Source organism: Larus michahellis, chromosome 1 (genome assembly GCF_964199755.1).
Source record: "Larus michahellis chromosome 1, bLarMic1.1, whole genome shotgun sequence".
In the NCBI taxonomy this organism is placed as follows: domain Eukaryota; kingdom Metazoa; phylum Chordata; class Aves; order Charadriiformes; family Laridae; genus Larus; species Larus michahellis.
In genome coordinates, this window is record NC_133896.1 from 130,372,858 (window position 1) to 130,444,946 (window position 72,089).

Genomic DNA, 72,089 nt, shown 5'->3' on the forward strand with positions numbered 1-72,089 from the left:
CCCTTGTGTTATAGATGTTCCACCTTATGTGTAACTAATTGCAGTTCATTGAATAAGAAAAAGGAAGCAAATGAATGTGACCCTAGTGATTAGGTCATATTTAAAAAGTCAAAAGATAAAAAATGCATCCTTTTCTAATACGCCATAGTATAGTGTAAAACTATCTGAGACATGCTTACAGATGGTAGTGACAGTACCAGAAACAATTTATCTGCATCAGTAGAAAGTTCCATGTGCATAAATGTACGTTTTTGTAAATTTTCAATGAAGTATTAAAATATGATCATGAAATCAAAGATTATATCATAGTAGAGATACTAGAACTGAAATTACACCAGGAAACTTACAAACAATTCATGTGATCGAAGACATAGATTCTTTCTGTCTCATTTGTAAGAACACTTATATGAACAGGTGAGGAATACTTCCTTGGAAATTTTTCCATATCCCCTTACAAGTTAGAAAGAAATATAGAGAATCGCTCCATCTGAGATTGCAAGCTTATATTACACCTTTTTCTGTGTTTATGTTTGTCTTGTAGCATGCTTTAATTTGCAGAGCTACTGAGTGGGAGCTTTGAGTACGTGGGGCAATGTTTTCTAAACACGAAAATCTGGGTTTGTATGGGAAGATCTTCAGGATGAAGTTCTTTAGTTTATAGTCACACGTGCTTATTTGCCTAGTGATTTAGATTAAGATACTGGGAAACAGCATAACCTAGGTTGACATCTTTCTCATCCAAACTTCTAACAAATGCAGCGATTAAAAAAAAAAACAGAGCAGAAACAATTGCTGGTCCCTAGGTTCCTGTTCCATATGATGACTATGAATCAACGAATGTATTGCAAATTAGAACAGCTAGCATATGTCCTTCTCACATGTCCCCAAAAAACAACACCCAAAACCTTGCAATACACATGTTCCCATGCTACATCGCTCTTACTGATGTCCCACACAAAAAAGCCAGAGTTTTCATTGTGTTCAACAGGCAACCAGATTCTGATCAGTCTGGACTGTTTATGTTAAGAGAAGATATTCCATTGCTATTAAGTAAAGTAATGTGTCTGTCTGAAATACCCACTAATTAAGTTAAAACTTTTAAAAACACGCTATTATTAATCTTCTAAAACAAACTTGCATTGTAATTGCAAGCAAGGAGTAGCACAACAGATCAGATTGTAAATCTTTTCAGCTTCTGCAAGTACAGAATTCTGTAGCAGGCAGACTCAAGAGATGTTAAAGTGCCTTTAAAATCAACAAGGAGCTCTTTACTTACATATGTGCCATGTTATTTCAAGCATTGTGAGTTTCAGAGTTTTTGGATTAAGAGGTTTTGGATTGGTTTGTGTCAGCTCTACAGAATGTCAAAGGGCAAATAAATGGTGCTGGATACAGGAATATTTTCAAAAGCAGTGTTTTATGATGCATTGAAAAACTGAAACTGGCCTGGCTGAGTAAGAACTGCATGTCAGGGCAGCCTAATGCATTCGTATTCTTAGCAGCAATCAGCCACAGTGCTCCTTCTCACTCAAAATTGTTTCACACTGATCAAGGCTGATCAGAAAAATCTATTCTTATAAAAGCAAAATGGTTCTAATTTTACACCTAAGTTACAAGACAGAAGTTAAAAGTATTCAGAAAACACTTATTTTCTCTTGGAACAGGTATTTTAAACTTATTTATTGTATCGCGGCTAGTTCAGGAAAACCACTATACACCGTACAGCTGATTAACAAAGTGATGCTTAGACCCACAATATTTTAGGATTGTATTCCTGAACATGAGTAATTTTATAAGTAACTATTAAGGATCTTGAATTTTTAAATACATAATTACTCTTATTCAGTAGGACATGTATTTTACATGTAACCCTAATAAGAAACTGCAAAGGAACTGCAATAGCTAGTGGTAGCTAAATCTAATTGTTATTCGCGTTCGGAAAGTCACATTCAAACCGCAGCGAAATGATGTTTTAACTGGCAAGTGATAAAGTTCCATGAATGGAAATGTTATGTTCCAAAATATGGAAAAGGGCGTTTTCTCTCTCAGAGAAGTATACTTGACGCAGTACATGTTGACTGTGTTGGAAGACAAGGAGTAACACAGCTTTCTAAAGCAAGCGGTTTAAATGAATTTTGAAAAGAGAGAAAAAGTGAGTAAGTGTATACAACGTAATACAAAAAGCTAGAAAATTCTTTGAACATAAGAGTGTGATAAAGGAATTAGGGCAAAATCACTGGTATGATCTTAACCACCTGTAGGAAATTGGTAATTACAGTCATTGATGTATAAGCAAAAAAAAACCCAAAACCAAAACCCGTGCTCTATGAGTTATGTATTTCCTGTAAACAATCAAACAATAAAAAAGAAAGCTAAAAGCTAGGATATTTCTGAAGGTGAGAGGGCAGCTGGGAGGGAGGAAAGAGTAGCCGTAATGACGACATATAAAGAGCCTGGAAACAACCTTGCTATTGCTTCATGATCTGCAGGTTCTCTGGTGGCCTGTTTATGAACACACTACCCCTCCAAAGGAATCTGAAGAAATTTGCTTGCGTTGGAAGTTGGTCTTCCAAATGGCAAGCATAATTTCTTTTAGTCAGTGATGTAACTACTTAAGCATTGGAAGTGCATAGGCATCGTCATGGTGATTGCAGTGGTAAAACCTGTGAAATGATAAATAACATTGTTTTCAATTTAACATTTGTGTGGGACAATACAAATGGAATGGTTAGGTTAAAAGACAACTCGAGTTGTTACTGATTTCAGGGAGCGACACTCAAAGTGAGGCACATGTGTCAGGATACCACGGGAAAAATAATGTCTGTGTGAATTAAGACTACATCACAACATGTAGTCATGAAGAAGCTGTTTTGACGTTGCCTGTGACCGGGTACAGATGTGATCTTTAGTTGCTGGAATTGCTGGCTAAATGAAGACAATGCCTAATAAAAAAGGAGAATGTTGAAAAAGGAATACATTTTAATCAGTTCCTTTAAAACATTCGTTTATAGATCAGTGTACAAATCTAAGTAGAATGCCAGATCAAAGCAGGATAATGTGAGAGATCCTTTGGGCTGATGAGAATCCTTTTGCTTTTCCTGAGGTTTTTGTTTCAATTTACTACGCCAAGTAATATCAAAATAAAGAAAGAATGTTAAGAGGGGAGTATGAACAGACATAATAAAAAGGGAATTAGTCCAAAAAGGATTCAGAGAGAGAGAGAGAGAACGTATGGAAACTAGCTGCAAGGAAGAATGCAGAAATGTATATGGAACAGCAGGTGCTAAATGCCCACCATGAATACATGGATTCAAAACCTTCCATTTTATTAGCTAAATGATGCAGTATTTTGAAGAAATACACTCTGCCAAAAAAAGGAGGGGGGGGGTAGAGTGCTTTCTAAGGCTTTCTTTACAGTAGAAATCTGCTTTAGCAGTAGAAATCTGGTGTAAAGAAGTGTTTTGAAAGAGAAAAAATTAGCAAACAGAAAAATCAAAGGTAAGAGAAAATTTAGAAAAGAATGTTGAAGTTGGTTGCTAGGGCAATAGGCAGTGGGATGCAGGGTAAAAAAAGATGAGGCTAACAGTAGAATTTTGCAGAGCCTTGAAGATATGGATGAAAAGCTTTAATTGGTTATGGAAAAAGAAATAAATTTGCAGGGAAGAGATATAAAGATGTATACACAGAACTATGCTGAGGATTTCCTTGAATTGCACTGAGGATCAATGAGTATATTATCAACAAAAGGAGACCACTTTGTTGTCCGTTTATTTCTTTGTATTTAAGGTAATTTGTTGTCTGGCATTTAAAGGCATATATGATGGTATCTTTGCTGATATATGTAATGCTCTACATACAGCACTTCTGTACCTCTGTGAAGAAATTCACTGAAAGGCATATTCAACTACAACCAGGTCTTTCCAGGTTCTTGTGCAAAGTCTTTATTCTGCTGCTATTATTGACATATTATGACATTTTACAGTGAGAAATAGATATTTACTTCTCAGATGAGATTAATTTCTTACTGCCCAGATGATACTGTCTACTTAAATGTTAGGATGTTTGTGACCACCAGGCTTCCTTTTTCCTTTATTACTCTTATAATTCACTTTTGCTATTCACTTGAATATTTACTTGAAAACCGTATTAAAATTATTTAATCTACTGTACAGTAATGTATTCTGTCTGCTGCTGCTTTTGCTTGTAAGGCATAACTGCATACTTAATGTTCATTCCCCACTGCCTGCTGAGTTCCAGTAGCGTGTGTGAAGACTCCTGGAAGATAGCGGAAAAGCAGGAAAAGGACAAGAGTCAAATGAGAGCTGAATGGTGTTATAAAGAAAGATATTTCACAAGGTCTGGAAGGTCAGCATTAGATGCCAGCTGTCTGGTAGAAGTGATGACTTAAGGTCTGGTCCAGTAGTTTCTGAGACTGAGACCACTTTGGAGACTATTAGATCAAGAGGAGAAGAAATCTTTGTTAGGTATCAGGGCCACAACGGATGCTTAGCCTTGAAGAATTAGCAGAACCAGTGGAAAAAAATTGGTGAGAGCGTACAATATGTTTACATTCAGCACCAAATAAAATAATTTGTCTAGCTTTTGAAAAATACGAAACTGCAAGTTTATGAATGGGTGGGCATCCCATTCTGCGTTTGTATTCTGTGATTGTGCTGACCTTCTTTATTAAATAACTGGAAGTAAGACTGCAGCCTGCTGAATGGAAGGTGAGGAAGGCCAGTTAAGTGAATTCACTTGCATCTCTGTTTTACTGCATCTATCCAAGGAAAGGCCTCTGTAATAGAGGACAAGCATTTTTGCAGTCCGAACATCTTTCTATCACAGCTTTCATTTCCACCTGTTTCACTGGAAAAGGGAGACAGTGTGAAAGTAAGGAAGGTCTTTTAGAAAGTTCCTCCCCCTCCCTATTTTTATGTCACCAGGTCTACTGCAGGTTAAGCACTGTTTGCAGAGAGCTCAGGTAGTTAAACGTCCTTTAGGCATCCACAAGAGATTGCAGCTTCACAGGCCAGTGTCCATCAGATTTTTATCATCAGAAAACACATCGTTTAATGAGCTGGTCTTCAGTGAAGTCAAACGCTCATTCACTTTTCAAATAGGAGGGAGGTACAAAGGCTTCTCTAATGACGGTTTGAAACTCTATTCCAGGTCAGATACATCCAGTGGGCCTTTCACGGTACCTTCTATAGACAGTAGGCCCTTCAAGGTCTTTGTAATTAACTCCCTTGAAGCTCAAATACAGGTTCTTTTCCACTAAAAAGTCATTTAAATTCCTGAGGTTCTTATTTTGTGAACCTGTTAGACTCATCTTTTAATTTTTAGATGTATGACATCTGTTAATTCGTTTTACAGTAAATCCTAACAGTTACAAAAACTCACATTTGCCTAATTTACATGCTCAGAGTGTAAAATCCTTGGAGTTTGCACATTATCATTCTTATGAGTCATAAAAAGAAAAAAAAGTGGTCTATTTCCTGTCATCTTCTTAGAGGCTATTTAAAAAAAAAAAAACACTAAACAAATCCTCAATACTTAAATTCTAGTGTTTTTTAAGAAGTATCGTTCCAAGCACTTGAAAATAAATGACAGCCAAGCTGTAGAGCTATATAGCTCAAAAACCTTATTGGTTTTTAAACATAGCTGCTTCAGTAATTCTGCGTACACAAATGTTTCCTAAATGAGTACTACCTTTTGGAAGTCTTTGTTTACACAAAGGAAAACACTTACAGACAGAGACTAATTGCCTTTCAAAACAAGAAATGTTTAATGATTTAAAAAAAAAATCTTGGAATAATTACCTCAAAACCATGTTCTTACTCCTTTTCTTACTTAAATAACGCATAATATTCTTCAGGAAATATGAGGAAGTAATATTTTTTATAACTGGAATCTCTATTCCCTAGATGTGACAAGCTGTATATGAATAGCATGCTGATATCTTGCCAGTGTTTAGATTGATAAATATCTCCATTTTGAGTCAGATGTGGTTAAAACTCTCCCTGCTGCTCTCTGTTTAAAGATCAAAGGTGGATTAATTAGGGTATACTTTGTATCTGTGTATTTTACAATTTGCATTAGATAAAATAAGAATTTTTAAAATTATTAAAATGTTGATTTTTAAAAAGAAAACTAGTGAATGAAAATGTACAAAGTACTGTGCTCAAGGGTCAAGGCATATTTGAATTGTTTGCTATATTGTATTTGGCATTAAAGAAAATCTTAATTCTTTCTCCAATGTTTTATTTATTTCACCATTTTAATTGAAACTGGAAATTCATTCTAAGAGACAAGAGAACTCTGAACATTTGACAATTTGGAAAAATTACTAGTAATGATTCACAAGGGGTTTTTTTGCTTCAAGCTTCTACCAGTTTGTTTAGGCAGCGTGTGTGTTATGGAATTGTCTAGAATCAAATATTAACATATTCACAGAGGCTTCCCGTAGTATGATAATATAGTAGTCTTCAGGGCAGCTGTGATGAAAATCTACTTACGTTTTCTTTTTTGAACCGTCCTAAACTAAATCGGCAGTGTAGATCGAAACCAGCTAAGGGACCAGCATAACGAAGCTTTCAAATATTGGCACTTATAAATGCATCATTTTTCCTTCAGTGTTGTAAATATTAAAATATTTTAACTAAAAACTTAATATGAGCATAGAGCAGGTTACAAGACAGCCTGGAGCAGAGAAAGTATAAATATTTAATTGCTTCTGACAAAAAAGTACTATATACATATGTCAAACCAACCCCAAATGTCTTTGGGTACTAAAAGCAGCGTGCAATTCACAACATTTTCTTCCCAGCATCTGAACTACAAAATAAGCTTTTCCTGAGTAGCATTGTGTCAGATAGATAACTGCTGAAAGAAACATCTGCTCAACAGTTGCAATTTTCTCACTGTGGAATGCTCCAAATGATGTCATTTTTTCTCTCCCGTAATAAGTTCATTTTTATGTCTGAATCTTCGTGTTTTGGCATTTGTCTGGGGTGACTGCAACAAGCCTTGGGCTGTGTTGGAAACTGAATGCGTGGCATAAACCTTGTATTTTTCAAACAGAGAAACAACAAAGCATGGAACAATGTAGGACGATCCCAGGAATTTTATAAACTGTAGGAATAATGTTCATGTTTAATTTCATTGTAACAAAGTACATTTATTGTAATAAAGTAAGTTTATAACAGAAGGATTAATGCCTGGAAATCCTGTATATTTGGTACTCTGTGTGTATCTAGTATGACTGATAATCCCATATATTGGTGCTAAAAATTTGCTCAGGTCTTTGTAGCTCTGATCTAGCACGAATTGTACAGACGTCTGTGTTCAAGATACACTTTAAAGAGTCAGAAATATTTCAATATAAGTGGCTACATTTCTTAGAGATAATCTGTGTGTTACAAATACATTGGCAACAAAAGTTGAATGAAGTACAAGGAAGGAATCTGTGCATTTCAGAGAAGGGGAAAGGACTACAAGCACAGGAAGGCATCTCCATACTCACTGGCACTGGGTAGCATTACAGATCGGCAAAAACTAAGTAAAGTTTTGTTCAGATATCTCACAGCGCACTGTTTCTTGGACTTTATATAAAAATAAATGTGTAATCTAAATTTTAGAATTCCAAATCAGGAGGCCTTGGAAATTAACTCTGCAGATCACTGGCACCCTGTAGCCTGCATATATAGGAACGCATGCATAGGAGTTCTGCACAACGCATTGTACTAAGCTGTGCAAATTCAAAATGTGCCCTGAGATATGTGCTCGTAGTAAAATGAAATCTGCGTGATTTAGTGGTTGTGTTAAAAGACCTGTCATCCATAAAACGTGTGAAAATTTTAAATAGATTAGCAGCTTGAGATTCTTTTCCTCATAGAAACGTTCCCTTCTGTGCACAAATTGCATACTGAATATCACAGTTTTCTGTATCACAGCTGGAGGAGACATTTGATTCAAGAAGCTCAGCTGTCTATTCTTATACCATTACTACTTGGCCTTTTCATAGCTGCTACGGGGAATAAGAGAAGAGGTTGCTAGTGATATCTTCACTATTTTTCTGTACACTGTTTCTCAGGCTTGCAGCCATCAATGGCACGGATGTCCTTAATGCCTTTTTTTTTTTTTGTGATGTTGTCCCAATGGCATTACTCAAAAATAGCATTACGTTCCTGGAATTTTCATTTGACTGGTGAACTAGAAATATCTCACCATAATGCAGAAGTGGTAGCCAGAACGATATTGCTATTACTGTTCACTTCTCCTAAGTACGTTCTCCAGCTTCCATTTTGTCAGAAACTATATAGCCTGTCATATGAAATTGGAAGATTTTGCTGTGCAGTCAGGAGCAAATCACTCAAGTTTTGGATAATTACTAGTTTTACCTACTTGTCATTTTTAGTAACAAATGGAAGAATTGTAACTACTGTCCAGCCAACTGTGTGTGGTTAGAGTGCGCACAGACTGATCATACTTTTGTATCTTTTAGGTTTCTCTACAACAGTGGAATTTCTGTATGAATTACAATATCAATCAAATGAAATTAAATCTCAGCTTGGAGCTTTGGTTGGTATGCATCTGATTCAAAGAGAGCGGGATACAGAATCTGGAATCATAACACTGATCTTTAATATAGTGTTTGCACCTAACAAACCAATGAGGTAAGCTCCTGTTCCTAATTTTCAACAGAACATGTAATAAAATCCTGCCTGGTCGCTCTTCTCTATGTAAGCACCTCCCTGCGTTGTTTTCCTCCTTTTGTTTTCACCTCTGAGATCTCTTATTTTAGATTTTCTCACTTGCCACTTCGCAGTATGCTATCTTTGGTATTAAAACCAAGAGTGTTTCTTTTTAATGCCTGCTAGGTGGTTCTGTTGAGTCACTGCCTTAGTCTGCGTGTGCATCAGTTTACTTCTAAACATTGGAGTATTGAAAGATTTTCAATGAAAATTAGTTTTTCTCAAAATTTGTGGAAAGCATGCCGATGAGATGGTTTGTTGGTCTTGAAAAACGTTTCCTAGACGAGCATGTGTGCATATTCTTTGGCTGGATGGGATGGTTGAATTTCAAATTAGTCTCTAATGCCCCAGTAAGAACAGTCCATGGGAAAACATTATCCTCTTTTATAGCTGTGATGTGAAAAATGACGGATTTGCTTTCATGATGTTAGTATATCCCACCTCTTTGAAAACAAACAGTGAAAGGGAGATCCTTTTGGAGAAAAAGAGTTGTGCCTTCCTTTTGAAGCAGTCAAATGTGTATGGGGAGGAAAGAAGCTTCAGTGAGCTGCAGGCACACGGTAAATTCAGATGCTCAACATTACCAGGAAGATTAGGGAGCAGTCACTGCCGAATATCATGGGTTGCATGCGAAGAGCATATTTTTAGGATGCAGGAGGGAACTGAAATAAACAAAGAGCCAACCTTTAGGAAAGACTATCCACCCACCCTATGCAGTGTCATTGCGTCAAAGGGGAGGTTAATTTAGAAACCCTTTTTATTTCTACTCAGTCCTTTTTCATTTTATTATTTTTTGTTTTGGTTTAGTTTTTTATCTCTGTGTACTTGAGACCTGTTAGGCTTCATGTAGAGGGCTCAAAGACTGCAATTAATTAGTTTCTGTATCTTCAGAATCTACAGCAGCAACTGTCTTAGACGGTCTGAAGACATCAGAGTCTGGAATTTTTCTAAAGTACACAGACCTTCGTCAGATCTATTGGATTCTGATATGAACTGCTAATGTGTTCTGGACCAAATTGTCCTCTAACACCACAGTAAACAAAGAGTAATGCGTAAAACAAATTTAACTCAACAGAGAGTAAGCAGAAGAAGAATCAAATCTCATGGCTGTGCCCATTATTTTGCCTCATATTATGTCCTTTCTTGTACTTTGCTGTAAATATCAAGAGCTATTTATTCTACATTCCAGTCTAAGTGCAACTGATATGTACTATGCCACATAAAATTAAGGATATATTCCAATTTAAAGCCATCTGTATTTTCATTTTACTGTAGTATAGTTCTATACACTCAAAGCTTATTTTGGTCATTAATTTACTCAATTTATGTTTTATAATGTTGCTCTATGTATTGAATGTTTTTATGTGAAATTTTAAGGAATGAAGCAGCTCTCGTAGTACAGTGCACTACAGGAGGTGTTTGGAAGTTTCCAATGCTGTTCATTGCTATGGAGCCAGAAGTGGATGATGTTATCAACATTGAAGCAGTTGGCCTGAATAAGGAATCTATAGTTAGTTTTAAGCTTACAAGCCAGACAAGGTAAAAATATTTATGATAAAGTATTTATGCAGTTTTCTGAGACTCAATATTAAAGCCTTACTATTTTTACTAATAGATTGTTTTTCAAAGTACTTTATTCTCACACCAAGTTAAAAACAATCCTTGCATTGTGCTTTAAAATGTGATATTTGTTTAAGTATTCTTGTTTTATTATATAAGCATATTATGAATTCATCTCTACTCTGCCCTTTCACAAGATAATTGTTTCATTTTCAGTGTTTTGTTACTCTCCTTTTTAAAAGTCCTACAGAAATCTCTGGTAATATATTTTTTACAGAGTTTTCATTATTTTCTCAGAGTTTCATAAAATTACAGCAAACCTGTCATTTGTCTACAGCAGAAAGTAAAACAATAGATTGTGTGGTACCGATAGACAGGTTTTAAAAGAGTAAGCAGTGAACCTGAAAGAATCATGATGCTTACAATCTAAGTAGCTTATGGAAGTTTTTAAATTTCCTTTTTTCTTTAAAATTGACCTTTTTTTCTTTTTTACTGCATGTCTAGAGAATGTGCCAGATAACGCTGATTGATTGTTAACTTTCATTGTAGAGACATGCTTTTGTAGCATCCCCAGCAGGAATTGTCCTTGGTTCCAACTGATTTTTTGAAGAACTTATATCCAAGAGCTGTGCATCCAAGATGGACAGTTGTTCCAGCTTTTAGATAGCTGTCAGTGATGATAATTACTGAGGACTCTGAAAAAGGTTCCTATCATAGTGTTCAAGTTAACAGCTTCAATAGAATGGGCCGTTTCAGGAACAAAAGTGAAGCAATTGCTCTGGCAATACTGTAATCTCCTGGTAGGTGTTTGATAGTAGCGAAGAGACCTAATGTTCTCCAGAAAGGTATTATAAAACATGAATCATTATAGTTATATAAAGAAGGAGCCATGATGGAAGACAGATTCCCTTTTTCCCTTAAACAAATTCCAACACTATTTTACATAACGAGTTCCTCCCGTAAATTTCAAATGCAAAATGTAATGCTTACATGTACTGAATACGCTCCATATTGTAAACAGTACCAGCAACTGCTCCGTCAGTTTTATATTGCTTTATCTTATCTTTGATTTGCTTAGGGGATTTCAATGGTGGAGGTTTTATTATAGAAATAGAACAGTCCGCCAATCAACATTTAGCATACAGGATGTGCAGTTTAAAAGCAATTACACAACCCCCCTGTATATTACAGATGTAATTTAATGCTTGAGTAACTCAAATGACTTAGATTAAAAATAAAACCATGAAATATTAAAATATGGATTAAAAGTTTCAGTTGGGATATGGAGTGTCATTCTATAGATCTTCCCTGAAAGAAAAGATCATCCCTTTGGAGTTTTTCTTAAGTAAACAGTTAGTCGCACAATCCCATAAAGAATCAGTTCTGGTACTTAAAGAGAGGTGGGTTTTTTTCACTCTGCATAGAGATACTTTCTGTTTTCCTTTCTTATGCTGGATAGTACCTCAGGGCACTGCTACTTTGAGAGTAACTGGGTGTCATGGTTTAACCCCAACCAGCAACTAGGACCAGACAGCCGTTCACTCACTCCCCACCCCACACCCCCAGTAGGACAGGGAGAAAAGAGAAAAAGGGAAGACAAAACAGACAACAAAACCTCATGTGTTAAGTTAAAGACAGTTTAATAGAACAGTAACAAAAGAGAAAATTAATAATAATAATAATAATAATGGTAAAAGAAGATACAAAATAAATGATGCAATACAATTGCTCACCAGCCGATGATCGATTGCCCTGCTCATTCCAAGCAGCAATTGTGGATTCCTGCCCCCCGGCCAACCCCCATTTCTATACTGAGCATGGTGTCTATGGTATGGAATATTCCTTTGGCCAGCTTGTCCTGCCTATGCTCCCTCTCAGCTTCTATGGGAAACTGAAAAAGTCCTTGACTTCATATAAGCGTTACTTAGCAATAACTAAAACAGTAGGAGTTACCTATCTAGTTATAGTTGTTATCAATGTTATTCTCATACTAAATCCAAAACAGAGCAGCTACCAGGAAGAAAAATAACTCTCTCCCAGCTGAAACCAGGACACTGGGGGAGAAACAGAGATGTATTTCAGAGTAACCTGCTAGAAACAGTCTCTGCAGCTGTGTCTGCTACTTGCAGGACAGAGTGGTTGCACAGCATCACTGAGAAGACCTGTACATCTTTTTGTGTTAGCAGGGTGCACAGCGATGCAACAACAAATGTTTGAGAACCACAGCACCCAAAAAGGCTCAGTATTAAGGCTCCTGTATTAAGGACAGATTAGGGTTCCCTTATAGATACCAAGTTGAATGAGGATCTTCAGTGATCCACAGAGCAGCTTTGGTGACCACTACAAAGCAATGAGGTCAATGGTTTTAGCTTTCTTTTTCTATACAACTACTGCAACTCAGATGTGGGCTTCTCCCTGTAATTCCACCCCCAAAATCCTCAATGTGCACAAAATATTTCAGACTGAATTAATGACTTCCCAATTTACCCATAACTACATTTGATGTGCTTGCTTCAGGAATGATGAACAAATGGGAGGTAGTTGCTACTCTGCTCACAATGATCTGCAATAATGCAAGCTCTGAGAGTCCATACAAATATGTAATACACTCTCTCTTTTTATGCGTTTAAAGCTGAAACACCTACATGCTGCAATGAGAAACAGCCTAATATCTGCTTCAGTAAATAATGAAAGACACTGAGAATGCAACCAAGCAGTTTTGTTGTATGAAGAAAACTCAATTCTATTTTTAAAAACTGTCTGCACTTAGGACAGTTGTGATATATGAGTAGTCAAATATTTTACTTTCAGCTTCACAAATTCAAAAGGGACATATTGTTGAATGGTTTCTTGTAACGGCATTAAGATTGGTTAGAGTCGAATGAGCATATTTCAGTTGTTAAATAAGAAAAGTTCGCCATTCATAGATAAACTTCTTCAGGTTTTGTCATAAATGTAGGTTTAATTCAACACCAGCTGATGTCATTGGCAACATTTCCACTGAGGCTTTGGTACAAGCCTCTAATGTTTGTGTTAGCATTAGAGTTTGTTTTAATACTGAATGGATTATTGAATGACAATGGTTTACAGAATGACAGCAGTATTAACTAAAAAGAATGGATAAAATCTTATCCCTGGGAATAAAAATTATAGAAACTTGTTTGATATCCAGCTCAAATCATTGGTCTATTATTTTATGCTGATATCTGTAATGGAAACAGACTAAAAATTCCAGAAGTGATGCTTTGCTTAAGAAAACTAGTCAATTCTATATTTTTTTTTAATGAAAGTAACTTCTTAATATATTTTTAATCAATTATGTTTTGGGATCAGAGCAATTGTATTAATACAGAACTGGTTTTTTGCAGAATATTTACTACTATATATTCCAGTACAGAGGTATTTTGATGTTTGGATTTATTTCTTCGCATTAAAATACTGATAGCTATTTGCAGCAGAATGTTACCTTATTTGTTTTCCAGTCCAAATACTTCAGCAACCAACATGAAACATGTGGATAGATACATACGAACACTATGATCAATTGAAATTTTTTTGTAAACTACATTACTGCATTAGTCAAGACGGTGGACAATTCTCCTCCTGTTCGTTATCCTACACAGAGCCACCTTTCACCAACATAATTTTAGCGTTCCATGTACCTGTTAGTGATTGTTTCAATCATGTGTTACTTCCCATATACAGCAAAATTTTATCCATCCTTCCATCCCAACCCCTCATTCCAATCGCTTATTTGTCACGAACAGAGTGTTTGTCACATTGAGGAAACTTCTCAGATGAACTCAGACTTTGCTTCAGAAATAAATAATTAGTCAGTGCCTGCTATCACAAAAGCAAACAGCGTGGTATCGGTATGGTCTCCAAGGAGTGGTATCTGCAAAATCCAAAGCTCCATCCGATTATGGAAACAGAGCTAGAATAAAGAGAGAACAAAAACAGGTGGACTGGGGAGAAGAAAGATTAAATTAGGCTTTAAAATGACTGCACGTGCAGGCTTAGCTATCTTAACCCACATTTCGTATTTTGAATACCACTGTGGGTATTTTCCTTATTTCTTCTATGCACATTTCCTAGTGCAGGGAATAAATGTTCGATTAAAAACATTCCTTGATCACACAGAATTAATTTTCATGCTATCTAAAGAATAGCGAGCAACCCGTTTTTTTTTTCTGTACCCTCCCTAATTGTGAAGGGAAAAACAAAAAGATGTTTACAGTTACAATTTTGAGAAATATTTCTATTTTACTTTAATTACTGCCGTATTTCATTAGAATTACCATGAGCCAGAATTATGTATGCTGCAAGAAAATGCATTCAATAAATTCTCAGCACTTGCACCCTCTCCTCCTCCTCTCTCTTATGTCGCTTTTAATGTCACAGGCCTGGATTCCTATGCCAATCACTTTGTTACCTGTTCTGCAAAATTCTACTGTTAATCTATAGATGTAATAAGAACTACTTTATCTTAGTATCTCCCACCTAGCAACAGCTGCAAAGAACAAATGTTGATTGAGCTCCATTTTTTGGAGTCTGAACGGAGACTAGTGGAAAATATCAATAATGGTAAACATGCAACAGAGCTCCCAAAGTCATGATCATCCTTCCTAATCATACAATACCTGACATGTCACACATTTAGCCAGGAGCTGTATCTAGCCATGTCATCTGGATGGCTTTTAGCAGCAAAAGCTAGTTTACCAATCTGCAAGTACAGTACCCCTGAGTAGACCAGGAATGAGACAGAAATCTTAACATTTTGTGAAGATAAAAACCCTAGCTCCTGCTTTGGTTTTACAACATGTACACAACAAGTGATGTTATATTTGGTAGAGCATTCCCTGACAGTCATTTGTCGTGCAGTGTTTTTTCATATTTTTAGAAAGTCCTTTAATTCTGAAGCGATCTTTCCAAAGGTATAGAGTGATAATTGGAGTTAAATTTTTTCTGATTTCCAGAGTTCAGGATTTAGAGTGGTCAATTAAACCAGAGTTGGTTTTGGTACCAAACATATACAATTTTGATAAATAATCAGGATTTCCTAATTTTTTTTCCATTTTCATTTTTTTGGTTGAAAAGAAATTATCTAAATCATACCAACTATCACCAATATTTTTACAGAGTTTGACAACTGCATACAGTTAATAAGTTTAAAGAACTTCACTACATAATATCTGAAATTTATTGTGTCATCCAACAGATGTTAACTACAAATTACAAGAAATTTAGTTATGATTAACTACTTTTGGAAGCACAATGCAACATTTTGAAACCGTATCCCTTGTTTGCTTAAGCAGTTATATAATTTACAGTTAAGACATTTTGTTATTCTTCTCTTTTTGAAAAGAGCACTATGTGTTGTTTTCTGTTTATGCTTTGCAAAATGCTGAGATTTGTAAAGGAATGAATTTATACAGGAAGAATTTACTGCTTCACTAGTTTGAGGAAGAGAGGAGTAAACATTAAAGCTATTTTGAGCCTTAACTTAATAAAGGCTTATATTTTCAGATTTGCTGGGTATTTTGTAAGTTTTGCAGTGAGATCTCTGTAGGAATATAAATTTGAACGTTTTCTTTAATAGAAAATATAAGGTGCTATTTTTTTTTAGTTTACTGATCTGAAAATTATCTAACATGAGAACACTCATGAGCATAGACTGTTATTTTAGAACAATGCTATTTGAGAACAAGATTAAAGTGCTAAATGTGTCTTTTAAATACTAGTTCAGTTTCCACTCTTCCTGGTTGCCATGATTTCATTGTCCAATTATTATTTAAATTCAATTTAATATTTACTCTTGTTCATTATTAGAGTAAGAACAGAGTTCATATTGTCTGACAGCAATATCAAACCATTATGACAGAACTTATGGAACACGCAGGTGGGAAGACACATTTGTTTTCTCTGGTTTATATGGCTCTGCCCTTATATCTACACATTCATTTGTGCTTGGTTCGTATGTGTTTTCAAAACTCTACATATCATCAAACATTATCGAGTATGTTAGTATCTGCCACCATTGAGTTAAACAAAAGCCTTCTTGAAGAAATATAGACTGCCTCATCACTGTCCTTCATAGCTGAGAAATGACAAGCAAACATTGACTCCAGAGTTGTTTTACCTGAAGCAGTAATCAAAAAGGCGAAATGAATTTTTAATCATTTCAAAACACATAATTATTAATTTTTAATTACATGATAAATATACAGAGACTGAAAACAATTATGCCAGAAGTTTGCCAGAATGTCTATTTTACTTATTTGGACATAGCTTCCACTTAGAGAAACACTTTGTGTCCAGTAGCTGACTTGACTCTTTTCTTTAAAAGTATCGGGGGGAGGGAAGGGAGGATTTTCTTTAAAGCTTTTTTATTAGTTTTTCTCAATTTTTCTTTATGAAAATTAAAATCTGTCAAGGTTGATGCAGTAAGTTTTTTCTCTGACTTGGCAAATATCTTGTGTGAACAGTTATAGATCAGTTTTGTGACAGTTTCATTTTAAACGGTTTGGTCCCCTTGTCAGGACTAAAACTATAGCTTTTTCTCCTGTTTGTTTTCTGACTGTTTTGAAGAATCACTTACGGTCTCTAAAAAAACCTATTGTTGCATCACACCCTGCTAAGATGCAATTTCTGCAGGAATAAAGTCCTTATTTTCTTGTGTCTTCTGTGCATGCAGCCTGTCCCATCTCCCTTAGCGTTTTGTCATTGCATCTGTAGTCTAAGTCACGCTCTTGTATGTCTTGTGAAGACAAAGTGCTTATTTGGAGTTGTCATCCCTAGCTACTTACCAGAAAACAGACTGGACACGGGAGATAAAGAAAGTGCTAATCTATAGAGCAATGACGTTGGAAGTGAAGGCCTGTGTTCAGGACTCTGTTTCCAGAACCAGGGTTTGTATATTCATCGCACACGTTTTTGATGAGTGCTCTGCTCTGCTACTCCGTCTAAGAGGCATCCATTCTTTTTCATCCTGTGCTTGCCCTTTGTGAGTGACAGGTACGCTCTAGGCATTCACAGCTGAGCAGTCCTTGCGGGAAATACAGATGTGAAAACTCAAGGCATAGATGGCACATAGACGGGAACTCAGGCTGCGGCAGGATTAGCGCTTATGGCCCAAGGGCGTACACTCAGCTGCACAACTTCAGGCACTGCGAAAAGAGATTGTCAGCATAAGGTTGATGTTACATGACTTGAGGTTTAGTTTCAGGCCTTCAATAGTTTTGCCCACCTTGCTGCCACCTAAAGGAACAGCTAGGCTAACTCTGCTAATGCACCCAAGTCTGATGGCACTAAACGTCAGTTAGTTCTTTAAGGAGGCACAGGGTTTTGGGTTTTATTTTCTGCATTTACCCTGTTTGTTTCTACAAACCCACAGTGTGACCTTTTTTTCGTGAGGGTGTTTTTGAGTTTAAGAAAGCCCTTTGTGAGAACATCTTCCAAAGGAGAGCTATTTTTAAACAAGATGACAGTGTACCACCCACTGAATAGCACTTGCCCAGAAAATGTGGGACATTTCCGTAGAGATATGAATTGTCATAAAATACTAAATTTCACTTCTTTGTGAGTATTTTCTTTGAAAAGTAGTGTTATTTCTGCTGTGACAATTCATGAATAAACAGATTTGAACAGCTTTTCTTTGAGATAGTGCTAGTTTTTCATTCTTCAAGTTTTATCAACTGAAAATGCCTTCCCTCTAAGCATTCATGATACCTGTCTTGCTGTACTGCGGCAGGGTGTTGTGGATTATTTTTTGACCATGCCATTGTATTTCTAGTTTCAATTTCTTTTGTTCTTTTTCTATCCAGATAGTGATAGAGTTGTCCTCAGTAACACGCATAGGGACTAAAAGGAGAATGCCTGACTGGAAAACACAAAAATGTATATTCTTTTCATGCTGAGAAAGTTTATGGCAAGGAGTCCCTGAGGACCTGACATCGGCAGGCTGCAGTTTGGGATTGACCTAAGGTTGTTTTGTAGTCCTCAGCCACTGTCTTTGCCAAGAATAAGACATTTTCTCTGGATGCAACAATACTTCAATGAAACTACCGATTAGACAAGATCTGCAGTACCTGTGACAGAAATTCCTTGAGATAGGAGATATACAATAATAGCGATAGAGGAACCTAATTATTATTATTATTATTGCAGTATCTTAAAGTGTTTAGTTTATGGGCTATGAAAAATGTGGGAAACAGTGATAGAAAACTATTATTTCCCATATGCTCATTTCAAGGCCTTAAGAGCTCCCACCTAATCTAGTAACACTCCACCAGATTGCAAATTCAGTTCTAGTCATAAAACTTAATAAAATGGGTGGCTTGTCAGTTTTATTTGATTAGAGATTGGAAAAGTGAGGGGCTTTTAATAGGAAAAGTGTACTTTCACTCTGGCATGGAATTTAGTTCTATCACTATTATTATATCTTCGCAGGTCAGATGATTCTTTTATTTCTAGTGGCAAATGCTATCAGTATTGTGTAGTTATTACAATATTTATAATAGTGTGTTAGTATGTTTGAAATGGAAGAAAGGTATGCAGGTCCCTGTGTATAAAGATTAAAAATATTTATAAATAAATGTAAATAATGCTCCAGAATATTTATTCTGTAAGAATGCTGTTAATTTTCTGTGTGCGTTTCATGGGCTGCCAAGTTTCCTGAGTCATGCCACATGGTGGCCTAAGTGCTAAATTGTATATAAATTGTATTAAGATACCATAAAATAGATAATAGCCTCCTGTGCTTTTCTGTAGGAACCCAGAGCCATTCACTGCGCACTTCCTGGCAGGCAGCGATCCTGAGTTCCTTGTTCTGCCACAAGCTGGAGAACTTCTTCCAGCAGGCACTGTGGGAACCCCTATAACGGTGGGGTTCAAGCCAAGGATGTATGGCAAGAAGCATACAGCAACACTTGTAATTGAGGTAAGCCTTCCTGAATGCAATACACAAATATACCTTCAGGAGTGGGAGGAAAAACAGAAATCTTATACAAAAAAGCGGCACTGAAACACACAAATGCATGCACTGTGACTATTTTACTGCTCTTCACTAGGGAGAAGAATAAAATGAAAATTTTAAAATTAACTCATGACAAGTTGGAAGAACATATTATATTTTAATTTCTATGTTATCCCTTTGCTTTCATCACCAGAGACAGATAGCATATCTTGATACGTTTGCCCCAACTCCATAGACAACATGACAGAGTGACTTTTCACAGAGAATCAAAATAATCATGTTAAGAACTTGTGCAGAATATAGGAGCAATTAAACATGTGAGACCTAGGTTATTGATTTTACTTGTATTATACCTTCTAGGATCAAAGGCACTAGAAACTAGATACTAAACAGCGGAAAGCAGAATTTCAGAACGTGAAGCCAGGAATAACTTTTTGAAAACAAGCTTCAAAATAAACAAAAATAATTTGTAGCCAAGTAGCTTCTGTAAGGTTGAAGGTCAGGAAACATTTGAAGACATTTATTCCTTCAGCCGTAAAAATGTTCCTATTACTGCAGGAATTAATTTTTAAGTCATTCTTTAAAAGGAAACTGTGGAAAACATACAGTATCAGCAAACACCCCAAACTCTCTACAAATCATGGTTCGCACTTTAAACCTATTCACTGTGTGCTGGCAATGTTTTCAGGCTACTATATTAGAAGTGAAACAGCAATATTGATTTCAAAAATGAGATGGTCAAAACAAAGTTGATAAAAAGATGCATAGCAAATAACTAACTGTAGTGTTTTATCTCTGTGAGTGACAACTTGTACAACAGTGAGTAAGAAATTCAAATCCTGGAAAAACAAGAAAGCCCTTTATTCCCTCCTACTTGTTCTCTTTTACTGTATAAGACATTTGATTAATTTAGTCTTTTCACATAAACAGCAGTGATGCTTATTGCTCTTCCATTTGAAGAAGAAAATAACTGACTGAATTTATTCTGTGTTTTTTTATATTTACATCATGCTATATGAGACACCTACAGAGCTCAGAAACTTCCAGTGTAGTTCTGGAACTGAACTCCTGGTTTTAGGCATGTCATGTGTAAATGTGCTAGCCATGTTTGTCTTTGGCTTAACTCCCATCACTAAGAAAGAGCTTTAACATAATGAGTTTTTCTGGAATGGGATAAAACAATGGTCAAAGATTATTATAAGCTTTCTAAGAATGCAGTAAGTAACCCAAAATCTCCTTTTAGGAATTTATCAGTACAGATGGGCTTTCAGTAATTGAATTTTTAACCTACATCTATTCACATCTCAGTCTCGGGTTGTGATCTAGGCACCTGGCCTACTTTACATCTCCACCTTTGGTATCGTGTGTGGGTGTAGGAAGTCACTCACACGTCTTACATTTACATATCAGATCACACCTTGTCCTAGCCATTCCTGTATGTTCAAAATTACATTGAGGACTCTAATGCTTGTAAGGCACGGTTTGGACCAATATTATACCATCACTGTATAGCAAAGATATTTCTAACGTTTTTACTCTAATTGAAGTATTAGAGTGTTTCAGTAATGTTTTGATGAGGCTCGTGTTCTCTTTGCTGTAATTGGTAGTCCTGTTGTGTGCCCTAGACTTCCCCCTTTCCCCTCCACACAAGCTTTCACTCCTGTAGTTGTCATGTAAGCCAGAGCATCTGCGACTGTGTGTAATTCTGCTGCTGTGCTCACAACACTGACCTGAAATAAGACTTGATGGCATGTTGAGAAAACCAGATACTCATTTCTACCTTTCCCGTTAGTTGAAATAATTTTCATTACTGAAATAAATTTTCATTATTTGGGGAATAATAATGGAGGTACTGAAATGCAATTAATGTTGGACCTAACACTGAAGAACGTCTCTTGCACGTATCCTTTTTGGCCAATATATTGGCTGAGGATTTGGGTTGTTTTTAGAAGCAGTGAGGAAGTTTCTTTAACAGTGTCGCCTCTCTTCTGATGCTGCTGTAGTAAAGAACTGCAGCACTCTTGCTGTAAAATTTCCTTTCTATTTCTGGGAGTAAAGTCATAGTCCTAACACTAATGTATTTTTATTATTAAATTCCATGAATAGTGAGTAGCAGAAGTGTCATCTGTGTGTGCTTCAATGAACACTGATAATTAGGCTGTAAAGTAACACAAAAGACAGTGTAAGTTCTTTGTTTTATGTTGGTCATTACAATTGTGTTGTAAAGTAAAATGGGAGGGTAGGATTATGGAGAAAGATCCTACAGTCATCTCTTTCTCATTTGTTGTAAACATTAAACCCAAATATTGTACATGCAAATTTTTTGGTTTAGTTGCCCTGCTGAGAACCCAATCCTGAGGAGGTAATTAGCATTAAAAGATTACAATTTGTCTTCCCCAGAATTTAGTGTGTACATTTTATTAACTGAATGTATTTATATAATTGAAAAAATGTAGCCTCATTTATATTTTATGCACACAAATCAGGTACTTTGTGGGATATTTAGTGGATTCGTTAAGACTTTAATATTCATAAATACTTAGAGTAGATTTTATTAATAGCAGAAAACCTTAATTACTTTGCTGAAGCAATAAAATGTTCTTTAACCATCATTAAAACTTCTGTTCTCAGTCAACTACGTATCAAAACAATTGAAGTTAGACATTTATTTGAATAGTTGTTAGGAATCTTAATTTTATAAAAGTGACATAGAAAATTACTTTGAAAAATTCTGTAGATCAAAGAATGAAATATAATAAAAAGCCAGTAAAGAAAATAATCGTGCTTGTTTCCATAGCCGTGAAAGAGAACATCATAATCTAGTCGAGCTACAAGTAAGAAGCAGTGACATAGTGCATGAAGAGCATTTTAAAATAGGTATTGTTCCGTAATCAAATCTCCACATTTATAATAGCTTTCATAAACAGCGCGGTTCTAACTGAATAAAGATGTATTGCCCCTAATGATAAATTAGAGAGCATGCTTCTTAGATAAGCTATAAAGTGCTGTGAGGACAAAAAAGGACTTCCTCAACCTCACTGACATCTCGGAGCTCGGCTGTGATGTGCGGGTAAAACTGCACAGAAAACCAACAGAGCTTAGGGACCGCAAGATGCAGCCAGGGCAGGGGGATGCTTGGCGGAGGCTTCCTGGGGCAGGAATCACTGCCAGGCACAAGGCGGAGCAGCCAGGAGGCCAGCGAATCCTCGGAAAAGGGCATATTCAAGTTGGCTTACAGTTAATTTGCTTGCACTGTGCTGAATGCAGCTAGAGACCTAGCAATTGCTTTGTAATTCATGGGCGAGACTTCAGAGGTATTCTAAAGCAGAAAGCACACAAAATAAGTCTTAAATGATAAAATAGATGTCAGAGTAAACCAGATTGCAGGTAACATTATCAAGCCCTCCAGAAGTCAGGCTTGTGCGCCTTTATTACTGAATAATCACTAACTTAGCCTATGGAAGATAGCATATCAAAACCATTTGTCATGCTGTTCTGGAAATAAATGATGCCGTGTGCAAGCCACAGTACCCGGGTGTGGCTTCCCTAAGCTTGTCTGTGCAAACTCGCATATCTTAACAGAAAATGGTGCTGTTACATATTCAGTAGCTCGGAGAACATACATGCCGCCTTGTTCCTGGTAGATTTGTTAATCACCATAGTTTAATGTTATTCTAAATTGTATCTCTCAAACAGAATGAGCAAGGAAAAAATGTAGGAAAGTTAATAGGATAATTGAAATAGTTTTGCATTAAATAAGACATCACCTATGTCCCTCGCCACTGGTTGTTGACCTGAATTTTATGATTAAAAGCAGAGATCCAGAAGGTTTATTATAGGCAGTGAAAGTAGCACATCCTATCATTAGCATCACTGGATTTTCAGTGCAGAATCAATCCTCAAACTATTTGATTCACAAGGTTACTTTGTTTATGGAGATTATAATTTTCATAATGCCAAAAGATGATAACAATATGGGAACCATTGCTGTATGCGGGTATTCAAATCATTGACGATCCTGAAGGAATGCTTGGTATTGATTCTATTACATCTAAGCAATGCTGTGAAACATCTAATATTTGAACTGCAGAAGTCAGTTAAGGTACCTTTAATTCTATCTGGAAATGTTCTTCATTGCTCAGAGCCTGGCTGGACATTGGTCTGCTTGTGGGAGGTGGTGAGTGACTGCTTTTATATCACTTGGGGGTTTTTTGTTGATTTTTTTTTTCTTTCGTTTGTTTTTCCTCTTATTAAACTGTATTTATCTTGATCCATGAGTTTTCTTGCTTTTGCTCTTCCCTCCCACAGTTCACATAAAAGCTTGGTTTAATTTTTATTCTGTATACACTGATCATAATATGTAATTTTTCCTAGTTTTAGCTTATTTGGACTTTCCTGAGTTAACACTGTTGGGAAGATAATTGGAATACCATTTACCTTAAAATTACTGATACTTGCTCCCAACATTTAGTGCCCTCCTAACATAGATTTATCTGGCAATTAATTAGCATGTAATTCAGTAGCACTGCCTACAGTGAATACACACGGTTGATCTGTGTTCTGCAGATTAATCCTATGAATCATGAGCCATCTGCAAAGATGGATTGAATACCAAAAAATATACTTTTATATAAATTATTTGGTTACTGTTACCAGTATTTGCTGAATAAATTACTTCATGAACATTACTCAGTCAGCCATCAAGATGGCTAAATAACTTACTTGAATAACTTATGATATTTAGTAAAAAGTGGCAGCGTGCATCTCATTTTTGAATTCTTCAAAATATTCTTCAGCAAGATTTAGCTCTGCAGATGCCCATTACTCCAACAAGATGAGGCAAATTATTACTCTCTTCACACTTAAATTAGGTTATAGTCATCGGGAATTTTGAGGTTTTGATAAGAGGAAGTCATTCATTTCAAGAAGAAGTCCTCCCTCAGGCTGTCAAGGACATTCAGACTGTGCTCTGGTGTTTCTGTGAAATTGGTCTAGAGGTGCATTGCAGGGAGCCTCAGATTCTTAAATACCTATATTTATATTAGATATATCTTCTTAATAGAGAATATCTTTTATATTTCTATTCCAGTAGATCATGTAGATTGTAGTAGATTCAATACCTTCATCTTTAGACTTTGTTACTACCAATGCTAGTATTAGAATTGTTCCAAATTTGATAGAATAAACTGCACTGCTTTGAGCATAAGAAGAGGAAGGGTTCCTCTGATCTGGGAAATTTTGACCCAGTTCTTAGGCAAGTAAATACAGCTTGTAAGTAAAATATTCTATCATAATTATATGGTCACATATAGATGACCTTTTGAAGTCTCTCTCCCCTCTCCACCACTCCAGAAAAGTTTGAAACTTGATCTGTCTTTTCCTTTGCTGAAACGTCTCTGACCTGGAAACCCAAAGCAACAGTTTTGAGGCACTTGCACAGACTCTGAACTTGGTAGACTTGCCTTGCTGCAGTTTTCATATTGGTTAGAACAGTTGTTGTAGTTAAGCTCTACAACCTTAGGGCTTCAGCAGCATCTGAAAACCTAATATTAATATTTTGCCCTTGGAAATTAAACATTCTAGTAAAATAGTCATTTGTGGGTGTCTAAAGTTTTCTGAAATTAATGAATTACAGACTGTCTTGAAAATTACTGAATTATAGGTGGTTCTAGTGCTGAACAAACACCAACCTAAATTATGTTGACAGTTACAGTAACTCTTTTCCATTTGTGCAACACTTGTTTGCCCTTTAGCAGAAAACGCTGAACTAAAACAAGAGCCTTTCAGTAATTCAGTACATAAATGCACAATTCTTTTTCAGAATCACCGCCTCCAACTGTCTTGGATGATAGCACATGATTTACAATAGATGGACTACCATAGTTCAAGATGATAAATTAGGGTGGGCTTTTTTGTTGTTACTGCTCTTTTTTTTTTTCTTTCTTCTAGCTTGATGGATTCTATCTAAAGGGTTCATGTCATGATGCCCACAACATTTTCCCCGTTGAACCCAATGAGTTTCAATCAGAGAAAGAGCAATATGTACTGCCACAGAACCGCACTCTGACGCAGGCTGCAGCAGCAACAGAATAGGCAGCTTTTTTCACCATGTCAAGCCACAAACATTTTTTTTTACAGGATGTACAATTTAAGATATTTGTATACCAAACAGGAAAATAACAAAAGTTTATTACTACCCAGAAGGCTATATGAATAATTTGATGCTGATCACAAATTAAGTTGAGAGGTGGCATAGCCCACCACTTTTGTTTGAATCCCACTTCAAACAATTACTAACACTATAGACAGTGAAGTTACAATATTTGTGGATTTCATGAACAGAAATTATTTTAAGCAACTTGATACTCAGTTTAAATTGTTGGCTGAAACGCCTATCAGATCTTTTCTCTGACCTTGAAGTGATCAATGAGACTTGCACACAGAGAATATAACCCTGAGGTTAAATTTTCTTTAAATCGCTCGTCTGGTGTACTCAAGAAAGATAAAGCATTTCATCTTGCACTAAAGTTAATAAAACAATTAGCTAACTTTGGAGAGCAATTTACTTTTCTGAAATGACAACTTCATCTTTGGCCATAAGATACTGATGTTGGTCCATGTCACACCTGCTTTTTCTGGATTTTATCTTTACAGGCAGTAGAGTTACTAGATCATTTCACGGTATTAAATAAGGTTGAGAATAAAGATGAGTTAATCTGCCTGTTTTACACAGGAATAATATTCAATTTAAATTAGATTTTGATTTTAGCGGAATAGTAATGGAAGTTTAAAAAATTATGCATGCATGGTGAAATATCTATTAAGATCTTATGCTTACTAATCTTATTTGAATAAGGCAATTCGCTCAGAAGACGCTATGTAAAATCAGTACTGCCAATTTTGAAGTAGAGGTTTTAAAAAACGTTTCTTTAAAGATACACAGCAAAAAAGTCACCTATTCTTTCAACATTGGCACAGAAAAGTATATATTCAATTACCAAAACACTGGTTAAAACCAGTTGTCTAACAGGAAGCACGATAATTAGAGATTCATATGGTGATGACATTTAAGAGCTGTAAGTGTATGCAGCCTATATGAGAAATAGTGTAAACGCTGTATAAGTTCATAGCAGAGAAGAAAGCCTGTGCCAAATGGTTTACAGTTTAATGGTCTGAAACTTCTGTTGAATAGCTGCAACATGAATGCAAAACTGCCTGCAATGGTATCGCTTAAATATACTCTAGCAATGACAGGGTAACAATTAGAACGATACGAAGGAGCATATGAAAGCTAACAGAGGCAAACATCAGCAACTCCAACTTTTTCAGTGGCAAATGTAAAACTGATATTTAACAGAACTTAATAAAGTCAGAGAGACACTTTAACACCCTTTTTATTCACTTCTTTATGTTATAATTATGGGACGACTATAGAGAAAGTTCAAGATGGAGAATTTTGACTGCTCTTCCCTATGACTTTTGTAGTGCTTTACCCGGACCACAATCAATTGACAGAATGCAATAAATAATTAGAAAAATATACACACTGTGCGTTGGAGATGATTGATAGCATTTACACTACGTGAAAATTTGTCACATTTTACATGGATATCGTTGTTCCTCTCCAAAGGCCAAGTCTGCTTGGTGTGCCGGCATGCCCAGCAGCAAAGCAAAGTAGAGCTCTCAAACTGGAATGTGCAATTGGACCCCAAAGCCAACCGTGTTGGAAGCTGAACTGTTAACTAAATGCTTGAGGGAAATACTCATGAGCTTTGAGGTTGGCTGTTGTGCTGATTTGAGAGTATACGCAGCCTTTCTGACCTTTTGTTTCCTTGGATGAAAAATGACACTGATGTTAGGTGTAATGGTTATATCTTCCCATGATTGTTCTAAGGATTAAGTTAGTTTTAAGTGGGAGATGAATTATATAAAACACGACTGTTGTTGTAATGATAAATCTTTATGACTTGAAGCCCGAGAGAAAGGTCATCCTACAAGCCATGTCTCTGTAGTTCAGTGCAGCACAACGCAGAAGCCCAGCACCAACAAACCTGCTCTGGAAGCACAGGCAGCATGGCTGCGTGATTGCGGTGCTGTGTCAAACGTGGAAAGGCAGATCTTGGGAATTTGGAAATATCACCTATTTAACATGACTCCAGTGCTTTGAGGCTGCAAAATCATAGAGTCCAGTGTGTTCTGTGTGCTGTGTACATATGTGCTATGTACACGCGCTATGTTCTATATAAAAAAAAATTCACTTGTATGAGTATATTTTAATAGACCTACATCTTGCCATATTTTTTACTCAGTGTTCCCTACAAGTTTTGCCTTGGAAGCATAAAAGCCCCAAACATAAAACCTGTGATTTCCAATTGCTGAGTGTGAGGGAATAGATGACAGTGCATGCCTCAAGTGGGCATGCAAAGCTTTGCCTTTCTTTTGCATGGGACAAAGCTACATATAATGACAAACCATTTGAAATCTTTGAGGTCTGTAATATGTGTGTTGTCTGTTTGTGGTTTCTTCTCTTTGGGGGTTTTTTGGTGTTTTGTTTTTTTAAAAAAAACAAAAACTGAAAGGAGAACAGAAAATTAAAAACCACGAATAGACCTTTTCCTACATGTAATGACAGGAAAATGCTAAAGACTTGGAATAAAGGCCGGCTTTCAAGAATTAAAGTGATACATTTTGAAAGAAAAATGACTGAAAGATCTGCAATATTTACACTTGGGGTTTTAGCATATAAAATTCAGCTTCAGGACACAAATGAAACACGGGAGAAAGACAGCAATATAGCCTTCATATGCCTGGAAATAATACTCCTTAAGTATGGATAGATGGGAAGTGTAGTAAGAATAAGAATCACGTACTCAGTAAGAATCAGGTACTCAAGCATTACAAGACATGACATAGAAACATATGCTCCGTTCCTAGACACCAGTTATAAACAGAAAGCAAATGAAGAGTGTCATTTTCAATTCACATAAATATTCTTCAAACTAGAGATTTCAACACAAAGCTGCAGTTCTCTTGTGCATACTCAGAGTCCATTTCTCTTAGTTTTGTTCATTACTTTAATGCAAAAATTCTACCATTTGATAATACCGTTATTACCAATACCAGAGCCGCAATTAAATCCTACAGTATAAACCCGAGGCATTTATATTGTACTATGGAATAATTACCTTTGAACAACATACAGAGAAAGCTATGGGGTTTACTAAATAAAAAAGGAATTTTACATCAGTCGGGAAGCTAAATTTCTTATCTTTGTTATACCTGATCCTGAATAAAGTTGAATGTGATTTCAGTTCTCTGTGTTCCAAGAATGGAATTCTCATTCTGTGTTATTCCAGTACCTTACATGGAAAAGGATAAATATCTTTTGAAATCAACGTAACATGGCAAATCACTGTCAAAAAGCTTCATGGTATTTGATCACTGATTTTTTTTTTTTTCGATGTCTCTATTCATCATTTTCAGACACAATCAATGCAGTGGATGTATGAAGTCAATGGACTGCCTCCACAGACCATACCACCTACAAGGCCAGCAAAAGTGATTTCTACCAGCAGTTACATGAGATCAGCCACAGTTCAGCAGCGCAATTTTTTACATGAAAATCTGAAACTTACAACCACCGGAGTATCCTCACCAATCAAGGGGGCACCTTTGGTCCTGAGGACAAAATCGAGAAAGTTATGATCAGTTATTTTTTTGGTGAGGGAGGACACTTTTGTCAAATAAATTCTACAGAAAAAAAAGAGTATATGGTTTTTCTTTGTTTGTTTTATTTTTAAAGCACGTATGATATGCATTGATTGTATGCTTTATATGAAAGACTCAGAGTGCCTGAGCTCTAGTAGTATTCTTATTTTCCTATGAGGGATTTTTGGATGCTTACCTAACAGTTTTTGTGTATCATACAGATGTCAGCAAGTTCTAATGAGAGCAAACTTTGAGTTGAAAAATATGCTTGAAAACTGGTGAATTCAAACTTACGCTTTGCTTTGTAAGGGATATTAGTTTAGTAAGACTTTAATATGAAGCTTCAATGAACGTTCTGTATGACGTTCAACATATTACACCCATGCAAAACAAGCAAGCAAACTGATCCCTGGTCTCTTTCACAATAAAATCCTTAGCCAAAGTTAGCAGTATTTTGCCAAAGTGAAACATGTTTACATGTCGTATGTCCAGAGCTTGAATGCCTTTCAGATTCTCTCGTTTTGGGAAATTTCATTAATTATGACATCTTTGCTTTGTCTAAAATAAGAATCTTGATTTATTCATCCCATAGCCCTCCAAAATCTTAGATAAATTTACCTTACATAGGATGAAAATAAAACGTCCTCACTCAGTATTTTTGTGTTGAGTAAATTTTAAAGACTGATTTAGAGTATTGAAATACAGAAGGCTATGAAAATTCATCGAGGAATGGAGCCAGATTTTACTTTTTTTTTTTTTTAAATGAACAAACCAGAGGTCCCATTCATCTTGTGCTTTCATTTCCATTCTTCCCATACACAGGTGACTTTAGATGATGTTATTCAGGCTTTCTTTGCTCTTCATGTAATGTGGATAATCAGATCTATGCAGACATGCTTCATAAGATCACTGGATGGGTAACTTCTGCCTTCTTTCCTCATTGAGATTGGTTTTCCTGATTTAACTAATAGAATGTAAATTGTATTTTTGCCTTTATTTGGATTGCGGAAGGTACCTTAACAAAAAAATGGGTTGGCACAGATTAAGTGCATTCTTGGCACAAATACAGAATGAGCACCATTGCTCAGAAATGGGGAGGCTGAGAACAACCTGTGTAGGTCAGCGTAAATGAGCACCAATAAAACCATTTTACCGCAATGTGCTTGAGGATTTTGTTTATGCCACACATTTTAGAGAAGCTATTACAGAAAATGCTGGGAACATATAAAACAGCAATGGCACTGTTTAATGTCTCCTTTTAAATGCAGCGTGCTCCATTTTGGTCAGAAACCAGGTAATCTAAAGCAAGAATAAAATCTGCCTTACGAATTTACTACACAAAACAGGAAATATATTGTCAATAGTGGTATCTAGTATATATCTAAAAGACATTATGAAGCTATTGCAATATTTATCTTCAGTGCTACTGGGACCACAAATACAGCTGCATATATAAATGAAACAAGTGTATCACTGACTGTAAGAAATCAGAGTTTATGGATCAGAAATATGCAATGATTTCACAAATGATTATTGACCTTGGTGTTCAGGAAATATTTCAGTGAAAACTTATTTTTGTAAAAACTTTGTTTTCCTTGTTTCACTTTTCTTAAGTTTTGCTTTCCTATTTAAAATGACACCTCTTTGCAAGATGCTCAAAACTTTGTAATTCTACCAGAGATGGATTAGAAGGTTGGAGGCTGAGAGAGTTGGGGTTGTTCAGCCTGCAGAAGAGAAGGCTCCGTGGAGACCTTATAGCAGCCTTCCAGTACCTGAAAGGGGCCTACAGGAGAGATGGGGAGGGACTCTTTATCAGGGAGTGTAATGATAGGACGAGGGGTAATGGTTTTAAACTGAAAGAGGGGAAATTTAGATTAGATATTAGGAAGAAATTCTTTACTGTGGGGGTGGTGAGGCAATGGAACAGGTTGCCCAGAGAAGCTGTGGATGTCCCGTCCCTGGAGGTGTTCAAGGCCAGGCTGGATGGGGCTTTGAGCAGCCTGGTCGAGTGGGAGGTGTTCCTGCCCAGGGCAGGGGGGTTGGAGCTAGATGATCTTTAAAGTCCCTTCCAACTCTGATCATTCTATGATTCTATACAGGTGAATCACTCAACAATTAAAGTGGTCCTTACTTTTATTTCACAATTTGCTTTCCTGCACTTGCTGTTACATGTAGCAGACTAAAATTCTGTCATATGTTCAAACATTTTAAAAATCCATAAGCAAATATTTTGCAATAAGATAATATCAGGGGGGTGTTTTCAAAGGTGCAGTTTAATTGTATTATCTGTCTTAAAAGGAAAGTATAATCTATGTGTTCTGGACCAGATTAGATTTTTTTCTATGTGTTCAAGCTCACTTGTGAGTTATGCAAGATGTGTCATCATCAGTTGAATTTTTACCTATTATTAAAAATTAATTGCATTTTCTTATTTCTTACAGAGTTTAAACAGAACTAAAAATATTTTTTTCTGATATTAAGAATGTACTTGTGAAGGTGATTTAAATAAAGTCTATTGTATCTGTGTGGTTGCAACATCCACAGTGTTTTACATATTATTCACATGCATTTATAAGTTATACTGACTATATACACTGTCTATTAAAAATAACTTCCTTTTTACTTCCTGGCTTGGTGCTTTGCACTTCTGTCGGTTATGTGACTGTATTCTTTATAATGCAAGGGCTAATTCTAAGTATACCTCTTAAAAAACAGTTTCTAAGCAGCAGCATTGGAAGATTTCCAGAATGATCAGTTTTATTCATTACTTACTCCCTCCTTTTTACTAGAATTACTGAGTCATATTGAAAATCTTGGAGTTTCAACTCAGGGAAGGAAAGAACTGGCATGAGAAAAGATTATAAAATGCAGCTTTTGTTGTTTAAACTTGGAGAATTCACTCTAAAGCTTTCGGACCCACCATGAAATCCAAGCTTCAGAACAGCAGGGCAAGCTGCTCGCCATCACCCCACACCTTACAAGCGTAATCTGCAAAGGAGTTTAACTGTTGGCGACAGGTCTAAACACAACTGTTGCAGTAAGGGCTCAGGACTGAAAAAAGTGATTCAGCTTAGAATTTATTCTAAATTTCTATTTATTATAATAATCTTCTTACAAGGAAATGGGAGAGAATGAACACGTTCTCAAGGTTATGGCTTTTGAAGAAACCCTTGCAATGTTTTCTATGCCCTCATGCCACACCAGACCAGCCACTAACAGACACTACAAGAGAAAAAATTAACTATGTTTCTCCACATCAGAGCACCCTTCAGGATGGGTTTCTTATGACAAGGATAAAAAAAAAAGGAGTATTTCCCTTCACAATTAATCTATTTGCAGGTACAGCAGGATCTCAGGGAAATGGGGGGATATGAGTTATTCCTGAAAGTAATAACTCTTCATTTCTAATCGCTAGTTTTGATTAGAGATCTAAAATTATACTAACCCGACTTATATATGTTGATATATATAAATAGAAAAATTACAAATCAAAAGTTTTTCAAAGTCAATATGTCGCTTAAGTGCAATGTTTTAAGCATAGTCTAACACGACATGCATGAGTCAGCTGTGCATCTGCTTGTCACTGTTTTACAAGAAATACTATTTGGCTAACCGGTGTAGTCACCACCAGTTTACTTATATTTCTTCCTCCCTTGCCTCTTTATGTCTCTCTATAATAATTCATCTCACAGAGTAATTTAAATAAGGATTAAAACCTTGTGAAGAAACATCATTGTGTAATGTAGAACTGGTTACTTTGGGAATGGTGTCTACATTTAAATTTATTACTAAAATACTGTGCAGCGTTTGCAACTATTGAGCTCCTGTTTTTATGTGACACCTCCAGTAGTGGGGACAGTCTGCCCTAGGGGCTGGCAGGACTGCAGAGTCAGAGCACTAGCTTCAAAACAATACAAAAGCACTCAAACTTCTAATTGTTGGATGTTTGGCTGAGCTTTATTTGGCTTAATATCACATAGGAGAATGACACAAGGATAACACTGAAATCGCTTTAGGATGCCTGCCATTAGCAGCTCAACTTGCAGTGGGTTTTGCTGTTTTGTAACTCCAAAGACTTCAAGATCGCTTGTTCTACTGATATCTGGCTAGCCATGGTATCAATGACACTCTTAAGACTATTTTATACTTGATCTCGCTAGTTATGAAAAGGTTTTAGAGTATCAAACTTGCTCTTCAAGAATAATAAGGGTCTACCATTAACTCCTTTGTCCAGTGCAGATTTTGTCTGAGTCAGGAGAATCGAGAGATAAAGACTGCTTTAAGCACAGAAAGTAATCATGACCAGGTAAAGAGCCCATTGGGGCATGGGGCAATATACATTTCTACTGCCAGCTGCAAGGAAAGGTATTATTTTAAGACAGCTCTTTGGGACCAAAGCCAGGTTAGCAGAGGACATAATGCTGAACCAACAATGTTCCTACTTGAATAAAATAACATGCCAGCAGCCAATTCTGAGCATGCACTTTTTTTCTCTGATCACAAACCCAAACCATCAGAAGAAATGGAAACTTCTGACTCATCCTGTTCATAGCAAACATCAGAAAAAAAAAAATTTTGCTCTATTTTAATAAGTATTCCTAGGAGGAAGGCTTAATATTTAGAATAAGAAAGAAAATCCCTGGCTTTGCCTTACTATTTATTTGCTTGTGAGATTTTTAATAATTTTATTTCTCCCTGCAGTGACTGCTCATTCTAAAATAAATGACTGAACAGTGCTTTACTGCTGACACAGATCACAGTTTGTTGCTAATGGAATGTTAACTGCTTTTTAAGTAACTCTGAATAAACCTGCTGATCCATAGAAGATTAATCTAAGAAGAAATCCAGTTCATCTATGAGCTTTTCTACTTCCACAGACATGAAACATATTCTTATGCAGTTTACGTTGCTGCAGTTGTAATACTGATAGTGTCAAATTTCCTATAGTAGGATATTTTACATTTTGAGACCATGGTGTGATGACATTGTGGTGGGGTCATGGCAGGACATGGCTGCCAAGGTCACCGCACAGAAGTCTGGCCAAAAAGTACTGCTTGGTGGATAGAGAAATAAAGGGAAAGACATGGGTCAAGGATAATCTTTGAGGGTTTTTTAATTTTTATTCCAGGGTTTACCTCTTTTCTGCAAGTATCCAGTTTCTTATGGTCAAAAAAAAAAATATAAAAAATAATCTGTCAGTAGAAGAACCTGAGAACTCACTGCTCATCCCACCATATGAGTACATAGCATATGCCACTAAATCAGTCTGGGACAAGTCTAAAAGTGACAAGAGAAAATCAGATGTATAGAAAAGGGTAAGGCAAAAAAATAAAACTGTTCACTTATTAAATGAATAGTGTTGGCGTTCATCACATGAGATCCAATTTACCAATCTGTACAAAAAACAAAGACTCAGTTTTTCCATTAATAATAACAGGTTGGCAGGGTGTCTTTGCTGTAGCCTACAGGACCAATATTGTGAATATAAGGTGTGAAGGTAGCTGTATCCTGACTCCACATTTCCTCAGTCCTGGTTACTTTATATAATACTGAAGTGCAAAATGTACATTGCAAATCAGTGAAAACCTGCGATTGTCATTCTCAAAAGAAGACATAAGAAACAACTTCCTCCACCCACAAGTTTCTCTAAGAACAGCGTCACAGAAGACGGGTTTTCATTTTGGAAAAAAAATAGTCTATGAAAAAAGATTGCTGATGACCTTTTAATAAACAGACTTCAGGTGAGGTGTGAAACTTCTGTATTCCTAGATTAGCATGGGGTGCATTTTTCTTCAACTGACTGCCATGACTTTTCAAATATTACGGGGAGTGGCTTGGCAACTACCTCAGCCAATTCACTCATAAGTATCACACCAGAGTCCTGAGGGAATTGGCTGATATAGTTGCCAAGCCACTCTCCATGATATTTGAAAAGTCATGGCAGTCAGGTGAAGTCCCTGGTGACTGGAAAAAGGGAAACATCACACCCATTTTTAAAAAGGGTAGAAAGGAAGACCCTAGGAACTACCGCCCTGTCAGCCTCACCTCTGTGCCTGGGAAGATCATGGAACAGATCTTCCTAGAAGCTATGCCAAGGCACATGGAAGACATGGAGGTGATTCAAGACAGCCAGCATGGCTTCACCAAGGGCAAGTCCTGCCTGACCAACCTCGTGGCTTTCTACAATGGAGTGACAGCATCAGTGGACAAGGGGAGAGCTACGGATATCATCTATCTGGACTTCTGCAAGGCCTTTGACATGGTCCCCCACAACATCCTTCTCTCTAAGTTGTAGAGATGCGGATTTGATGGATGGACTGTTTCGGTGGATAAAAAACTGGCTGGATGGTCACATCCAGACGGTAGTGGTCAATGGCTCGATGTCCAGATGGAGAGGGGTCACAAGTGGTGTCCCTCAGGGATCTGCACTGGGATCGGTGCTGTTCAACATCTTCATCAATGACATAGACAGTGGGATCAAGTGCACCCTCAGCAAGTTTGCCGACGACACTAAGCTGAGTGGTGTGGTCGATGTGCCAGAGGGATGGGATGTCATCCAGAGGAACATGGATGAGCTAGAGAGGTGGGCCCGAGCAAACCTTATGAAGTTCGACAAGGCCAAGTGCAAGGCCCTACACTTGGGCTGGGACAATCCTCGTTATCAGTACAGGCTGGGGGATGATATGATAGAGAACAGCCCTGCGGAAAAGGACTTGGGGGTATTTGTGGATGAAAAGCTGGACATGAGCCAACATTGTGCGCTTGCAGCCCAGAAGGCCCATCGCATCCTGGTCTGCATCAAAAGAACTGTGGCCAGCAGATCCAGAGAGGTCATTCTCCCCCTCTGCTCTTGTGAGATCCCACCTGGAGTACTGTGTCCAGCTCTGGAGCCCTCAGCACAAGAAGGACATGGACCTGTTGGAGCGGATCTAGCGGAGGACCACAAAGATAATCTGAGGGCTGGAGGACCTCTCCTATGAAGACAGGCTGAGACAGTTGGGGTTGTTCATCCTGGAGAAGAGAAGGCTCCAGGGAGACCTTATAGCAGCCTTCCAGTACCTGAAGGGGGCCTACAGGAAAGCTGGGGAGGGGCTGTTTGCAAGGGCATGTAGCAATAGGACGAGGGGCAATGGTTTTAAACTAGAGCAGGGTAGGTTTAGATTAGACATTAGGATGAAGTTTTTTCCTGTGAGGTTGGTGAGACAATGGCACAGGTTGCCCAGCGAGGTGGTGGAGGCCCCATCCCTGGAGACATTCAAGGCCAGGCTTGACGCGGCTCTGAGCAGAGCAACCCGATCTAGTTGAAGCTGTCCCTGCTTACTGCAAGGGGGTTGGACTAGACGACCTTTAGAGGTCCCTTCCAATTCAACACATTCTATGATTTTATACCTGAGATCCAGCATTTAGTATATGGGGCACCCTTGCCAAGAGTCTGAAACACTGGCTGCTTAATATCAATGGAGAAGACAAACCCAAATATACTAGGTCACGAACGCGTATCACCAGCATACAAAGTCCATTTACAAATAGTTCTCTCTAATGTGCAGTGTATTATGGAGTTAACATATATACATCTCATGTAAGAATAAAAACAGTGATTATTTTTGTTCCTTGAAATGTAAAATAAATGTATACTTGCAAAACTGTGCAATTGGAAATTCAAGCTGAATGTGCAGGCAGTCAGGTGTGTGCTTCAAAATTCAGAGCATACATGTGGGTGGCGGGTTGAATACATGGTAAATATGTGGACAGCACTGTTGTCCTGTTCAGCAGGCTTGAATTGCTCCTGGCATAAACTGTAGCAATCAAATGTAAACCCTTTGATTTTAAAATGTTTTTCTGAGACATGCAGCTACCTGGCTAGCATTAATTGGTACTTGCATTCCATTTATTATTGTCTTATTTCTGTCCTAATGTTTACTATCTTAAAAAACAAACAAAAACAAAAACCAAAACAAAACAAAACAAAAACAAAAACAAAAAAACAAAACCCAAACCAACCAAACAAAAAAACCCCAAACCCCAGATAAGGCTACCTTGCCCAGGTCTGAGTCTTACTGTGCTCAGCTACCAGTTATTCATCATTATGAAACAGTTCTTAGTGAATCTCAACCTAAATGACATAGAAGAGATATTGTGACAGGGAGACACAGACAAGCAAGTTCACAGCTACAAAATTAAATCTTTGTGGTAAAGAAATCATACTGTATAGAAATTATTCCTAAGGAAACCTCTTTTCCCTTAGAGAACAGTGTCTAAACACGGTGGCTATGATCATCGCCCTATCAGGGATTAATTGCTAGATGACACGGTGTTACTGTCCTAAGAGACAAATAGGCTGCAGAAACATTAGATTGGCTCATTAAAAATATTATTAGTTGGGAATGCAACATCTGTAAGAGCTGTTTGGTCATTTGCAGGTCACAGAAGTCAAACTCCTCGAGTTCAGTGGCAGGAGGTGTCTGGAATTACAATACCATCCGTTCTCCTACCTTGGACTGTAGAGGACAAAAGGCTGAAATGAAGCTGCCTGGAGTTTTCCCTCCCCCTCGCTCCCCCCTTGTGCTGTGGTGCTACAGCTGCCAAGATCAGTAACAGCATTTAAGCCAGAGCTGTGCTGCTGTAAATAAGAGGGAACAGCTGGGTGATATTGCCACTGGGGGTCCCATGGCTTTAAATACAATCAATCTGTGGTCCGATATAATCCTTATCTTAATGTTCGGAGCATGCTGCAAATTATGTCTGCACCCCTTCCCCAGGTTTGTATTAACAGGAATAAATTACAAAGAGGAAATCTGCATTTAGCTTGCTTAGCTTACCGATGACAGGTGATAGCGAATTGTGATGTTGCTCTTGGGAGGAGATTTTAGCTATCATCTAGTGCATCTAGAATGATGGTTGGCTGCAGTTCCTATCACTTCTCAAAATGTAAAAAAACCCCAAAACCTGATGATTACAGTGACGATTAATGACAGAATCAGCTAGGTAGATTATCAGTGTCTGAATTAATTAAAAGAGGGAAAATATGAATGTAGAGAGATCACCGGAATTATTTGGGAAGAGAAAGCTTGTAAGGGAGGAATAGCTCCACCTTAAAGAAAGTAGGACAAGACAGCTGGCATAGAAAACTGACAAGGTTATGGAGGATTATTTAAACTAGAAACAGGAGGAAAAAATCAGCAGGTGTTAAGGAGCACTTGGGCCAGTCACAGACATCTGCCAGGACTGTCAACACTATGACAGTATCTCTGTCACAATGTAAAAAGTAAGAAAAATTATGGTAAAACTGGGGGAGCTGGGGGAAAGGAACAGTGCAGATCCCAGCGGCACATCAAGGAAAATCAGCCAAAGATATTGTCCAACAATAAAAATAAATAAATGCCAAACATGGTTCAAATCTCTTATAGAAAGAAACAAAACAAAACCCATATTGCCAAGGAACACTACCTCGGGAGGAGGACTATTGTAATTCTGGCTGTAAGGTAGAAAAGACAGAATAGCCCTTAACTGCAGTGTAATACCGTGGCAGTGGTACAGTTCCATAAAAATAGATTGAGAGAGTGTTTGGAGGGGAGGAGGACAGTAAGGAGAGTCTGTAAGGATGCGGGTGCAAGAACCGATGGCTTCCAAGGACGAAAGCACATGAGCAGCGTAACACTACCTGCTACCGGCTCAAAAGAAACAATACTGCATTCACAATGTTGAAGAGGAGCAATTAAAAAAACCCAAATATCCTCCTCCCCCCCTTTAATCAAACAGGCCTATATCTGATAAGCTTAGAGTTAGTAATGTCATCTCATGGATAAAAAAACTCAGTTCCCCAACAAAAATTTCACTGCATTTGGTTTGTTTCCAGGAAGTATACGAGGTAATTAAAGCCCATATCAGGATAAATTTATCAAGGCCGTATCTTGACACACTATATAACTGTGTATAGGAAAAGTAGTTGAAAGCATTCAAGAGAGTACCATTTTTAACGTAGTGTGAAGGTAACATAAATAAATAACTGGTGTTGAACTTGTGAGCAGATAATGATCATCATTTAAATAAGTTAAAAATGAGAAATCTCCACTCTGCAATATTCAATAAAACCCAAAGAAGCAGCAGAGCTTTCTCCCCCGATGCCAGTCACAGTTAGTGACACAAATACCACCTTCCATTCCTCACTGTTCTCCTTCACATAAATATTACATGTATCTAAACATTAGCATGTAAACACACTAACTCTGACATATTGCTTTGCTTCTTCCCCCAGGCAAAAGCATCTCTTTGAGGAAGAAGAATGTGGGTGTACAGAAGGAAATAGAAATTCAACCAATAGTTTTCAATCTCTCCCAAAACTAATGCGTACTCAACCAGAAGCAATGGAGGGGGTGATGTGGTTGGGTCACAGAATCACAGAATGGTTCAGGCTAGAAGGGACCTTAAAGATCATCGAGTTCCAACCCCCCTGCCCTGGGCAGGGACACCTCCCACTAGACCAGGCTGCTCAAAGCCCCATCCAGCCTGGCCTTGAACACTTCCAGGGATGGGGCATCCACAGCTTCTCTGGGCAACCTGTTCCAGCCATGCAACCACAGCTTTGGGCTGGAAGAATACAAGCAAGTGCTGATGAACTGGAGACTGGAAGAAGAAGAGTTTAGTGTTGCTGGGGCAAAACAACCAGGGTTGTAAGTTTGGGAACCCAGCAGCAGTTGCAATCCAAAAAACAATCCCAAAATATCTGTCATAGATTGTGTGCTCTTCCAGTTAATTACTCTAGCAACTAATTAATGTGCCTGGTGGAGATGATCACCACTTGTGGGTGCCAGAGAGGTCAGGGTGCCTAGAGTCATCTTGTAGCACTTTCTGCTTGAGGGCGTGCGGATCACAGGTACTATTTCACATTAGAAAGAAAGAAAGAAATAAAGAAAGAAAGAAAGAAAGAAAGAAAGAAAGAAAGAAAGAAAGAAAGAAAGAAAGAAAGAAAGAAAGAAAGAGAAAGAGAGAGAGAAAGAGAGAAAGAGAGAAAGAAAGAAAGAGAGAAAGAGAGAAAGAGAGAAAGAGAGAAAGAAAAGAAAGAGAGAAAGAGAGAAAGAAAGAAAGAGAGAAAGAAAGAAAGAAAGAGAGAAAGAAAGAAAGAAAGAAAGAAAGAAAGAAAGAAAGAAAGAAAGAAAGAAAGAAAGAAAGAAAGAAAGAAAGAAAGAAAGAAAGAAAGAAAGAAAGAAAGAAAGAAAGAAAGAAAGAAAGAAAGAAAGAAAGAAAGAAAGAAAGAATACCCTGGACTTTGTCAGAGTTCAGCACCTCAGATTTCAGTAGGACTCGATGAGTGACTAATTTCTCAGTGTCACATAAGAATAAATACCACCATATCCTCATATAATTCAATTATAAATAAAATGTCCTGAATATCAGGTAGAAAACTATAGACAGTAAGACTACAGAGGCACCTTTTGTAACTTTGCCTTTATTTACTCTCATCTGCCAACAAATGCTTAATACTTTTGCTTGTTATCTTCAAAGTAATGGCCTAAAGCAACATTTACTAACATATCTATTCTCATTAGAAGATTGAACAAGATGCCAAAGAACTGCCTCAACTCACTGGAAAAGTGACAACTACATTTTATTTGTTGGCAAAACACCTTTGATGACAGCCTATTCTGTTTTAAGAATAGTCCCGAGCTACACCAGACTTCTCTTGCTGGGAACGGCACTGGGTTACACGTAGGGCCATGCTGTTCAACTCTGCTGGCAAACTTGATATGTTTTCAAGCATCTAAAATAAAATTGCTCAGCTAGAAAATAACCAGCAAGATGAAGCCAACAAAAAGAAATGAGGCCTGAGCAGGGAGACATAACAGGTCTCTGCCCGCTTTCCTCCTGGAGTCATGCTGTGGTGGCAGTCCCTGAACAGTTTCCGTTTTGAAAGGACTGTAATTTTAAATTAAGAAAAGAAAGCAAAACCTAAGTAGACTTCTAAAGATGCTGAGGAACAAGGTGTAAGAATGTTGAAATCAGGGAGGCAGAAGAGGGTTGTGAGTATGTGGTACCCACGTATAAAACCACAGTGAGGCAATATAGGCTGCTATCAAGGAACTTGCCATGCAGGCAAGCTGTGCTGCAGCTGCTGAGCTCAAATGACTGACCAGCACCTGACTGGAAGTGGGAAAATGGGTTCCTATGGGACCCGTTAAAACTGGAGGTCAAGGGAGAAGAGGAAGAATCATTATCCTTCATTTATGAAGTAACTGTAAAAAAAACCTAACTTATTACATGCAACGTTACCATTACTCTGTGCAAAGGTTTGCTCACACTAAAGGCAAAACTGGATGACAAGAGCCCATGTAAAGCATTACAATCATAGAATCATTTAGGTTGGAAAAGACCTTTGAGATCATTGAGTACAACTGTAAACCTAACACTGACAAGTCCATCACTAAACCATGTCCCACAGCACTACATTTATGCATCTTTTAAATACCTCCAAGGATGGTGACTCAACCACTTCCCTGGGCAGCGTGTTACAACGCTTGATAACCCTTTCGGTGAAGAATTTTTTCCTAAAATCCAATCTAAACCTTCCCTGGTGCAACTTGAGGAGTGGAAAGCAAGACATGGCAAAAGCTGATATGAGAGTTTTGTTGGCAGGGCAATATGGAGTGAGTATCTGGGGATGGGGCTCCTGGCTGAAACAGGACATGAGGGGATCTGAGACCCCGTCTCCTGTTGTCTTTGGAGAAATTGGATTTCGTGTCACAGATGGCCCTCTTCATCATCAATTCCTCCTCTTATCAGAAAAAAATGCAAGTCCCTATATTTCAGTTATCTGCCTGGGCATGAAAGAGATAAATGGGGTTAGAGCTGAACGCACTTCCACTTCATTTTAAGTGGCAACTACAAGTAAAGCAGAGGAAGAACTGCTGTAAGGATCCCTTTGGATGTCAAGACAGACTGCAGGAAGTTGGTAAAAATGGCATAGTTCTTATGACTTGACAGCATGTCTGACTTAAGGACTTAGACTTCTTTATTGCCTGCAGATTTAGAGAGTCCTGGGAACTCCAGGCTCATTCTTGTTCATGTCTCCAAGCAGTGGCTTGATAGCAACAGGCTGCAATTAGGCTCCGGGGTTTTCAACACGTAACCACCAGACAGAAAGATTAATAACCAATGAATTGTAGCCTTATGGACAAGAAAAATGTTTTTTGTGATTGAATTCTTTTGGACATTTGTGATGGGAAGCAGCCACCAAGACCTTGTCGCTGCTTTGCACCATGCAGCACTATTTCAGTGGCAGATGGTGCACTCTGCACCGGTAATTTAACACCAGCTGAGGCCCTGGTCTTTTTGGCATGTCTTTGCATGAATTTTTATGCAAGGTTGAACAGGGATCATGGAGGCTGTGGTTTTCAAAGTTCAAGAGAAAGAAGTCCAAATCTTGAGGACTGAAGTGCACCAAAAGCTCCTAGACTTTACCAATTTAAGCCATGATGGCCACACAGTTTTTAATCCTAGAGGAGCCACTTCATGTATACCATTGACATAAGAGGTCATGATATGGTTATGAGTTCACTAGGGCCACCAATCCTACTGCATTGGTGATGGGAATTTTCATATAGAACATGTGTATCATCAATATAATTGGGTGTCTGGGACCAATTCCCTTCCCAGGAAAGCCATGGAGTCATCTCTGAACTCAGCGTGGCATCTTGTCTCTGTATTTGGTACTTCTTGCAGGTAAAAAGGAATAGAATAGCTCAAAATTCACCTTATGGCTCCTCCATAAGGACAAGTAAAAGACATGAAGACTCTTTTTTTGAGATTATTGCAAAAAGCAAGTGGAAAAAATGGTGATTTATTTTTAATCACTGAAATGCTTGACACAAATCTCTCTAGTTAATGTACGCAGCCCATGAGACAGCCAGAGCACGCGAATGTAATGAGTTCCCCACTCAGTGCTGAGAGGTTTTCTGTGTTCAGAGCCTGAGGTTTTGGGGTAACTTGGCCACTGATTGCCATCTGCTGCAGGATGTTGCTCTACCAAGTGCAGGCTTCCAGAAGGCACCCTGTCAGTTGGTCAGTTGTCCCGCAAAGGCAGCTGGGCAGAGGCCGGGAGGGGAGAGCTTTTGGTACCTCACTCTGACAGCCAGCCTAAGGCAAGTTTTCCCCACCTCTGAGCTGGATCCCTAAATAGTAAAGGCAGACCCAACCAAACAGATGGCCGCTTGGCCCAGCTCTTAAATAGCCATGAAAACAATCTGGAGGAGGAACAAAAACTACTTTAGCCTCTGGACTAGAGAAATGTGCTCCCCTGCTCTGTGCTGCGTGGTTTCTGAAGGAGGTATACAGAGACTGTGCTGGCACACTAGCCTCTCACTTGGCCGCAGTGCCTCGGGCTCTGTTTTGGGTGAGGTGGATTTTGTTGTTACAGATAAGGTTTAAAAAGCTGTCCATCTTCACAGCCCAGCAGAGCCTCACTGCCAGCTTCTGCTTCTGCCTTTTAAAAGAGCAGAAATTCATCCATTTCTCAAAGGAGTAGGATGGGTGGCTTTGCATGGCAGGAGCAGACCCTGCTAAGCTGGTGCCCACCTCCTGCCTGCCAGAAGTCATGGGCAGAGCAGAGCTGACGCCAGAGCTGGTGGTACCAGCAGAGCTGTGACAGGCCAGGAGCAGAGCCACGTGCAAGTAGCTAAATATGACCTACCCGCAGGCTGAGGTGCTGCTGCTTTATTTCTGAGCCTGATCCCCAGCACTCGTGCAGGACTTGCGGCGGCGTTGGGATAGCTTTCTTTCCTGGTGCCTCCCCAAATACGCACAGTCAGATCCATCCTTGCTCATGGGGTTACGGACTCTTTTCCGAGAGCCCTCTCTCCCCACATGCAGCACGTGGGCGACTTCAATGCCCAGCTCCGACTTCTGGATGTTGTTCCAGGGGTGGGCATCCACGTTCCCTCATGAACCCCAGTCCTTGGTGCAAGGCAGGCTGCGGAAGTTAGATGTGACAGTGCTTGTGCCGGGCTGGTGTTGCTCCAGGGAGACGTGGCGTGGACCAAGGGTTTTGAGAAGCTGGTGCGGAGCCAGCGTGAGCTGAGCTGCAGTGCAGTTAATTAGCAAGCAGGGACGTTGCTGAGCCACAGAGCTGGTACACGTGCAGGGCTGCAGGCTTAGGGAGGGACCTGCCCACTCCAACCTCACGTCCCTGCTCTTAAATTACAAACTTTAGCTCAATAACAGCTGCAGTTGTTTTTTGGTTGTTTCTTTTTTTCTCTGAAGAGGCACAGGCTGACTTTTTCACCTCAGGCAGTTCAGGGACAGAAGGTGAAAGTGAAAAAATACAGATGAAACATTGTTAAAAATAAAGAACCAGTACTCCTGGCATTTTTAAAGCACCCTTTATCCAAGAATGTGTGCAGTACAATTAAGATCACTAGTTCAAACACTCCATTTCACAGCAGCTGCAACTGGAGTCAATCACAGATGACATCCTGGTTGGTCATACCATGGTTTGTCTGCGGAGCCTATCTGCTTTCTCTGCTGAAGGCTGCTGTGAGGCACACTTAAAAATATTTATGTTATTCTTACTGTGTAAATAAACAGCTTGAGACTCTCACTGCAATGCCCTTCGCTGGCATTGGCATTCATGAAAGAGTAAACAAGAACTAGACAGACCTCAGTCCGTGGCCCATCAACATGTTGAGCAGGCCGTCAGAGGTGCCTGTGAACTGCAGTCATTACTGAATGAGTGAAAGCATTTACAGAAAAAGCCATGACATCCAGCCCTGTGGCACAAACAATACTGTAGTGGGTTTAGCACCTACCATGCTGCACCTCCCATTTTAGAAGTGACCCCTTTCAATTGCTGTAGGGGGGAAGTGGCAGGTGACACCCCTGCTCCTTGGGATAGACATGCTGTACTCCAGAGGGCACTTCAGAAAACTCCTGCAAGTGTCCCTTTTAAGGAAGTCCATAAAATATCTCAGTGATAAAAGGCCCTCATTCACACAAATATTCAATTTGAATTTGTTATAAAGTGGTACTTGAAGCTGCCTCTTTCGGAATTGTATCCAGGTGTAGAAAACCAAGCCCAAGCCTGCTCCTCCTCCTTTGAGAGCTTCATGGCTCGCAGTGAGATGGATCTTTGGCAGCTGCCTCCCTTCCCCACCCAACATCCCTGGCTCGGCTCCCCCCACAGCCTGATGCTGTTTCTCACTCGTGCCCAACATTGGCAGATTATTTGACAGCCTGCTGCTATTTTTACCTTCTAGCTTCTTTACTCAGCTGTCTCAGTCAGCTGCTGCTTTGTTTTTCCTTTCCCTCTGCCTGCAAAATAGCAAGCTGGAGGCTCTCAAGTCTTGCTCCTGTTCCCGCTCTCCTTGAAGGCTTCTCTGTAAGATTCCCATTAAAGTCAGCCTCTTCTGTCTCCATCCCAAACCTTCAGCGACCGAGGCATGACACATTTGTCTTCTTGTATCTGTCTCCTCCAGCCTGACTGTGATAGAAAATGCCAGTGTCTAATGCTCACTCACACCCCCAGCAAAGACAGAGAGGCGAGCAAACCCTCATTTCTCAAGACGCCGGCTAAGAGCCTTAAATAAGCAGAGGGAAGAAAATGATTCAGCAGTAACAGGAGGTCTCGGTAACAGATGGCAGAGTAGACAAGCTCGCTTGTATTTGCTTGCACAGCGAGGCCTTTTGTGACAGTCTTTTGGAAGGGCTGTTTCACGTGAGCAGTAATTTTACTGGCTGGCAGGACAATGCTGCAACGAGAGCAGGTCCTTTGTGCACAGATCTTTACAACACTCGCAGCTGCCCGTGAGTGCTTTTCACACTTCTAGCTTATATTTCAAGTAGATAAACATGTTTTTGCAGAAAATTTTTCATGTCAAGAAAAAGTAATTTAGTTGTTTCTGCAGTTGTGCTCTATGATATTTAATTGGTAAAGCTTTTTTTTTTTTTTTTTCTCAGAGCACACTTAAAATTAAGCTCTTTCAAAACAGAATGCTCCTATGCAGATACTTAGTTTAAAGAATGGCTTTATATCCTCCATCAGACAAAGCCATTATAGGACTTAGAAGCCAGTGACCTCTAACTTTTCTTCCATGATTTAAAGAAACAAAAGAAAACACAACATGATTTTTCTCAGTCTCTAGGCAACAAAAAAAAGCTATTGGATGTTGACCAATAACACACAAGCTGTGTGACTAGGTGTAAGGGGTAGGGTTGGTGGTTTTCTTGTAAGGCTGTGTCCCCTAGATCACCTTATATCCCAATTATAAGATATCACCCAAATTAGTAAACAGGAATAAAATACTTCAGGAGCTGTTAAAATGCTGGTTTTTTGGTGTTCACAGTCAGTGCTCTCTCTGACCTTTGTCCAACCCAAAGTTCCCTCCTTTGAGGCAAACAAGGTACTGGCAGGTACCGCTGCCAGACCACTGCTGCCCTGTCATTGTCCTTCCGCTGTGTGCAAACACGACTACCCTTAGTTCTCCCAGTGCTGCACAGTATACAAGGTGACCTTGAGTATGTAAAGTATGCAAAACTCATCATGGGCTCTCATTGGAAATCTCATCCTCCACCAGTTGTTAAAAATGAACGATGCTTTAATAAATGATCTGCCAGCCCCAGGATAATACTCAGAGGTTTCTCTTCCGCCTGCTGTTGCGGACAGCCAAGTAATAGGCGTACCCATAGATTTGACACTTCCAACCTAAAAACAACCAGGTCTATTTTCTTCTAACCTGGCATGCTAAGGGTTGTTTCTGTCTTATTGTGTGTTACCCATCCAGTGTTAAGTCTTGTAAAATGGCACGCTGCTCTGATAAGTGGGATTCCTCTTGGGCCATGCTACAGAAAGATGTTCAAATCAAATACATGGGGGCTTGAGTCTCTATAGCTCCATGTGGCAGAGGTCTAATTTTCCTGCCTCGTTCTAATGATCATTTTTGCCCATATGATCGTGCTAGCAGAGTTTTTACAGCTATCAACAGGTATATCTGTATTTGTAGTTCCTGTTTAAAATGTTGCATCGTTTTCTTCTGTGCAAATGCAATGATTTTTTTTCTAACTTTCTCAGTTGTACTGCTTTATAAACAAGTATTTTTAAGATTGTCTGAAGGACTTACTGTTCAGTGAGCTGCTAATGTATAAAACGTCAATTTGAAATGCTTGGACACTTTAAAAAATATCCTGTCCTTGCAGGCAAAGAGAAAGCAAAATCAAATCAGATGATGGTGGGAAGGCCACAAAGCCTTGTTTTATCAAGCATCTGATGTACACTTTTAGGGAGAGGTGTTCATTGAAATATCCCGATTATAAAAACCTAATTTTGAGGTCAGGTTGACTTAGTCAACAAAACATAGGACACACTCCATTTCTGCGTAGGAAACAGAAGCAGAACAAATTCAACGTGTATGGAGGAGTGACAGATGTCTCTTTCATAGGAGAGAGGAATTAGACCGTGTGTTAGGTTTAGATCTTAAGGCTAAGACAAAAAGCATGTGACCCTTGCCACGCTCTGTCTTGATAATCCAGCCCTGCATGTGTTCCGCTCAAGGTAGGATTTTGATGACATTTCAAGCTGTGTAAAGGCATGATTTTAGTGGTGAACAGACTTCCAGCTTTCTAATTTCCCTTGAAATGAGCAGTGCATTAGTGTGAAGGTCTTAGGGAAGTACAAAGGAGTCACGGGCAGAGTTTTGTGCAAGCAGTAATGTGTCTAAGCACTTGGGGCAGTTTACATGCAACAAGAGAGTGCTATAACCCTCTCTCAGGCTTTTTCCTAAGAATGAAATAACTTAATGGGGTGCTGTTCTGTTTCCAGACACTCACTTCTGTGTGCATAGACCAAACATGGAACATTTGCCTACCAAAAGGAGACTGTGCTGGAAAATTATGAGTCTGTGAAAACAGGGAGCTGCAATGCATAGTGATTTGCAGCCTTAACTACAGCAGTTGCAATGGGTGACAGCTGTAATGATTAAGAAACACAGCCCAACAAAAATTACTGTGTTTTCCAGGAGTGACACGAGACATAAAGCTGATAAATAATCCTCTACGAATCTACTGCCCATAGTATTTTATTACTATTATGAAACAGTATTGTTCAATAAAATTAAAAGAAAAAGGCAGGGCTACTCATTTACAAGGCAGTGTATTGATATAGCTTACATTGCTAATAGTCAACCCATAAATCTCTGTGTTCAAAACCATTTAAATTAGCTATTGTAATTAGTCATTTACCATGACTATCTGTAACCTAGATGCTGCTAGCTTAACCAATGCATTTAGGTGACCTCTTCATCAATAAACTTCTAACAAAGCAACTTCCAGAGATAACCAAAGATTTTACAACAAGCAGAGACTTTTTTTTTTCACGACACATAAATTCTTCATATTAATGCATGAAATCAAAATTGCAAAACAAACCAAATGAAGAATGTTTGCATAAGCATTAACTTAAAAAAAAAAATCTGTGTTTGAACAGCCACCAGGGGCTGCTAGAGACTGAACCTTGAACCCATTGCCCTCCCCATTATTACAAGTTTGTTGGTCTCCCTTGCAGTGTTAGTTGTCTTCAACAGCCAAAAGGTCTGTAGTGCCTGTTTTTTCTATGTGACAACTAGGATCATAATTATCCAACCATACTTTTCTGCAATAACCCTTAAGCAGCTTTTCCCAGAACAAGAATGTGAAATGTGGATTAAATTCTGCTTTGAACTATGCCAGTTAAAACTTAGCTATTCTAAATATGCACAACTAAGAAAGCACCAAAGTCCTTTGCCCATATTATTATTTTTTAAATCATATGTAAAAACATGCAGGATATTTTACCAAGGAGATAAAATTTCTACCGCAAAGACCTTGCAGTCTCCAAAGGTCTAAAAAGACACAGGTACATTGGCTACAGGCTAAAGGACTCATTTGTTGAAGGTGCATGGTAATGCTAGAAAATCAAATTTCACATATTATTAAACACGCTCTCCAGTCCTCTGCTGTAACTTTGAAACCCTCTGGCACTTGAGACTGTGGAGCTGCTAATGTTTTTTTGACTGGGAAGGGATTGGGGGTTGTGGCTATACCAGGGTGGACAATTTTTTCCTCCGTCTCTCTAAACTCTTTCACACTCCCTAAATCCCATATTCAAATGGATGGACCAGTCCTTTTCTCTCAGGTTAAAATCAAGCCACCCACACATCATTTAAGAAGGTCCAGACAGCAGGACAGCCAAGGTTACCCCAGCTTCGCTAAACTTTCCTTGGTTGGGCAAAGTTTTAGTGTAGCATCAGGGCTACAAAGACATTTCATCTGGGGAATGCATGCAAAGGGTAGATGGCCGCCAGGTTTTTGTCACAATGTAGAAAGCGCAATAAAGAGTGGGCTGAATAGAGGATTCTCATACCGGAAATGTTACTTCTGAACTTAGATTTGTATTTATGGTGTGGGGAGGTTCTGGTTTCTGAGAATTATCACTCTAAGCCATATGCTATCAACTTTTGAGTATCTAAGAAGTTATACAGCTGCTAGATTTTCAGCATCTGGTAACCATCTACATTTTTCTTCTTTTAGCTACCGGTAGAGATGCACAATGACACTTCAGAGCTTTCTTTTAAATGATACTTTAGAGCTTTCCTCTAAGCTCCAGAATAGTTTCTGCATGTGTATTACAATAAAATAATGTAACTAAATAACAGCAGATTCATCGAAAGTGGCATAGTCTAGACTAGGTTATTAGCATAGCTTTAAAGTTTTTTACTATTGCTGCAAATGTCACTGTTTTCTTCTGAACAGCTCTCTTCCAGATCAATGCAGAATTACTTAATTTGATTTTAAACAAACAGTGACAGCACTTCCTGTTAGTCTAAACAATAAATGACAATAACAACAATAAAACATCGTCTGGCAGGGTGGGATACAGGTTATGTTCATATACCACCAATGACTGCGCATCAGCATAAAACCGTCTGCTCTCCTATTTCAGTTCATAAAAGCTTAAAAAAAATTAAGTCTACCAACTGGATTTTTATTAGCTTGGCTATTGAAGTCAGAAAGCAATAAGTGCTGTTTATCTTAAGAATTGAAGAACCCCAAGAAACTTGATTTAAGCAGTTGAATAAATATGAGTGAGGAAAAAGGAGAAGACACATTAAGAGCGTACACAAAGTTTTACTAGATAAAAGCTTGTTCAAAGTGACGTTATTAGTATAAAAGCAATGCCTAAGTTGCAAAATTGGTATCCTGGGCTGGATTGCCCTTCTGAGACCCACTGCCCTCCACCCGACTGTCCATCCCTGGGCAGAGCACGGGCTCAAGGCAGGGAGTGGAGGGCAGGTGTATCCCCCACCACAGGTCAGGCAGGAATCAATGGTTGTTAACAGTCCTAATGGGCCTGGCTACAGTTATGGGACTTATAGTGGCTCCCCCTGCCCAAGGAAGATCAGCTGTGCCCCTGTCGTGGCAGGGCTGTCCCACCAGTTATTTCAAAAGGGTTTCCACAACTTTGACCCTTAGAAACCTTCCTTAATGGTGCTCGGGAATTTGTCCTCTTGCAATTTAAGGTCATTACTTGTCCTCCCTGCTCTTAACATTGAGAAAAGCTAATTCCCTTCTCCTCTGAAACAGCCTTTTACTTATTTAAAGACTTCTGTCCCTCATATGGTGTTTTCTTCTTCAGGCTAAACAGCCATCCATCTTTCCTCAGAGCCAACCTTCCTCAAATCTCTGGTCAGAAGTGCAAAGCTGAAAAACAGAAGTACCCAAGCTATGGCCGTAACTGTACCACACATATCAGGAGACTCATTTCACATGACACACAGGCTCGACTTTTGTCTCTGCGTCCCAGTCAGCTATTGCAGCAACCTGAGGTTGCAGATCAGACAGAATATGAGTCAAAAATAACCAAATTATACCATTTTGTACTTCTCTTATGTGTACTTATGTAGCTATTTTCTCCTAAATGTAAAATCCTATATCTGTCCCTGAATCATACATTTTCATACAAAAGTGTCAAGAACATTTTGAGCTCTAAATTTTGCCTTCAGCAGAGTAGTTGGTTGCCATTTATTCCCATTAGTCCCTTTTGGTGTTGTCTGCAAATTTAATTTAAATACTCTGCCCAGTCATCTAGAACAGTAAAGAAAATATTAATATTACCAGACTCCAGAGAATCCGCTCAGGATACCCTTTCATTTTGGCAGTGGTTCATGAGTAACTGTGGTTGATTACAGTTTTCCAGCTATCTTTGCTCTCACCCTCTCGTGGTTCCCCTAGTTTGATGATGAACATGTCATTCAAAACACTACTAAAAGCCAAGATACGACTTCTTTTACTTCCCTTATATTACAGTGTTTCCATGTCACATAAGGCAATTAAATTTGGCAAAAGAAAGACTTGTCAGACTAATCCATATTTCCTTTTTTTTTAATTCTGCGTGCTTAAAAATAGTTGGCTTGACAATTTCTTTCCTTACAAATTTTCTGAAATCAAAACTAAGCTGACACCTTTGCAACTCTCTGGCTCCTTCTTTTCCCTCCTTTCTTCAGAACTATGGGCACTGCATTTTCCTTCTTTAAGTGCCTGGCATTCACCCATCTTCTGCAAATTCAACAAGATAATTACTGATGACTTGTGAGATTCCCACCAGCCAGCTTTGGAAGAAAACCAAGGGTGAAGTTCATCATACTAAGCAGATATTTAATACCATAGTTATCTAACCATTTTACCTGATTGAGGGATGAAGTCTTGCCTCTTTGTCCAACCATATGTAGTACTCACACTGGGCTAAGTTCAGGAAATAATGATTATTTTTTTTCCCCAATCGATTATATTAATTTAAAATGTATTTAAGAAAAAAAGAAAGAAAAAAAAAACACATCTAGTGTTTTATAATGATGAAGAAATAGCAAACAAAACAAGAGATGGCTGCTGCATTGACACCTCAAAACAGAGAAAAAAATGCCATGACAGGCACTCTTTTGTCTTTCACTGTGCATCCTGTTCAATACGCAGAGGTCAGACTCGTGCCATTAAAAGAGAAAGAGGTGCTACTGAAGGAGGCACGTCTCCCCTTTCTCACCGTGAGATGCATGCACTCTTACTGTGCAGTTAAGCTGTTTGGTTGTCAGCCTCAGTAATGCTGTCTTTTTTATGAATACTGTTAAAATATTGACTGGCCCTTTTTATTGTTAATCATTCAAAATCTGATTTTAAGCCTTCTCCCTGTTCCAGCTGCAGCTATTTTTCACTGGAAAGCTCAAGTATATTTCGGCATGGGGTTTATCTCCCTGACAAATTTCTATTACTAACTATAGCTACTGGAGAACTGTTCAGAAAAATTGTTAGAGCAAGAAAAGTGTATTAAAAAAATAGGTTAGCTTTGCAAAAAAACCCATATATATTTAGGCAAAGGCCATACATGAGAGAATGTCAGCCTGAAAGGAAGCTGCGAGGAATACAACACAGCCAGTTATAATAAGCAACTTTAGGTCTTGCGACAGCACTTATTTAACTTTATCATAACACTTCAAATTCCCTTTCAGCACTGTGGCCCCAAAGATCTAAACAAACACTCATTTAAACAGCCTCCTTCCTCCAAAAAGCTTTTTTTTAACGGTTGTTTAAAAACTACAGAGAAGAATGCTAGAGGAATGCAATCACTCAGGAAAAGCGCCTCGGAGCTTGCTGGCTATTACAAGTACATCATGCTATTGTTTATCCTTCTTTCCATACACACCTTGGGGATAACGTGGGCCCAGACCTACCAAACTTTAAAAAAAAAACATCTGAAAATTCTTTCAGAATGTTATTTTCCTCCTGCACTGAGCATGGGTGACACATGTGCTCTCATCAAGCCCAGAAGCACAAATGGACCCAGAATTACACTGAAGCAGTGTGTAACAGGCAGTGTCTGTGCAACAACCCTCACTGTGTCTGAGGCAGATTCTCACCAGCTAAAAAAGTGTTAAGAGTCACCACTGCATGCAGCCATGGTCTACCCTGAAAAGCTACCACTGTTTTCTTAAAAACAACATTTAAAAAAAAATCCCAAACCAAACCCCCTCAAAATCATGAGTTTTTGCACTGGCATGGTAAACAGCAGTCTCAACAAAGTTGGTTACCATTGTGTGGTTCTACATGTATGTGTCTGTACATATAAGCACATATTGCTTACATACATAGTTTTTTATATATATATATATATATGTGCACAGTTGTCTCAGTTCTCAGACTGAATGACAGAGAAAGGCAAACTGCAGAAAAGGGCACACAGCGGTAAAATCATCTGCCTGTGAGTGCAGAGCAGGTGGGTACCAGAAATAGAAATGCAACTGCATCTGTAGATTACAGCTGGGTGACCTAGACTTTACTACATCTCTATTTTCTACTTTCGGGGCATGGCTGAAGTTTGCTACATGTCTCGCCAAACACCCCTCCCCTCCCCCCCCCCCCCCCCCATATTTTCATTTGATAGAAAGTAAGATGTTAGTATGGAAAGATGGGAATATAAGGAGGGCTGGCATAGACCTGCCTCTCACCCACGCTTCAGATCTGGAAGAAAAGCCTCTCAGGTCCAATAATTTTCCTTTGCTAGAGTTTTCCTCATCTTTACAGAGGCTGTCCCACCTGGTGCTGGAAGATCTCCTGATGCCTTTGCTGCTGACCAGGTTAACATGGTAAGATATGTCAGACAGAGAATGGCAAAAAAAGTCTTAGTTCTGATTGAGCTATAAATATGTCTACAAATTCATCACTATTGAGACATTTCTGGGACATGCTGACTACCAACTCTACCATTCCTAGAAATGCAAATGGTATTCAGGGACAAATGCATGAGCCTTGCGTCCCCAAGTCTTAGCGGGCAAAATAGTAGGTTGAAGCTGGATTTGGTTAACTTTCTATCCTCATCCCTCCTGCCACCGTACATCACTTTTGTAGGCAAACAGGAGAAAATAAAGTATCTGCAGAGTTATTACCAAGAGAGAATATGGCCCAGAACTTTGTCAGCTGTCAAAGTAATGATCCAATTTTCTATGAAAACAAGCTTGTTACTGTCTATTTGGTACAAGAATTGTATATGTGTTCCAGGGAAAAAAAAAAGACAAGCCAGGAAAGGTTACAGGCCCAGTGCTAAAGGAAAACACATTTGCACATAATACACTGGAGACATTCAAGAACAGTTCATTTTGATGTAGTGGCAGGTCCTGTAATGTTGCCAAGGACAGTGTAAGTTGTTGGTCTCCTAGGCTGGAGCTGACATAGAGCAGTATTTCTCAGAAGTAAATAACTTCATTGTGTAACACAGAAAAAAACCCCAAAACATCATAAAGCCACCAGTAAATGTGGGCTAGACTTTATCATTTTGGAAGTCTTCTAAGCAGGGTGGGAAGCTTAAAAATGGGCCTTTGCACCTCCCCCACACGCACCTTTATTTTTTTTAATTCTCTGCTCATCATGTGGTCATTTCAATCTGCTCAAAGGAGCCTTCAGAAAGTCCACAGGTGTTGCTTTTTCTGGCCTCCACAGAGTGCTAATAGGCAATGTTATAAAAACAGAACTAAGAAACCTCCAGTACTTTGAGTTCAAGAACTGTAGTAAAATATATAGCTACCAAAGACTGGGGGAAATAGCTCAAAATAAGGTATGTTCAAAGTTCTCAAATACTTTCTGTGCGGAGCTTTATGCTATATTGAAACCTACATTTGCTGCTATATTTTAAAGTTACTTAAGCTATTTCAGCACCACTAGATTGATGAGTCAGTTATATGTAATAGCTATGGTGAATGGAATACTGATTTTTAAAAGCTGCTCAAAATTTAGTTAAAGTTTTCAATCAAATCTTGTTTGTTAAAAAATATACCTCTATATACACCTCTGATGTCTGGCTTGCATAACAAAGGAAATTAAAATATTTGTCCTACTTAGAGATTTATATATTTCAATCTGCCATCATTGTATGAATAATAAGTATTAGCACCAAACAGAAAATCACAAGACTGAGAAATGAGCCTCTTCTATGCAGATGCAAATCTGGCGCAATGCCTTTGAAATCAGAGCATGTTCCTTGTGAATATCATTCTTGTTCTTTGCTATTTGTTGATAATATTAAGACGAAGGTTTAGCTTTCTGCTGAGTTTCATCACTGAACCCTCTTGCCCTATATTGCTTCCCTAAATCACGGGAGAAAGAAGCAGCACAGTGCTCTTCTCCAGACCAGAGATAACGTGGCTATAGACCTCCAGGTTTTAAGACAGGTATGAAACTCTAACCTGTGCCAGTGATCGGCCTCTGTAGAACACTTTCATAATAGGCAGAGTTATTTACTGCTTGCTAAAGAAACAAGGGAATAATAGAAGAAATAGTAAAATTGCTGTGAAGAAATTTAACGACTCTTGTGAAAATAACAGGAGGTAAGAAAGGTGGGAAGCTATGCGATAACGGAGGAGGGGAATAGGCAATGGAAAATAATTTTAACTTACGTATGTAATAATTTCCTGGGCTGTGATATTGTCTAGAGGGAGAGGAGATCAAGCTGGATCTGATTCATATCTAGTAGTTTTTCTTGTGCTTTGGACTTGACCTAAGCAGTGATTTGAACGCCACAATATTAAGGTAGCATTTGCCTCCTGAGAGGTTACAGATAGTATGGCTCTGGCAAAAGATAAGAGTTCCCATCAGTCCAGCATATCTAGAGATGTATATCGCATTTATGGCTTAAAGCACTGGTATGGGAATTTTTACATTGCGGCATACTCTGTTTCCTTTGTAAGCACATTTGGTTTAAATATATGAAGGCAGAATCCAGCTGTTTGTCTTCATGGCGAATACAGAATTAACGTTCTGAAAAATTGCTGGTGGATGGATTGATTTGCTTGAAAGTTAAATAAAATATTCATCCTCTTAAGAAATTCAGTACCTACTGTCAGCAGTCTTGTTCACTTGAATTATGTTAACAATTAAAAGGAGACATGGATGATTCCAAATCCCTTGGAGGCCAGTCCCATGAATTTCTGTGCCTGCTGCTACATGTGATGCCATTTTTGTCCTTACTCTGTAAACATGGGAGGTTCTGTTTGCTTAAAGTAGTTGGCTTTTCACTATGTGCATTTGCACTTACACTCAGAATGGCTGCTGTAGGCTAGTGTATTATTGGGTAAACCATGGAGATTTTAGCTTTGTTTTTTTGAGCCAGTGGGCAGTTGGACCCCTGGTAAGGGTGCCAAAGAGAAAAAACAGTGTTAAGGACGGCTGTTTCTGCCCAGGACGAGGGGATGTAAGTCCATCTTGTGCTTCAGACAAGCTAGCATGGGAGCCTGCACCTGGAAGACATGAAGGAGGGTACTGAGAAGGCTGTCCAGATCCTGTGCCCCACAGCGGGTGGCCAAGATCCTGCTGAAACTACCTTTGATACTGCCTGGATGATTCCTTCTCACTTTAAACATATCACAAATGAAAGCCACATAGAAACTGAAGGCTTTGGCAGATGGTATAACAGTGTTGAGATGGAGCCGGAGCCAGGCTTAGGATGTGCTGCAGGATCTTGGGAATTACTTGGGCTACAAGAGGGTTCTCTTGGGTCCTCTGCCTTTGCTTGAGCGAATCAATTCCACATCAGTCTTGTGTCCTCTGTCTTCCATCAGTCTTTGGTCCTCTGCCTTTGCTTCAGGGAATTGGTTCCTGAGGGGTTAATAGCAAAAAAGCAGCAATTTTCCTTGTGTGTTTGAGGGTTGTCTTCATTTTTCTTAATGCGTTACCACTCCTCCCTAAGTAAAATGATTGGGATTTGGGAAGCAGAAGTATTACAACAAATTTGTCTGAGGAACTGCTTTCATCACCACCCTAGGAAATGGGTTGGTTAATGGAGAGGAGAATAAGATCTTTACTGTCGAGTCCTGTAATGGGGCAATACTCTGGTTTTGCAGCAGATTGGTTGAAAAGGCTTGGAATATATTTGCCTTTTCATTGAAATGGGCTGGAAATGCAGTTGGAAAGAATTCCTTATGCTACAATGGAAAATATGAATGAAAGACTCATGTACAGAAAGGAGAAAGGAAAAGCTGGATTCTGCTGCTGGCCCTTGCTTTGTCTCTGTGCGATCTAGTTATTCACATTCATGCAACTCCATAGTCTAATCTACTGGTTTATGTCAGAAGCCATCAAGTTATCCATCCTCATTCATTTTGGTTGCATTTAACTAGAAATCCCATGCCCTATGCATAGATCAGACTTCCTCAAAAGTATTATTTTTCTGTAGCCTAAAATAACTTGGGCAGCAGGTATGTAAATTGCGTTTAAATGTTTGTAATATATAAAAAGTCTTTCAGGAGAGAGATTTAATTGTACAACAGTTCCCTTGTCAGAGATAGCTATTGTATGATTCATATGATCAGGATGGCCTTGCTGATGTTTATCAACTGATCAGGAAATTTGCTTTCACGTGGAACATAAATTTTTGGAGAAATACCAACCAGCTTTTTCACAGCAAGTAAGAGCTGCTTTTAATTAAAAGCATTAAATTTGCATGTGACAAAATAATTAATTAAAAAAAGAGAAGCAACCCTTGTGTCTTTCAGTCCTTCCTATTTTTGGTTAAATTCCCTTTCTTTGTTTTCTCTTTTCTTGCTATTGCCTTTATTTCCTATTAAAAATCTATTTCTCTCCTTAAGATGTGACTATTTTTAATTTTTTTTTTCTTAATGGGAATGACCTACCACTGATGTGTGTGTTCTGCAATGAACCTTGGTCAGTTGCTTAGGTTGTGCATAGAGGCATTAACACAGCAGGTAAAAGTTTAAGTACTTGGAGTTTGAAGCTTTGCAATCAGTAAATTCACAGTCATTCAGTGACTCTAGAAATAGACTGCTTTGAAGTACAGTAATTAATTGTCAGCAGTCTTACTTCTTTCATTGCTACCAAAATTTAAAAAGTATCCTGTGGCTGCTCAGGAATGTCTTATCTTCTCCTGAAAGTATAGACTGGGAATCAGATTTTGGTTTAGTTTCCTGATAAGGCCTTCACCCTTTAAAGAGCAAGTGCACAAGATGGTAAGTGTAAACTGACTCAAAACGTAATGATGTGCCAATATAATTCCACTCATATTCTGCAATATACTCCAATAATATGTTCTTAAAGGAAAATTTAACAAATTGGGTATAGCCTGTTTCATCACTCCATTGTAAGCGTCAGAAGAAAACATAAGCATTTCTTATTCTGAGTCCAAAGTTAGCAGTGAGGGAAGATGCGTATCAAGGAAAGATGTGGAATGGATTTATAATAAGCATAAAGATCACTGTACAGCCCAAGGCAGGTATGGTAAATTATCAGATTGTAGTTCATTACACTACCATTTAAAATACTTGTGCATTGTAATATACAGAGTGAAACTTCACTTTTAATCTTTACAATGATGTTGACCTTTCACCTACAAGAATCGGGGATTGATATCTTTGCTCTGTTGCAGAAAAGCTGTGGGTTTTTTTGTCTTTGTGCATCTGTAAGGATTGAACAGTCTCTGTTCACCCTCTGATAGAAATTTATCACATTCATAGTACCATTTTACCATTTTGCTACCATTCTTTTACATTTGGTAGACTGACATGTCAGCATTTATCAAGCTCTGCATGAAGAAATCTTTGCAGGTAAAAAGTATTTATTTATTGTTATACAAAAATACGTATACTACCGGCATATTTAAATACTCTGTCTGTATAAATCAGTCAACATGGAGACCTGGAGTCAGGTCACATCTACATGCCACCAGTAGAACATTAACTCATAGGGAAGAGAAATGCTGTGCTGCTTTCTCACTTGCTGTGGTGTCTCTGTAGCCTCCTGCCACAGGCTAATTTCCATGTCTTCCAGCTGAGCCATTCTGTTTCAGACCTGCAACGGCAAAAATTAAAAATCAGCTTCCAGCTTCCACTGCCTTTTTTGTTTACTTAGACAAAACAAAAAAACACAAGAGCATTTTTCTTCCTCCTACCAAACCACTTGTGCAAGCTTGCTTTACATTGACCTCAATGAGACTTAGAAATTCTGAAGAGCTTTGATTCAGGGCCTCTGTTCCTAATCCTGGTTGAATGCAAATTTCTCATTGACTGGAGTGGTGTAGGAGACAGCTCTTAATCGCTTATGAAAATATTACAGAAATAGCTTGAAACTCTGTAGAAAGCTATTCTGTGCTTGTACAGCTACATTATCTTGGACCATTACTTTAAAATATGACAGTGTTTTGTTTTTATAGTGGAAGCTACAGAAGCAGCTGTGTGTATTGCTCATATAAATGGAAAATAGTTCTGAATAGTATTGTGTCTTTGTTCTGCTGATTTTCTGGATTAGTTACCTCTACTTTGAGGCTTAAAAGCTTGAGAACTATTCCAAGTTAACATACATTTCTTGGTATTCTCCATTCTTTAATTGTGAATCTGATTTTTACCTAAAAGCTCCTTTAATCATATTTCAGGTATTGGTGCGGTACAGTAAACATGACTTTGACATGCCTAGATTAAAAATCCAGTGCTGTCAATGAAAACATCCTATGGTAGAGTGAATAAACACCTTGTATGATCCTACTAAATGTAGGAACATATTACAGCGTGATCCTTCAAGGCCTTGAGCACGCATTAGTTAAGTCTTGTCATCAACAGCAGTGTACAACTGCAAACAATGTGATTACTCAATGCTATAAGCTGGAACATTTTCAAGTATTTGTCATGCTAGGCAGAATACTTGATTGAATCTGCATTTTTCCTTAAAGCATCAGTGCAGTTTCAAAGCAAATTGCCTAGCTGTCCCCACTTCCTGCATATTGCTTTGTTCTGCAGGGCTCTTCTGGTGTCTGGGAATGAGCCTCTTCAGAGGAAACTAAAAAAATTCTGCTCCAGGTGTGCATCCCAACACATTTCTAGTCCTTCTGCAGATACAAAGGTTTCAACATACAAGTGCTGCTTTGTACCGCTTGGTCACATGCACAGAGAGGGGATGTTTGGTCCTGATGACCAGACTAAACCTAGTCTGGAAGACTGTATAGTCAAGATCTAGGGTCCTTAGCATCAACAGCTTCTGTCTGCTGATCTATTCCTATTATGCTGGATGATTTCTTAATGTAGGCATAGACTTGTTAAGGCTTTAAGATTGTTAAAGCATTTCCTCTGCAAGTCTTTATCAGATACCTGTAGCCTTTTGCAATTTTTCAAAAAAAAAAAAGTGTAACTTGAAATGAGAGAGCAGATACTTGATGTGAAAAACTTCACTGGCAAAACAAATGAAAATGAACACAGTAAGGAAGTAACAGAATATTGATTTCTAATGGATGTGTTCCTGGAATTTGCCTTTGTCATGCTCTTTTGTTCAAAAAACCTCAACCAAACCGTGTACTAAACATATTACACTGCTTAGCAAGTCACTGAAATTAATTACAGGCAATGAATGAATATGGCATCTCAGTTTGCCTCTTAACCAAGTTCTCAGTAAAGAATACTCTCTTGCAATGCTGTTCTGGAGTAGAGGTCTACAGGACTTTGACATTTTTTCCCCTACTTATGCGGAGGTTCAGAAAAGGAAAGCTCATGTATTCTGTATAATAAATAGATCTGAATTTTTTAAAAGTACTGGTACATCATCATTGCAAGAACTCAGAAATATACAGATTAAGGAAGCGGAAAGCTTCTGGTATAGATAGTACTATTTCATAAGTTTTATCATTTCCACATGTTCTCCTTACATTGAAATATAAGATAATATAAATCAAAATTAAAGTGAGGAGTCTTCTGAAATAAGTGATATAGGAGTTGTCTGCTCCAGCTTAAATGAGACTTGCTGCAGGCTTTATGCAATGCTTCTGTCTGGCCTTGCATACACTTGCCAGTTATGCCTAATATTTTGTGCTTCTGCCATCTTGGATGCATTTTGTTGAAATACCAATCAATCAAGGTGGTGAGATCAGATTTTCAAACATATTTAGTGCCTAAATCAGTGGCAGTTAATCTCTTAAGTACTTGCAAGTGTGGTCTGCAGTGCCTGCAAATATCATAAAAGGGATTAAAAGGACTGCCAGCACCAAAGAGGGACAAATACTAATATTTCTTCTAATACTTCACAAAAATCCCAGGAAACAGTAGAATCAAGTCGATCTTTGCCTCTCTTTGCTCAAACACCTTTTTTGAGCTGCAGTTGAGGCAGAGACAAATAGTTGCAATGTATTGTGTTCTGATGTTCTCTAGTAAGTGTATGTTCCCAGTCATAGTCCATGAGTGTAAATTAAACCAGTCTGATGGGTAGTCCACTGTCAAAAGTACTGCTGGGAGCCATAACCAGCAGCCTCTGCTGTGTGCAAGAAAGAATCTGCTCATGATGGTTGTATGCTCCTGCAGGAAGCTTAAAAATGTGTAGGAAAATTTTTTTGAGCTTCGGAGTGGATTAATGTCACTTCTTGTTGATTTTCTTGTTAGCTTTTATTGTTGAGGTTTTCTTCCATTTTGAACCTTCAGTGAACTACATGACAAACGAGAATATGTGATAGCGTCATAGGAAAAATAGCACAGCCAAAGATTTTTGGTATGTTCACTGGGCCATGAATCAATCCCATCTTGATATAACCTGCATGTTGGGCACCATTTCATGTTGGAGAGCATCTAGATCGCTGCATCCAGTTTGGGGACCCAGTAGAGCAGAGGGACACTCAAAAAAAAATGCTGCATCAGCAGCCCTGTGGGGAGATGCTGGTGGAGAAGAGCTTGTTCATCCCAGGGAGGGGGTGGTTGCAGGGCCCCAACGGCTGCCTGTCCCCACCTGGTGGGAGGCTGCTTGGCTGACCACACACCCTACCTCTGGGAGGTTCAGGCTGGATCTCAGGAGGAGCATCCCCTGGGGATGCAAGGCTGCAGGCTCCCTGGGATGCGAACATCAATGAGATTTGGACTTGAGGAGAGAGGCTGTCTGTAAAGACTGAGGCAAAAAAAATTGTTCAGAACCTCAGCCTTCTCCTTGTCTGTTGTTACCAGTTTGCCATTCTCAGTCATCAGGGAGGGCACGCTTTCTTTGACCTTCCTTTTCTGGTTGAAGTACCTGTAGAAGCCCTTCTTGTTATTCTTAGCATCCCTTGCCAAGTTCAGCTCCAGCCGTGCCTTGGTCTTGCTGACCTTGTCCCTACATACTCAGGCAGCATCCCTATACTCTTCCCAGGACACCTGATGCTGCTTGAACTGCCTGTGCAGTTCCTTCTTGCCTTTTAGTTTGACCAGCAGGTCCCAGCTCAGCCATTCTGGTCTCCTCCCTTTCTTACTTGAGTTCCTACACCTGGGGATCGAAAGCTTTTGTGCTCTGTGGAAAGCGTCCTTGAAGATCTGCCAGCTCTGTTCTGTCCCCTTGTCCCTGAGGACCATTTGCCAGGGGGTCCTACTGACTAACTCCTTGAAGAGCTGGGGGTTGCTTTCCTGACCAGGATCCACTCTGACCGTCAAGCACTAGTGAGGAGACCTTGCGGTACCTCCTGCAGCACCTGTCTGATGCTGTAAGAGAGTCGGGACCTGTGAGATGCGAAACCAACACAGGCGAGCTCTTTCCTAGGGCTCGCTGCACCAACAGACTAGACCCACCAAATGCCGCGTGCTCCTGCTGCAGCGTGGGCTCATGGGCTCCCTGGGGGAGATGTGCCGTGTCTCTCCCCCCTAGGCAAGACCCCTGCAACGTCACTGGGAAATAGAACACTGTATGTGAGTTGTTGTAAGTCTGGAGGGAGAGTATGGGTGGAAAGGCCAATATTCAAAGATAGATTGTGTTGATAATGTATAGAAACCTGTTAATTTCTATGTAGACTATGAAATACATAGTGTTTGCGAAATGGGTCCAGTGAATATAGCTGCTGATTTTTAGGTATTTGTTAACTTGTCACATAGAGAGGATGGTTAAAGTATGATTTCTGAGGCTAAAAAGTCACACATCACCTTACAAAGTTATATTATAAGAATACCAGGATTAGGGTAGCATTATTATTCTGTTTCGTCAGGCAATGTAACTAAATTTTCAGCTGCGCTTTAGCAGCCTTGGCCTAAACAGTAGCCACCTCTTTATAGCAATTGTTTTGGGTTATGAATGCTGTTTGTGCTAGTTAATATGTTAGGTAACCTTCTTGAAGACTGACTTTTCATCATCCCTTGAGGAAATCTTTATAGACGAGCACATCACTACCTGAAATCATGATAGCTTAACAGATGAATTGTTAGAAGTTATCTTACATGTTACATACTGTTTTGAGCACACAAGAATATCTGTATTGATGTCAAAGTCCCAGAAAGATCTTAACTGTCATAAAATTGAACTAGGAGAAGCAAAGCTTTGAAATACTGTTCATAACACTGCAATATAATAAGTTTCATGCGCTGAGCCTCACCACTTATTCAACTCTAAAAAAAGCCTTGGGAGAGAGATATTCAAAGGCATAAAGGGCAACTTTGTTAGAAGTCTATCTAACTTTCTGTTTCTACTTCTGAATACCTCCTCACTGCTAGCACAATGACACGTGTGCACATACTTTGGGCAGACAGGCAAATCACTAAAAGCTTTGATTTGATCCTGAGCCATTTACCTTTGTCTGAATTTGGCCTTTAAGAGGATTTTAACTAAATTCAGGAGAGAACTGTGCTGATGCTTGTGTAACTGCAGCATAGTAAGACATTACAGCAGAGCTATAGGAATCCAAGCTTCCTGATGGGCCCGTCTTTTCCTTTGCATTTATCCTATATAGCTTAATTTAGAAACTGCAATATTTAATCAGATTCTTCTTACTTTCCTGTCTACTGCTACAAATTTATCCTCCTTGGAATTTGGGCATATGTCATTGCATATGATTTTTTTATCTTGGAGAGTGCTTTCCCTGCCTCCAGTCATTCCTGGTTTTTCTGCACTCTTTTGTTTTGCATTAACTTTTTTCCCCCCATAGAAAAAATGATGAATGTAAAGTGATCAAATGCCCCAGATTCAGAGACAATCTTTTTTCATTGTGACATCTTCACATCTCACAGAATTCATCAAGATCAATTTTATGTACCTATTTTGTTATGATCTTGGGCATTAACAGTCCAAAGTCAGTCCTAAACAAATATTTTCATCAATCTACTTGCTAATAAAGCTTGCAGTTACTGTGCCTATAAAATCAATATTGATTATTATTATAATGATTATTAAATATGGTACAGTTTTTACACAATATAAATATATTATATTTATGGTATATATATACTGTATATGGTATATATATACCATATATATGTACATGGTATGTGCCTGGTATAATACATTGTTTAATCTCAATCTGTCATTAGGAATACCCTGAGGGCTGTGCTTGCTGGTTCCACCTACTGTATCCCAGGAATATGCAGCTATGTTTGCAATCATGTAGGAACATAAGTAAGCGTTATTGAAATTTAATGGGTAGTGTACTTTAACCTAGGCTGGCAAAGTCAGTAAATCAATTGATTGTTCTCTGCTTTATTTTCCCCTTCCCAGCTTTTGGACAAAGGGCTCCCTCTTCCTGCGTGCTTGAGTGTTGGGGTTTGGCTGGAGACCTTGGGCTTTATGCAAGCATTAATATTATGTGCATCTTCCAATGAGTGTATAAGAGAAAAATCTTTAAGTACAAGAAAAAGGAGCACATCAGATGATAAACTCAGTGATGTTAGATAAATCAGTGGTGCAGTCTTTGTGCATGGATTCTCTGCTGCTTTCCCACCTGGAAAATAATATAGCAGAATTGGAGTATGTTTGTGGATGTCAGAGAAAATGAAAAATGAGTCAATGAAAACAACCAGAGAGGAGTTTTAGATTAGGATTGATTACTTTGGAAAAAAAACCCAATAACAAGCCTGAAAAAATACATATAAAATGACAAATGACGTGGTGAAAGGAAAGTAGGAGCTTCATTTCTTCTGCTCTCGCTATGCACAAAGAAGGTGAAAGACTGTTAGATGAAAAGCAGGAAATTCCAGCATGATAAAAGCAAACACATCTCCATACAGTATGCAACTAGAGTGAGGAACCATTACCACAGGAAATTAAGGCCAAAGCCTCTATTGAAGCAATCAGTACAGGTATATAGGTATCAAGGGTATGATGATAGCATTTTAGAAAAGGGTATTAATCCTCTTCTGTCAGGACATAAGACACCAAAGTGGTGTCTAGTAAGGTTTCCACAATACTCCTGCTGCATATTTCTTATACTTTCTCATGCAGTGTGATCCCCCAAGAATCTGAAGTCCCATGTTTTAAGGAGCGACAGAAAGCCAGTCTTTGCAATAAGTGTGTTTTATTATTCTATTGTGTGGGATTTATTGCTCCTGTAAATGCCTGTCATTGTTGCTGAGATGCAGTAAAACACAGCTGCATTTCATAGTGGTGCTGATTCACCAGCATTTTACTAAAAAAAGTGTTCTGCTGCTGTTTAACCTGCACACTGCAAAAATGAAGCTCTTTTACAACGGGCGACTCTCCTGATCAAAGCTCAGATCAGCTGGACTGTTTTGAAGTCATATGCCTAAGGCTGTATATAATGTGAATTTAGGATTTTTTCTGAACGTTGAAAGAATCTCATGTATTTTTCTTCTCACTTATTCCTTGTTGTATTTATGCATTTACCAGAAGATGATAGCTTGCTTTCTGTGCACTGCACACTGGAAATCATGAGGAAAAACATGAAAGGTTTTATCTGGAAATGCTGGTTTCATTTCTAGAAGTAGAAAAAAATTCACTACCAAAGGGACACAAATATGCCCCCTTTGTGTGAGTGTCATAATTTTGACTCCATGACTGGAAAATTATTCACATTTTTCTAGAAGTTTTTCTCTGATTTTTTTTTTGCAGTTTAAGTATTTAGTATTTAAATATTTCACAAAAAGTTGAAGTATTACATGAGGGACACATGCAAATCACTTGCAGAAGAGCCCTGCATTTTTTCCTGTTTCATTCTGCTATCTGTGAGCTGGTATCTTTTACCATCTTGGTCTGATGCCTGTATACACAATTTGAAGTTTATATAAATAAAGAAAATAAGTTCCCATACACTTTTTTTCCAACAGTTCTCTGCAATACTAGATTTAGTAGAAACAAATGATGTAGGATCTGAATCTGCTGCATCCAAGCAGTGTGGGAAAAATAGCTATCCTTAGTGACTCAGTAGGATCAACACCTGCTAATAGAAACGGCTGTTTCTAGCAAACAGTGCATGCTTACTAAAATACCACAGAAATGTGAATCACTATAATTAAAAATTATGACAATGTCATGTATTTGCTTTCTGTAATCTTTCTGGGGGTAATCTTGTGCTGTCCTCCTCCTCTTAAAGTACATATATTCCTCATAGTGCATAACCTGAAATATCTGCCGCAGCAGAAAAATAGCGTAACCACCAAGCTACCCAGTTTACCAATGAGCAGAGCTGGTATATTGTGCAGTGCTGTCACAACTACTTGTGGTAGCTGAGGGTTCCTATAAATTCAGTTATAGCAGAAATACCACAGTCTTTTCTTTGCTGAAGATTGATCGCCAAGAAAAACATTTAATGGCTGTATACTCTTCCATCTGACAGTCAATTGCAATGCAAAAAGAGCACACACAATGGCATCAGAAGTGTGGAGTGGTGATATATTAGCAATAACATGGCAATAACAACATATTGGACAGATTTTTATTTGTAAGACTTCTGGCAGTGCAAGGTCAGAAACAAACTACCGACAAGAAGCCTACAGTATAGATGACTACGGCTTTAAAAAAAAATCTGATAAAGCGGAATTGTAGATGCAATTTGATATGTGATGTGTACTATGCAATCACTTGTTCTCCAGTAACCTCTTTTGCTGTAAGTGGAGCATAAAATATTGGGTAGAATAAGGCCCTAAATATCTTAACAAACCATATCTGTACAGTAACAATTTAAGATGACAGAGTGAAGAATCCTGTTTCACAGTGTGGAAAAAACCCACCTGTGTCATATACGAGCAGTAAAATGCTAGATTGGAATAGATAATGTCAAAAGGCAGAAATATAGGCACTGACACGTTACTGGTGTCCACTTTTGTTGTCCTCTCTTTTTCAAGTGATCCTGACGTATGAGTTTTTCAGATATGTGAAAAGAAAACTTACTGGAATCAGAAAAATACATGAAATACTAAAAAAACAACTTCCCAACAAGAACTAACCCTTGTGCTGAAAAGGCAGTTTATACAGAGTATTGCAGAAGCTGAGTTTTCATAAAAGACTCATTGGAAAGAAAGTTACTTTTCAGCATTTGCTGGCAATTAGAAAATAGGTAGGTAAAGTCAAGTTCTTCATCTGGAAAAGCAAAAAGGAACAGCTCTTTTTGCCTCAGAGTGCACATGATGATGTTCTCTTATCAGCTGTGGGGAAATATCATCTTCAGTGTTGCTTAAAAAATTCACATCTAGTTGAGTGCATATCTAGCATTTATGTTCCTGAAGTAAGGGCTCTATGATCTGGAAAGAAGCTGGTGATCTCATCCTTCTAATAATAAACTTCAGATAATAAATTATGCATCATTTCCCTCTGATTACGAATGTCAAAGAATATGCTTCTATGTTGTTTGTGTTTATTGTATTACATTCCATTCCCCTGAGTACCTTGCAAGCAAGCTATAAAGTCAACTATTAATTATTAGTATTGTAATTAGAGTAATCATAACGAAACTAAATATCATGGAGAATGTAATGAGTAGCAAAAAATGGGACTGACTATGGATTCAAATTCCTATAGAGGCAGATGTTTCTGTACTGTCTGAGAACAATTTCTTTTTGGTGGCTGGCTGTCACTTTCAACACATCTTGCAAATTTAGGAAGTATATAAATCAGCATGAGAGTGGTTATGTTGTTAAAACATAAGCAGAACACACCATGTTTGTTCTATCCCAATATTTTGCTGCTTCTAATCTTTCTCCCATCTCCTCTCACAAGTGTGCAAGTGACAGCATCTAAAATCTGTTCAGCATCAAAGTCTTTGAGTTGCTGCATCCGTAATGTTTGAGTATTGTCTCAGCCTTTTCTTTCCTCTACTCTACTAGACACATTCCTTGTTCTGTATTGTGTAAAATGTGAAGAGCCCACTCTTCCAGAAGATAACTGGAAAGGGGCACATCTTAATTTTGCAAATGCCTAAACTTTAGTTACCTTAAAGCACACTGCTTTCAGAGGATAAAATCACTAAATATTTCTGAAAAAGGGAAATTGGAACACAGACAACTGAATATCACAAGATACTCTGGAAAAATACCCAAGTCACCCAAAATTACTAAAGAAAACACTTACTAGTTTAGGCATGGTACTCAACTCCCCATGTATTCCCTTGGTATCTTGCCTTACAAATCTTTTCAAGATCTTTGCAGAACAGCCTGGAGTTCTTTGGCCCTCTGGTACAGGGGAAGAAAGGGTCTGTAGCAATAACGCCACAGTTGTGTTAGTGTCATGGAGCAAACATACAGAAGAAGACAGTACTTCTCAGTAGAGCAACTTCCGTCATTGGAAAAACTTATGTGATCAAGAGATTCAATGTGAGATTTGGATAAGAAGACTGTTGAATAAAATAATACGCATGACTATAGTATCTCTTAATTTGCTATTCATTTGTTACAATAGCTACATAATTAACTTAATCTTTAACTATTTGAAGGTAAAATATAATTCAAAATTAAATATTTTCAGGAGGTAAACATAGTTCATGTGTGCTTATCTATTTTTCTTAATAAAAATGTGAAAAAAGAATGCATGATTTGGCATTCAAAAAGCGGTACCTTTGGTGGGTATGTACCTGCCTGCTCTGCTTCTCCAAGCTGCAAGATGCTACCACTTGCTTGCAATGCAGCCACTTCTGGATCCTTTTGTAGCTCAGAACTCAGTGGAAAATGTGAGTTTATGCCAAAGGCGAGATACTGTTGAACAGACACCTGCCTCTGAGGTCACACCTGCTAAACCTCCGTGTAGAAAGCTGAGAGAAACAGAAGGGGAGGGATGGGGTGTGAAAGAAAGGAGTTGAGCCCTAGATTACTCTTAAACACAGTTTTCTGCAACCAAGCGAATGGTTTTGGTGTGTCTATTAATTTCTGAAACAAAAGCTAGCATTTAAGTACCCGATCTCAGGAATACCAGTGTGTGACTTGATGGGGATTCACTACAATGCATGTAGAAATCAATATCTGGCCAAGTGTGAAAACTTCAGGTGCTTTCCCCACCCCACCCAGGGACATTTTCTGTGTCCATGGCCCTTGCTTCTGCGGTAGAAAAGAGCCAGAAGGGAGTTTGTTGGAAGGAAAGCACAGCTTGCTTTCTTTAGAGCCACAAAGAAATATTCATATGCTTGCTGTGTTTTTGCCTCACGTACCTTACAGGGACAATTTTGAACCATTTTACTTCCTTGTTCTTTCAATGCCTTTGCTGTATCAGGGAGGTAGGGAGGGATCCCAGACCTTCATCCTTGCAGAAAATGTCTCTGGAGAGCCCCTGGGAGCGGACTGGAGATGTGTTCACGGTGGGAGACACCATGTGGCCTCTGAAAGGGAAAAGAACAAGAACTTCATTGAGTACAGGCGAAAAGGGAGCCTATAGAATCCTGAGGTCCCAAGGTGTTTGGGAACTTTAAGACCTGTTTGAAGTGGTCCCACAATGTGACATCATCTTCTGTTCAGGGAGAAAGAAATGTTCAACATGGTGCAGGAGTCACAATTTCTGTATGTTTGTAAGGGTAACAAGAAGCAGTGTGATTATGTCTGACTCTCATATAGGTATTATTATTCATGATTATTATTGACAGGACAAGTAAGGAACCATGGCAACCAAGGGAGCTTATCAAAAGCTATTTTTGCTTGTGTTATGATTTCCCCTCCTCCTCCTATTTTCTTTCTGAAAACATATATAACCTTTTCCAGCACAATTGATTCCGCTGGATCAATCTCCTCCTTATACCTACTAGTGCCTTAGTAACCTAATCAGCCAAGAGATTGGTCAGAGAAGCTTTTCCTGCATTTTCTGCATCATAATCTGTCTGTGCTCCTAGATCATCTTGTGCAAGAAACAAAAGATGAAATAAATCTTAAAGTATGTTCATCTTCTGAAGATTTTGTACTGAAAAAAGCATTCTCATAGTGGCATAATATGGTTGTCTGTTTATGCTTGTGGAGTTATTTATGAGCAGCCTGGGGAGTTTTGCTTTGATGTGTAAGAGTATTTTGGCCTGCGAAATCTTCCAAAGTGGACACAAGTGTGCAAATGAAATAACTCTTGCGTTAGGGAGGAAACATGAAAGAGGAATATGATGCAATTTGCTTAAATCTGTGTAAGTGATGAGAAGAAATGCCTGTGCTACCTCAGGCCTGATAAGGAAATGGAGTGTTAAGTGCCAGCTGGGCTCCTGAGCTCAGTCGGTCTGAGCACAGAGGGCATTGGAGAGGGGGCCATGGGTTAGGAGAGTCCATCAAATAAGACCATTCAGGGACCTTTGTGTACAAACACTACAACAGCCCAGGTACTGCGGGGGTGGTGGGGGGCATTCCTTTGAATTCTACTCCGATTAAAATTTTCTGCCAGAGCTTAAGCTTTGGATTTAAACTAGAGACATGTACCGAGCTCTGCAGAGCTGCATAAGTGCCTGTGCCTGCCAAATCTATCCCTGTACAGATGCACATTTTAACCGTGCACGCTTGTGCTGCCCAGTGCTGAGGCTGCATGCTGGCACTCTGCCCGCGTGTGAACTCCAGATCTGCTTCCAATGTGCTTGAGAACAACTCTGGGTGACAAGTGGAAGATAAAGTGTGTTTCTATTGATGTTTTCTTCCTAGCCAAGTGACTGCTTATAAAGAACTATCTAGGCTGGATATGAAAAGTTGCAATCTTTCCATATTATCAGTTGATGGACAAACTCTTCGCTCAGTAAGAAAAGCTAAACTAGGGCTGAAATGGTATTTGAAGGACACAACAGTACGGAAAGCAGTTCCCATCAAGTGAAACAGCTTAATTTTGGCTATTTGGCCTCTCTGCTTCTGAAATAGGGTATTTCTATTATTGTTCACAGATTTGAATGCATAAATATTATCTGATGATTGGGAAAGGAAATTGCTTTTGGTAAAGCAAGTGAATGGAAAAGGGTAGTGAAGAAATTAAGGACTACCAACTGATATAATGGGAAAGGGGGTTTGCTGCAAGCATGGAGGAAGAAATACTTAACAAAACAGAAAAAAAGATCAATATACGACGACTCCTGTGTCAATGGGACTGGACATGCTGAAAGAGGGTGTTGGGAGAAACTGGATCTGTGTTTGGCAAGAAAACTATGCACAGGTTGAAAACAGTATTCAGCCTGGATAAACAAGGTGTTAAGGCTAATAACAGGTGCAAAGAGTGAAGTGACATTGCTAGGTGGGAAGTGATCGTGTATGCTGCTGCATTTCATCAGCATGGTCAGAAGACATCAAAGGGTCAAAATCCATTGTGAAAGTTATATTGGCAAAAGTGTGCGGCATGGATTCAGAGGAAAGGTCACATAAAAGGTCAATTCTTAGAAATGCTGCAAAATAAGAAATAAAAATCAGGAGGTTGGAGCTGGAAAGTGAGGGAGTTCAAAGATAAAGGGACACTGCAAGCACAGATGAAAGCTTTGTTATGAGTAATGGAGGGAAGAAAAGAAAGCTTACAAATCAAGACTTATATTTGTGCCCATGCGCTAATGCTATTTTATTCTATGAGGTACTTATAGGCCCAGTACATGAACAAGTAGCTTTCTGTAATTAATAAAGTAAACAAGAAATAAAGAATTGCAATACTTCAGCTGGCTGTATCAATGCTAGCTTCCTTATCTTATTTTGATTTGCACAGCTTAGACTGTATACTAGTAAATTAAACCACACCAGGGCAAGGAACTTGACTGCCTACGCTGATCAGATATTACGGTAGTAGATAGTATGGTTTTAGTTGATTGCCAGCCCACCTTGGAGAGTGAGTTTTTAGCACAAACAAGCCATGCTATCCCAGTTGGCCTGGGTGCCGGAGAATGGTCCCTGGTATATTCATGTAGATATAGCCAGAATACCCATGGTGCAGAGATCTTAAAGCACGGTAGTTTTTTGTTGATG